The 72,089-nt window shown below is 40.8% G+C and overlaps 1 protein-coding gene and 2 non-coding genes across 6 annotated transcripts in view; 2 read left to right on the forward strand and 1 right to left on the reverse strand.

The window, feature by feature from the left end:
* Positions 1-16,246: 16,246 nt before the first annotated feature.
* On the forward strand, positions 16,247-16,318 carry TRNAA-CGC (transfer RNA alanine (anticodon CGC)). The gene has a single exon. It is a non-coding gene; the product is annotated as a tRNA-Ala (tRNA).
* A 283-nt stretch (positions 16,319-16,601) lies between these two features.
* Positions 16,602-16,672, reverse strand: TRNAG-GCC (transfer RNA glycine (anticodon GCC)). Its single transcript has one exon. It is a non-coding gene; the product is annotated as a tRNA-Gly (tRNA).
* A 28,638-nt stretch (positions 16,673-45,310) lies between these two features.
* The window catches only part of GPD2 (glycerol-3-phosphate dehydrogenase 2), a 146,086-nt gene continuing 119,307 nt past the window's right edge, over positions 45,311-72,089 (forward strand). For 2 of the 4 annotated variants that reach the window (XM_015076750.3, XM_053215093.1), the window contains exon 1: positions 51,060-51,200. The gene's annotated coding sequence lies outside the window, so the exon portion shown is untranslated. Of the gene's footprint in view, positions 45,501-50,156; positions 50,547-51,059; positions 51,201-72,089 lie in introns of those variants that run through there. The other 2 variants (XM_053215092.1, XM_027055731.2) reach the window with 2 other exon arrangements.

The following is a 72,089-nucleotide window of genomic DNA, read 5'->3' on the forward strand; positions in this document are numbered from 1 at the left end:
GAGTAAGTAAAAAATAAGGAATCTCGTTCAAATTCCTCCCAGAATTATCCTATTTATGTGTGCCAGGGGTCTCCTGTGTATAGCTTCCAAACTCTATGGCATCGATATTCCTGGTAACTGATCTATAAATGTTACTCAATCCAATGCATTTATAAATAAATAGCTAACATACATTACTTCTAGGTGGCAGTCATAGTTCTACGTGCTTTGGCTATATTGACTACTCAATCCCGTTATTCCTATTTGAGAAATGAGGCACAGAAAGGATAGTAACTTTCTCAAGGTGGCACAGGTAGAATGCAGAAGAACTAAGATCCAGTCCCAGGCAATCTGATTCCAGCATCAAAGTGCTTCATCACACACAGTAATACCTCTCTAAAAATTGTAATTTGGTACCCATATTTATTCAATCCTGTAATTTTAAATGGAGTTTCCTGAATGGAGGTGGAAAGCAAAGGAGAGCTGTTCAAAACGGTTAGGATCAAATGTCATACTGCTGTGTTCATTTAAAACAAACATCTTCACATTCCTCATGAGTACAAAGTAATGTGTCCTCACCCAGATACATTAAATTGGGTGTTCCAGAAATGGATTTGAGCTCAGAATCTTTCATGATTATAGATAAAGTGAATTGGGAGGACCTTATCTAAACAAATTGTTTGGAGCTAAACACAAAGCTCAAATTAATGGTACAACCTAGAAATGCTCTCTGAAAGGCTAAATCTTTGGATTTTATGCTATGTGGAAGAGGAGTGGGTTCTGTTAATAGGACAGACTTCGTGCAACATATGTTAAGAAAAAAAATTGGAAGCACTTAAAAAAACACAAGTTGGAAGCTCAATCTTGCAAAAAAAAAAAAAAGAAAAAAAATCCTTAAAATATTTTGGAGCTTTTAGGAGAAAGTCAATATTAAAATTAGTACGAACATGAGAAAGGGCTTTATGAGTCGAGTGACTGTTGTTTTTCTAAATGTCAGCATGGAAACCCAAACAGAGAGGTGAGTTGGGTCCCTGGAAAGACTGACTGGGAAAGCTGAGTGTTAAGTTTGTGACGTGGTTGATGGCAACCAAAAATTGTCAAGTGCATGATGACAAAGTATTTCCTGGAACTGGGGGCAGCTTCAAGACTTATAAACAGGGATGATGTTGTGGGGGCCCGTGCTTTAAACCTGGACGGGATCTATATGTGGCAATGTAACCAGTGGTTTGAAATATGTTCCCAGACAGAGGTCTCTGGAATTTGGAAGCCATTCATAGATGGTTTGAGCTGAGCTTTGTACTGAATTGACAATCTTTGTATACAGCAGAGGAAAACAACCAACTTTGAAACATAACCTGCTCCCTGGTTTTATCTTGACATCATGGAAAACAACCAAGGAAATGTCCTCTGCTTTCATTTTAATGTCATGATCTTGCAAATATAATACTCAGCTCTTAACAGAGACTAGGACTTACTTCATTACAGCTTTTAGGGTTTCATCCTGAAAATCATATTTAATTGAGTTCTTACCTTTAATTCAAGATGGTGTGACCCCCTACTCTAAGGAGAGCAGAGAAGTGTGTTCTAATTCAAAGTTACAAACCTCTCTACCTTAGTTTTCTCATCTATAACAAGAAACCATTGAGGTGCCTGGGTGGCTCAGTCAATTGAGCATCTGACTCTTGATCTTGGCTTAGGTCATGATGTCATGGTTGGTGGGACTGAGCCCTGCATGAGGCTGTGCACATATCAACAAGAACTGAGTTTGACCATGAAGACAAAAACAACAACAAAAACCCCACAAACTCTTATAGAAGGTTGAGACCAGTCATTCTTTTTTTTTTCTTTTTAAGTTTATTTATTTTGAGAGAAAGCAAGAGTGTGCAAGCCTGAGCAGGGGAGGGGCAGAGGGAAAGAGAGAGAGACAGAGAGAGAATCTCAAGCAGGCTCTGTGAAGTCAGCACAGAGCCTGACTTGGAGCTCAGTTTCACGAACTTTGAGCCACCCAGGCACCCCTAACTTACTTTTTAATCAACTTACTTTTTAACCTAACTTTTTCCTAGGAAATAATTTCCATGAATTACATATTAATATAAACAAATTAATAAAATAAAAATTAAAAATGCCCACATACCACCTAAAAGTATCTCATGAACTAACAGCATTTAGAAAGTCCTGACATAATATGGGGCTCCCGGGTGGCTTGGTAGGTCAAGCATCCAACTCTTGATTTCAGCTCAGGTCAGGAACTCACCGTGATGAGATCTAGCTCCCGCATTGGGCTCTGCCCTGACAATGCGGAGCCTACTTGCGATTCTCTTTCCCCCTCTCTCTCTGCCCCTCTCCTGCTCCAGTTAGGGCTTGCTCTCTCTCTCTCTCATCTCTCAAAATAAATAAACTTTTAAAATAAAGGAATGACTGGTCTAAACTTTCTATAAGAGTTTATGGATTTTTTGTTGTTTCCGTCCTCATGATCAAAGTCAGTTGTTGATATGACCTCCTTAGAGTGGCTATTAGTTCCATTAGAAGAGAGGAGATTATATAATATATAGAATAATATGTAATATACACACATGCGTATTATATATAAAATACCAGATAATAGTAGATAAAATAGGTAATATATATACATAATTCTCTTAAGTGAATGTGATGCCCGAGAAATTTACCACACTATAAACTAAAGAAGAAACACTCTGTGAAAACCAGAAAAGAAACTTACCTAGCTTCCCCAATACACTTCTCCAAAACTGATTCCTCGCAGAGTTAAGAAAAGCACTTTGCAAAATATCTGAAACAGCAGCCTGAATCGAGTTGTGACTCCTTCTAAAGCCTTGGCTGTTTCTGGCTCATACCTTACGGTTTATGTTACCATTTACAGAAACAATGAAGTGTTTTTGTTTAAAAGTCTTTCCCCTCTAATTAAACAGAGATGGAACTGAGTCAACAATGGAGTTCTGGAAGCTGACAAACTGAAAATGTCAATAAGCTATTAGAGACATGCTCTGTCTAAAGATATTAGGAAGTTGCATTGGTCCTGAATTCTTAAGAAGAGAAAAAGACCTACAGATCCGAAAGTAGGCCTTAAGAGGACCTGGGAAACCTTAGCCTGATCATGTTCTTTCCCCCTTAGCAAACTCTTTCTGACAGTAGGCCGGAAAGAGAAAGCCAGGGCTTGCCAGAGTTTTAGGAAGGAGGAAAATTCCACACTCCTTTACTTATGCAGCATTTGTATTCTCTCTATAGGATCTCCTACACCTTTTGTAAGGTAGAAAAAAATGTGTTCAGCGGAAATCCGTCAGAGCTCAGAAAGCAGAGCAGCCTGGTTGCAGGCAATGATTTTGTCTTTTATGTATTTTTATACTTGGGTTGGGGGAGGGATCCTTTGTCCATTAACCACAGAGCAGTCTCCACATCCATGAAACTTTTACCGAACCCCATAGATCTCATATTTTATAGTGATGTTTGCACAACTTTGTAAATATACAAAACCCAGTGAGTTGTATCCTTTAAATGGGTGAATTACATGGAATGCGAATTCTCTCTCAAGAAAGTTGCTATAAAAAGTGTTAGTGTGTGTAGCACCAGCTGGAATACAGGTTCTTGAGTTTCAGCCCAAAGGGCAGAATCTCTAGACGCTGAGTCCAAGCAGCTGTTATTTAAACAAACGTATCGAGTGACTTCAGTGAGATGACCTAAGTCCACACTTTTTAAGGAAATCTAAGAGATAATGTGTTTTGCTACCTCCCTAAACAAGAAGAGAAATCCTCCTGACGTTCACAATGACCAATAATCGATAGACGAGTAGCCTTCCTTCAGAAATCTTAAATTTGACCCAATTCTTAATTCCCCCTTTTGAATGTGAATATTATCAGTCTTGTAGGGAACCACGATAAATTTTTACTGGAGCTAGGTCAGGTGTCCTTTCAGATAACTTACATGAACATTTAACAGGTCACAAAAGAATTTCTTGTACATTTTCTTACTTAGTCCTCACAAAGACCCCGTTGAGTTGGAGGAGCCTTCAAAGCCACCTATCTTTTACAGATGGGGAGGGGGAGATTGAGCAAAGTTAAATGTCTTGCCCAAAACACCTAACAGAAAACTGACCAACCTGCTTGGATATCAGGTCTTTTGACTCCTAGTTAACCCTCTTTTCACTATAAAAACCTGTCTTAAAAAATGCTTCTTCAGTATGGCCTGCCACTAACCTTTAGAAGCTATGTTTGAGCACATTTATGAAGTTGCTGTCGTTAATTATGCTTTAAAAAATGTGCATCTTTGGGGCCGCCTAGGTGGCTCAATTGGTTAAGCATCTGACTTCGGCTCAGGTCATGATCCACAGTTGGGGAGTTCAAGCCCCACATTGGGCTCTGTGCTGACAGCTCAGAGCCTGGAGCCTGCTTCGGATTCTGTGTCTCCTTCTCTCTCTGCACCTCCCCCTCTAGCACTCTGTGTCTCTGTCTCTCTAAAAAATAAACATTTTCTGTTTATTAAAAATGTACAATTTTTTTGCTTTGCAGCACAAAAAGAAAATGCACAACTTAACACATTTCCCCCCAATTCTCTGTGGCAGTTTTTGTCTAAAAACTGGATTAATGTAAACCAGCAGTGGGGAACATATGTGAGTGTGTGTGCATATGCATGTGTGTGTGTTGAGAGAGAGAAAGAGGAGACATATATTGTGTCTCCGTGTGTTTGTGGAGAGAAGGATGGAAATTATTTTAATATTCCATGAAAGTACAAAATAGGATCATTTATTAATTTTTATGTGAACTATTGAAAGAAACTAACATGTATTGGGTAATTATTATGCTATAAATCTACTTGGCTCCTGTCCGCCACCCACCCACCCACCCCCTCATTCCTTAAAGACATGCTTCTGGCTCACTGCCTGCTTCACTCAGACCCCACTGTTTTCCCAAGGTGAAACAGCCTCTCAATTCCTTGATCATATGTATATTAACCTTTACCTCCACTCCATTTTAGATATCCACCCTGAGGGCAATGTCATCACCCTGACTTTGAAATTTATTCCGCAGATCCCACTGACCACAGCTGGCTCAATTTGACATCAAGGAATTCTGCCAGCATCTGGTCAACCCATTCATTTCTTTACTTCCTTTCCGGAAAGCCTGAGATTTTGTGTTTATTTCTTCAGTTCCTACCCTTATCCATTCCCAAACTTCCTGGCCCCATTGTCCTTTTGTTGAAGGCACCTAACGGAATCTCGACTCAGACAATCTGGCATTTCCCTTTCTCTGCGCCTACTGTGGGCCAGCAGCTGTCTGCAGTCCTCTCTCCAACGTCATCTTGCTTTCAGTGCTGCCTGGAACCCTTCCAGCTCCTTTAGAGTTTTCCCATTTTCATCAAAACTTTAAATACAGTCCCTTGGCCATGAGACCAAGGAGATCAACTTTCTTCTTTACAGAGAAAACGGAAGCATTTTTCATGGAAATGTTTTCAACTGATTATCTCCAAATCTATAAAATTAGCTGCATCCCAGAACACATCTTTTGCTACAGTAAGATAGGTATGTCTCTCTTTTACTGAAAGCAGACACTTACAGTACTCTTCACATATCTTTGTCGTCTCCCTCTCTTCTGACTCCTTCATGTTTCCCATAAAACATACCAAATCTTTCATATCTTAAAATGAAAACAAAACAAAAAAGGCTTTCTCATCCCTAGGTGCTCTTCAGTCTGCCATTTTTTTCACTTAGTTGCTCAAATTAAAAGCTTTGGAATCATCACTTATTTCTTCCTTTTCCTCCATATACAACTGGTATGGAGGCCCTGCTAAACCCATTTCCTCAATATCTCTTTGTTCAATGGTATCCCTTTCCAATGCAAAGGCCCTGAATCAACAGAAATATGATGTGAGTCCAATGTGTAAAATTTTCAGCACTCTGGTGGCCACAAAAGTGGAAACAATGGAATTAATTTTAATGTATTTTATTTCAGCCAGTATGTTAAAATTGTTTTCATTTCAGCATGAGGTCATGATTAAAAATCATCAGTGAGATATTTTACCTGCTGACTTTGGATTAGCCCCATTTTAATAGGCATAGGCTGCTAATGCCACCATATTGGATAGTGCAGCCCTAGATTCTCATCTCTTGCCTGAGTCCATCAGGTCTTCGCCGCTGCCAGGAGGAAGCTTCCAGTGGTTTTCTTGCTTCTTGTTGGGGCCCCTTCCCACATGTTCTGTATACAACAGCCAGAATAATTTTTTTCTAAAAATAAAATCTCATGTTGCTTTCCTGTGTAGAACTTGGCATGGTTTCTCACAGATCTCTGTGCATTTTTCATATCTAAAAGGTCCTTGGGGCACCGGGGTGGCTCAGTCGGTTGAGCGTCCAACTTTGGCTCAGGTCATGAACTCACAGTTCGTGGGTTCGAGCCCCGCATCGGGCTCTGCGCTGCCAGCTCAGAGCTCAGAGCCTGGAGCCTGCTTCGGATTCTGTGTCTCCTTCTATCTCTGCCCCTCCCCCACTTGTGTGCTGTCTCCGGCTGTCTCTCAAAAATGAGCAAATGTAAAAAAAAAAAAAAAAAAAAAAAAATTAAAAATTAAAAGGCCCTTGACTATTTCCCAGCTTCAACTCTTCCTTTTCATGTTCTACAATAGAGCATATACCCTCCCCACTAAACTTATTTGAGTTCCTTAAAGCCATTATGACCTTCTTGATGGCTAGGTTATTGCATATTCTGTGTCTTCTGCTTGGAATGCTCTTCATCCTCCAATCCTCACTCCTCTCCAATAGGTTAACTGCTGTGCATACTTCACACATGTACAAAAACCTTCCTTCATGTCCTAGAACTGGACTATGGGGTCTTCCTGTGTATTCACATGCAACTCTTAGTTTCTTCCATCATATCCTTTATTACACTATTGCTACTTTCTTTATATTTGGCAGCCTCCCCAAGGAATAGAACAGGGACAGCACTTGGTCATTTTTTTTTTTTTTATCCCTAGCTCCACACATAGTGCATGGAATATGGTAGGTGATCAGTAGATGCTCACTGAATAAATGAAGGAGCAAATGAATAAATGCAATCTTTTTTAGTACCAGAGAAGAAAAAAGAGAACATTTCCTGTTTGTAAATTCTCCTGTGATTTAAAGGTATTTGTGTGTCTTGTCTTTTCCTGATTCCTTGGACCTCCACTAATTTCCAGATGAACTTGCTTCAAAAGAAATCGTTTATTTAAAGCAGGTATTAAAAGGCAAAGAGCATGAAATAGCCCTTTTACTAGAAGAAAGACAGGAAAACTTCCCACAGAGAATAACGGTGAATTGCATAGCATATATTAACAATTATCGTTCGATTTTGTAGTGAAATAACTGTTAATAATGTTAATCAATGACTTCCCTGTCACTAAATCTAATGGACATTTTATTTTTTTTTATTTATTTAAGTGTTTATTTAGTTTTGAGATAGAGAAAGAGAGAGAGAGTGAATGTGAGTGGGGGGGGGGGGCAAAGACAGAGGGGGACGCAGAATCCAAAGCAGGCTCTAGGCTCTGAGCTGTTAGCACAGAGCCTGACCGGGACACGGGACTCAAACTCACAAACTGCAAGATCATGACCTGAGCTGAAGTCGGACGCTTAACCGACTGAGCCACCCAGGCCCCCTTGGGTGGGCATTTTAAATCTTTGATAGCTTACCTGATTTCACAGGTGATGGTATTTGAAAACCAGATCTCTGAAACCTCACTCCGCTACCTTTCCTTCTGTCTCCCTGGCTCTTCCTTTGCATTCTCCTTTCTCCGACCTTACCTCTTAGAGTTCCTGAAAGCCAGATCTTCAGTCCCTTTGTCCCATTCTCAACTCTGTCCCTATTTAGTCCCATCCAGTCCCTGACTTTCTTTTCTCTATACTAGTGTTTCTCAGGTATATATTTCAGTGCCAAACCTCTGGTCTCCAAATCCAGCATCTAACTATCTACTCAAGATCTCCCTTTGGAGAGATGACTATACCTCAAATTGAACAAAATAACAATAGAATTAATGACCACCTATAAAACTCACTCCCCCTCCAGTGTATTCTGTTTTATTGAATGATACTATCATGCACATAATTACTTAAGCCAGAGCCCTGGGAATCATCTTAGATACCTCCTTCTCTCATAATCCATATTTCAAATATCTCCCTAAGTCAAGCAACACATAGTGAATTAATGTTAGGAATATTTTACATTTATAAACATACAGAGTTCTTAAAGTAAATATGTATTACATGTTACATATTATCATTATTATATATAATATTGATATTATATATATTATATATATATATATGTAATTTTTTTTTGCAGAGGTATGGAGGTTTTTTCTGGGGGGCCCACACAACATTTATCTAAATGCTGTTAAGGGTAGAGGATTTTTATTATCCTTTCTGCCCTCTTGTATATCAGGGGAAAACTTTTAGTTTCCCAAGGGAGGATAAGGGCAACGTCATATGTGACATCTTAATTTTTTTTTTAATGTTTATTTATTTTTGAGAGACAGACAGATCATGAGCAGGACAGGGGCAGAGAGAGAGGGAGACACAGAATCCAAAGCAGGCTTCAGGCTCTGAGCTGTCAGCACAGAGCCCGATGCAGGGCTCGAACTCACAAACCGTGAGATCATGACCTGAGCCGAAATCAGATGCTTAAGCGACTGAGCCACCCAGGCACCCCATAGATGACATCTTTTTTGTTAGCCAAGAGGGACAAGAAATATGAGCACTCTGGATACCAGTTAGCACTTACATCCCATTTCTCATTTTTTTAAAGGAGTTTGTAACATAATAACCAAAATCTAGAATTGGAGGGGAGCAGCAGGAAGTACGGTCTTTGGATAGTTAAAATACAGAAGAACTCCTGAGAAAGAATATTTCATTTTGTTGTAATTGCCTTCGTTTCCATTTCCCTTTGGGTGATATACAAGCCAGGAAGTTCTGTATTCTTTCTTTACCTGGAATTAATAAAACAGAAGATCGCTGGCCGCCATCAGCTTGTCTGAGTCCAACCTTATTGGCAGGGCTCTGAACGCCCCAACATAGTGTTACAACACTGCTTCTATCAAAGTCAGTCTCTTTGGGTCACATGGGCAGCATATGTCTATGTGCTTACCTGTGTTCTGGGAAGAATAATTCTTTTTAGTAACTAGAACTTAGCTTCTATTGTGAGAAAGAGAGGTTCCAAATCAAACATGAAGAAAGTTTCTCTCTCCTAAAAGTCTGGATGCAGAGAGCACAGGATGACTACTCAGTTGTTAGGGATCCAGGCTGCTCCCATCTTCCCAGGTGTGGACTTGACCTTTCAACCTTCACTTTTGTCCAACCCTCACTTAGCTACATTTAGCCATGAGGGTAAGGTCTAGCTAAGAGGATGTGAGGGGAAATGATGTTTATTTACAGCTTCTGGCATGTGTCCCCAAAGGAGGACAGTTTGCCTCTTCCTCCATGCTACTGCTTGGGAGGGTAGGAAATCCCATTGTTTCTGGCCCTCATAGGTCCAGCTAAAAGTCAGGACGTTTATTATAGAAAGGAGAACAGCAGCCTTTGGCACGTGCATAGAAAACATCTATTCAGCCTGGGGATACAGATTGAAGGGTGAGGTAGGCTTGGTTTGACTTCTGCTTTCAGCATCTGTACCTGTGTGAACTTGGGCAAGTTCGGATGTTCTTGTTTGTTTCTTCCTTCAATACTCCACGCAAAACTCCATTGTAGAATCCATCAGGTCTCGTTGCAACCTACATTTGTGTTCCCCTGTGCTTCGTTCAGCGCCCAGCCCATGGCTTGCACTTCCTATTCTTGTAACGGTCATGGGAGACAGTAGATTCCCTATCTGTGTCACAACTATTTGCTCCTTTCCTTCTATTTTCACTGCTTTCATCATCCACTTTCTTTCTTTTGTGTACCATCTGTTTTCTCTTTGGATTAGGTATGCAGGATGCATGTATAATGCCCCTCTGGCACATTAATCCCATTCCACTGTTAACATGTTCCATTCCTTTATAAACCCCTCCCCCCTCCCACTTTTTAAAACCTTATTAAGGTATATATAATTTACAAATCATAAAATTCACACATTTTAACTGTACAATTAAGTAATTTGGGGTAGTTTTACTGAGTTGTATAACCATCATCATGATCCAATTTTAGAATGTTTCAGAATATCTTCCTTACCCCAATAGAATCCCTTGTGCCCATTTACTCTTAAACACCATTTTTTAGAAACAAGAAAAGAAAAAGCAGCTTCCTACTTGAAATGGTAAGCCAGAATGTATTATATACCTATTGAGAACTTAGTGACTGTTAGTGCTATGGAGACTTCTTATAGAATAAAATATAATACCTAATATCAAGGGGGGAGTTAGTTGGCAAGATCAGACCTCCAACACCACCATAAGAAGTGTGTATCCTATTTCCAGCTTTTGTGAATAGGCCAGTAGTATAAGACTACAAAACTTATGAACAGATTATGAACAGATTATCTGAATTTGGAAAAATCTCTCAGACCCCATACAGATATTTTTTTTTTCTCCTTCCAGTTTTAAAACACCCTTTCTTAAACTGACTGACCATTGATAGTTTCCAGAAGTATGGGCTTTTTCTAACATCTCTTCTCTAAATGTCATCTTAAATATGTACCTCCTTCTGTTTCCATCTATTTGTAACCAGAATCTAAATTATAGAATTTGCATCTTTCCAAGTAGGATCTAACTTGCTGTTCAATAAATACTTCTAACCCTAAATGCAAATTATGGCCACTGTAATTTTTCACTTTGGGATACTTATGGAAAAGAGTAGTGTTTATTAACTTTCCCTGAATTAAATGTAACCAGTAGCTATTTTGGCCTTCAGGTTGTTATTAATGATAATTAACTGTGGTGATGAAGAATTACTAATAGTTATGATCCTGAGGAGTAAAATGATGTATTTCAAAGAGCTCCCTGTACCTTTAGGTGTTGAGTAAAGCAATCCAGTCTTTTTTTTTTTTTTTCATCCAGGAAGACACAGGCACTGGCCATTCCCGGGTGCTAAGTGCAGATTACTCTTCTGCCTACCCCTTTCCTGTTCTCCTCTGGAGCTTTTCTCATGGCTAGCAGCTCAGCAGAGACACCTCACCTAGAGGAGACAGGCGATGTTAGGTTAAGAAATTCTTGTGTTAGCACTTGAACACCTGCCTTCACCAGTTTTAGTTTATTTATTTTGAGAGACAGAGAGCATGAGTGAGTGGGGGGAGGGCAGAGAGAGAGAGGGAGAGAGAAAGTCCCAAGCAGGCTCCACACCGGCAGCGCAGAGCCTGACACAGGGCTTGAACTCATGAACCAACAGATAGTGACCTGAGCGGAAGTTGGACACTTAACCGACTGAGCCACCAAGGAGCCCCAACCACCGGTTTTATTTTAGATGAAGGGAAATAGGGAAGACAAGTTGGAATGAGTCACCTTCTTTTCATCCTCTAGCAACACGAATTCCCAAGTGTGGGGGGGCTCTGAGCAAGGAGTCTTCTGTTGTCAGAACTGTGACAGGCTTGGCTGCTCATACGACGGGGTGAAGAACTTGAGAAAGGATGAACTCAAATGCTGTGGTTCTCTACCTTGGCGGCATATAGGGCCAGCTGGGGAACCTTTTAAAAATGTTCAATGACCACCTTCAGAATGGTTAAATCAGTATATTTGGAAATGGGATTCAAGCATCAGATTTTTTTTTTTCTAAAGCTTGCCAAGTATTTCCAATATGCAGTCAAGGTCAAGAATTACTGGGCTAGTAATAGACCTCTCGTTTTTTTTTTCCCTCCAGTTTTATTGAGATATAATTGACATAGAACATTGTATTAGCTTAAGGTGTACCACATAATGATTTGGTATATGCATATACTGCAAAGTGATTAAAAGAGTTAAGTTTTGTTAAACACCATCACTGGCCATCTCTTCTAGACATGCAAATAGCCATCAAGCAGCAGCCCCCAGGCTTATTTGTTCCTTGCAGTCACCTGAGATTCTTTTTTTAATTTATTTATTTAAATTCAAGTTACTTAACATACAGTATAGTATTGGTTTCAGGACTAGAACCCAGTGGTTCATCCCTTATAGAAGACCCAGGGCCTGTCACCCATTTAGCCCATCCCCCATCCCCCATTTAGTCCATCCCCCACCCACCTCCCCTTCGGCACCCCTCTGTTTTTGTATTGAAGAGTCTCATGGTTTGCTTCCCTGTTTTTGTCTGATTTTTCCTTTCCTTCCCCTATGTTCATCTGTTGTGTTTCCTAAACTGCACATATGAGTGAAATAATATGATATTTGCCTTTCTCTGACTGCTTTCGCTTAGCATAATACATCCCAGTTCCATCCACATTGTTGCTAATGGCAAGATTTCATGATTTTTGACACCAAGTAGTATTCCATTGTGTGTGTGTGTGTGTGTGTGTGTGTGTGTGTGTGTGTGTGTGTGTGTGTATGCTACATCTTCTTTATCCATTCATTAGTTGATGGCCATTTGGGCTCTTTCCATATTTTGGCTATTGTTGATAGCGCTGCTGTAAACATTGGGGTGCATGTGTCCCTTCGAATCAGCATTTTTGTATCCTTTGGATAAATACCTAGTATTTATGCTGGGTCATAGGGTAATTCTATTTTTAATTTTTTGAGGAACCTCCATACTTTTCCAGAGGGGCTGCACCAGTTTATAGTCCCATCAACAGTGCAAAAGGGTTCCCCTTTCTCCACATCCTCACCAACATCTGTTACTTCCTGAGTTGTCAGTGGTATTTCATTGTGCTTTTGATTTGTATTTCCCTGATGATGAGTGATGTTGAGAGTCTTCATGTGTCTGTTAGCCATCTGGATGTCTTCTTTGGAAAAGTGTCTCTTCGTGTCTTCTGACCATTTCTTTACTGGATTATTTGTCTTTTGGGTGTTGGGTTTGATAAGTTCTTTCTAGATTTTGGATACTAACCCCTTATCCATTATGCCATTTGCAAATATCTTCTCCCATTCCATCAGTTGCCTTTTAATTTTGTTGATTGTTTCCTTTGCCGTGCCGAGGCTTTTTGTCTTGATGAGGTCCCAGTAGTTCATTTTTGTTTTTGTTTCCCTTGCCTCTGGAGACATGATTAGTAAGAAGTTGCTGTGGCTGAGGTCAAAGAGGTTGCTGCCTATTTTCTCCTCTAGGATTTTGATGGTTTCCTGTGTCACATTGAGGTCTTTCATCCATTTTAACTTTATTTTTGTGTATGGAATCACCTGAAATTAAACATCTTTTTTTTTTCAAATATTTTTTTTTAATGTTTATTTATTTTCGAGACAGAGAAAGACAAAGCATGAACGGGGGAGGGTCAGGGAGAGGGAGACACAGAATCTAAAACAGGTTCCAGGCTCTGGGCTGTCAGCACAGAGCCCGACGCGGGGCTCGAACTCACGGACCGCGAGATCATAACCTGAGCCGAAGTCGGCCGCTTAACCGACTGAGCCACCCACACGCCCCTAAACATCTTTTTTAATGTTTATTTATTTTTGAAGGAAAGAGAGACAGAGCGTGAGCAGGGGAGGGGCAGAGAGAGAGGGAGACACAGAATCTGAAAGGGGCTCCAGGCTCTGAGCTGTCTGTGCAGAGCCCCACTCCAGGCTCCAACTCACAAGCCAAGAGATCATGAGCTGAGCTGACGTCAGTCTCGCTTTAGCCGACTGAGCCACCCAGGCACCCCAAGGAATCGCCTGAGAGTTTAAAAAGGTACTGATGCCTGGACCCGTTCCTTGAGATTCTGATTTAATTGATTTGGGGTTGGGTTCTAGCAATCATTAGCCTTCTTCAAAGGCTCTGCCAGTAGTACTAATGTGCAGTCGGGAGGAAGAACTGCTAATTGGACTGGGAATAAACATTTTAGCTCATAACCAGCTCTGAGGGAACACGCTCTGTACCTGCTGGACAGAGTGCCAAGAGTTCAAGCAAGAATGTGAAAGGGAAGGTGTAAGCACAGGAAGAGAGAAACATGACGTGCTTCAAAGTGGGGGCCTATGGTCAATCCTTGTGCGTGGTGTGTGTGTGTGTGTGTGTGTGTGTGTGTGTGTGTGTGTGATGTGTGTGACAAAGAAAGAGGGAGATTGTGAAAGGCAAATTTGTCCCCAACCAAGAGAAATAGGAGGGTAGAAGATAGAACTGAGTTGGCTTTTTTTTTTTATAGTCTATAATTTTGGACATTTGGCCAGCGTCTCTTCATCTGTGAGCAGAGTTGGTGCAGTTTTATTTGCATAAAGAATAGATGTGATCCAAGTTTTCCTGAAAAGGCTCCCTAATCCAAAAATGTGCCTCCTATTTCACCTTTCCCGTCAACCACCGTGGCTGAAAAAGTCCCCTGAGTTAGAGCCTTTCTTTTGGGTTAAGCCAGGCCAGTAAATCAATGTGATATCCTCTGTTGGCTTTAGAGTTTAGCTTCATTTTTGTTGTCAAATGCATTTACGTAGACCTTGGCTTGGTAGGATATGAGTGAGAATTTAAAAAGAGCCTTCTCTGGGCTTCGCTCTGAAATTTCAGAATTGCCTGAGAAAGAAGGGAGTTGTCCCCAGAAAGGGAGTTTCCTCAGGTGACAGAAATAAGCCCTAACTTGAGGGAGGGGTCTAAAGACAATGGCAAGGTAAGGTGACCAGAGGCCAACGTACTTCCTTTACAATTAACTAATTGCTGCAGTTGTTATTTGCCCCAGTGAAAACCTTGAGGGTGGAGAAATGTTTTTATCCCTGTTTCCCAATTCAGAGTCAACTGACACGTTCATCTTTTAGTGCCTCAGGATGGAATCTAGGGTTTGGTTTGGAAATGTTCTGGCTTGGAGCAGAGCTCCTAATGGCTGTCCCCTGACGTGGTTTGTTTTTTGGGGTTTTTTTGTGTGTTTTTTTTTTGGACATTCTGTATTATTGTATTAGATCAGCATGTGGCTTGTTTTAGTTAAAAACAAAATCTGATTATGAGCCATTATTTGTTTAAACTACTGTAAGCAAACACAAGAATTTATTTATTTGTAATCTAAGAGTTGATGATGCGGCTTGTGGTTTACTCAGAATTATTCTGAAACTTCTCTCCGCTCTGCCTTTTGGACTGTTGACCACTTCATTTATGAGGGGTATTTTCCTGCAACGGAAGTGAGTAGAACTTCTAGGCCCACTCGGTCCTTGCTACCTGTTGGGTCTGGTCTGCCTTCCAGGTGGGCTGGAAGTGATAGCTCTCCAGGGCCCCTGATACCAGATCTCTCCCCTCCTCCTATCAGGGTGCCTTCGCTTGCCTTGGGGTGGTGTCAGTTTAAACTGCACCGGAAGGGTCAAACACAACATCATGCGGCTAGAATGCAAGTTAGCTCATTGTATTATCTAGCACTCAAACAACTGGAGAGAGGCAATTTCCGAGGCAACAGGACCCAAATAACGTGTCTTCATTTGGGGCTGGGAGTGCAATTAGTGGTTAGGGAGGGGAGGTGTTCAGTGACTTACTTTATACTATCTTAACCTATTCATCAGATGGGTCCAAGGTGTAAAAATATCAAACAGGGAGAAAAAAACATCCATTTTGAGCAGGTTCCCCTCCCCGACTTAACCATCATTTCGATCTAATTAAGCTACAAAGAGGGTGGCGGTGTCACTTTCTTTCTTTCAGTTTGGTCCCCATGGAAAAGAAGAGCATGTCGTGAAATCATTTACACCTCCAGGAGTTTGGTGGAGTAGCCCCCACATAACCCAGTTTATGGGGAGTTGGTGTGAACAGGTCGTTTTCTTAAGGGGGTGGGGAAAGGTAAAGCCCTAAGGTTTTCGAGCGCGCACGGAGGGTCCCCAGCGCTCTACTCCAGGAGCAGGTGTAGGCGGGCACCAGGGAGACGCTGGCGGCGCGGCGCAGGCCCTCAGTCCCGACTCCGAGTCTCGGGGGAGCCGGCGGCAAGGCGGCGGCGACCTCGCGGCCCCGGCGCCTGCGCGGTAAACCCGCGGAGGGCCCCAGCCCTGGGTCGCTCTGCGCACGACCGTCCCGCCCCCGCTGGCGCGGCCGGGCGCTCCGTCGCTCCTGCTGCGCGCTCGCGGCGCGCGCGGGAGTGCTCGGGAGCTCGTCCTGCTTGTGCCGCGGAGCGCTGGCTGCGGCAGGTCCCGAAGCACCGGAGGAGCGGCCTCACACCGGGGTGGGAAGAGTGGAAACGTGCGGCATTGACGCTCACCGAAATCAGGTCGTGAAACCCTACTAATTTGACCAGCGCCGCAGAGACTGAATGAATACCTTTACCAGAAAAGGGATGCTCGGCTGGGGGATGTAGCTCAGTGGTAGAGCGCGCGCTTCGCATGTGTGAGGTCCCGGGTTCAATCCCCGGCATCTCCAAACAGCCGTTATCCCTTTTCTTTTCCTAGCACAGAAAACACTACACGTAGACCTTTTGCTCACAGAACAGTAGGGCGTCCAAGAACAATCCAACAGTGAGGCAGAGAAACAACAGCGAAGCCCAGGGAAACGGCCTTTTAAGTTGTAAGTAAAAGCGAAACCGGAAATTGCCCCTGATACCTCTTTCCTTGTTTGCATAAAACCAACTTTTGGGTATGGTTACCGTTGAACTTGCTTTGGGATCCTAACTTACACAGTTAGAAAGTAAAATGAAAAGCGAGGTTGCATTGGCCGGGAATCGAACCCGGGCCTCCCGCGTGGCAGGCGAGAATTCTACCACTGAACCACCAATGCTCACGGGAGGAAGTGCTTCCCATATTTCAATAGAAGAGATATTTCCACGTGTGCGCTGATTCGCTTCTGTTTGTAATTATATGTTTATGTATTCAATATTAAATAAAGCAGTGGAATCTGTAATTAAATAATTATCATAAAACATTGGGAAAACATTCAGATTGACAAAAAATCCAATCCTATTAACTTCTGTTGAACTTTATTAAGTGATTCTTCTGAAGCTGATCGCAGTGAACCAGGCAAATGGAAATTTTGTTATGTGTGTACAGGATTACACAGCTACCTAGATGTCTCTTCGGACCTTTAGACGATTTGTAACAACTCCTCCCTATTTTTCTTCTGTTATAGTAGCTATTCAAACAACTACGTGTTCACATTTGTTAGGAACAAGGGGTAAAGAGCTAGGACCCTGACCAAATTATAAGAGTAAATTAGAACGCTGTGACCTGACTTTGAAGCATTGGTGATTCTAGCCAAATGACCTAACTTCTCTAAACCGCTTTCTTTCATTGTGAATGACTTGATCATGGGCCCCTTTTCAACACTAATTTTATGAATCAGAGCCTCTACCCATAGGATACTATACATCAAGAATACTAGAGTGGCTTTGGAGAAAATCATAAAAGATTAATGACTAACCTAAGAACTCCCACATTAGGATTTATTTTTAAGAAGTTTTTACTGTGTGAATAGAGAGCAAAATTTGAAGACACATACATCATGAAATTATGAAGACATAGAAGATATGAAGACGTTAGGGACTCAGTAAATTGAAACTGCAGTCCTAAGTCACCTGTGGAAGATTGCAGTCAAATCATTTTTACCTCTGACAACCTCAGCTCTTTAAAATGAGAGAACTAGAACTGGATAGAGATGTGTTTTTTTTAAATTGCGTCCTGAAAGGGCTCTAACTTGCCAGGAGAGCCTCATGGCCATTGTCTGTTGGGGCCCCACCTTCTTTGCCCAGCCCCATCACTTCCACTAGACGTTTTTTTTTAAAAAGACTTTATTTATAAGTAACCTCTGTACCCAAGGTGGGGCTGGAACTCACAACCTTGAGATCAAGAGTGGAGGGCTCCACTGACTGAGCCAGCCAAGCATCCCTCCACCAGGCCATTTTTAAACTCTATTTGCATTTGTTTGATGGGTTGGTTACAAGTCTGAAATAAAAGATTTTGAAAAGCCCTGATCTAACTACGTTCCTTCAAACTCCAAAATGTTCCGATTCAAAATTTACAACAGTCTAAAAAACTTAAACACTACCAAAAGTTTAAAGAGAAAGAAGGATCAAATGAGAAATACAGCCTAGTGACAAATAATATTAGTGACCTATCAAAGACCATACTACATTTTTTTTTTCCTTACTGCAAGTCCATATGAGTCAGCCTAGCTCTAGGAACAAATGTGGTGCTGTAAGCCAGTTATTACATTTTCCTTTCCAAACATTGGTCTCAGATGGGTTTGTGACCCTTCCTGCCAAAGACAGTGCAGTATAGACATAACCTAGGGGCTTCTGGGAAAGATGGTATGGAAGCTCTCTTTTGCCTTTTCTTTCCTGCTTGTAACACTGCCATATGAGGTATAATACTTGGAGCTGCTCCACCCATTTTGTGACTTGAAGAAAGACTGAGGATGACCCAGAAGAAAGAGACATGGTGGGATTTTCTCCATCCAGTCTTAGGTAAGGTAATTAAAGATCTTTATTGTTTAAACCCATTTGTGGTGGGCACTTTGTTATACACAGCCGAAAGCATTCTGTGTGTGTGTGTGTGTGTGTGTGTGTGTGTGTGTGTGTGTGTATTTAGCAGTTCATTTATTTCTGATAGAAGTCTGGTACAAGTATTCTATTCTGTGGAGAACTGATACGTTGAGATTAGGGTGAGGCTAACTCTCCCCCTCATCTCTGTCACAGTGGTAAGTATGTGAAACAGGTCTAGCCAGATATTTCCCTTTGTCATGGTGTTTTTTTTTTTTTTAATTAGGTTTATTTATTTATTTTGAGAGAGACAGAGAGAGAGGAGAGAGAGAGAGAGAGCGTGCAGGGGAGAGGCAGTCAGAGAGGGAGAGAGAACCCCAAGCAGGATCTGCACCAACTGTGAGATCCTGACCTGAGCCCAAATCAAGAGTCAGATGCTTAATCAACTGAGCCACCCAGGCACCCCACCTGTGTTTAATTTAGAGATGGATATGTGGCCATAAGAGGGATGATAGAACTTTCCAGAACTTTCTTTCCAGAGATACAAACAAAAACTATCTTTCTGTTGGGTGAGCAAACAGATTGAGTATATAGCTAGTTTTGCTGATGCCATCTTGCTTGAGAGAGAGAGAGAGAGAGACATCCCCAATATGACGCAGAGCCCCTAAAAGCAACCATACTTAAATAGAACAAAATCTAGATTTTGTGTTTATGTGAGTCAGTAACTTGTCTTTGGAAAATGAGCTATCTTTTTTTTTTTTAAGTCAGTTTGAGTAGTACTTCTGTTGCTTGCATTGAAACAACAAAAATTGAGAAACAGTTTTACCCAAAACATAGTAAATTTAGAGAACTTATTCCCCTTGAATGTGATATAGGCTGAAAATATGAAAGTTTAAGAAAAATGTAAAGAATGTATCTCTGGTAGAATTACAAAAAAACTATTAAGACCATGAAAAAGTTTGTAGGACTTATTCCAAGTTGTTTGGATAAAAGTAATTCTGTGGCAAGGAAAGCCACTGAAGATTTTTTGAGCGAGAGAAGAATCAAAGCATTAAAATTTTTTTTTAATGTTTATTTACTTTTGAGAGAGAGAGAGAGAGAGAGAGAATGGGGGAGGGTCAGAGAGAGAGAGGGAGACACAGAATCTGAAGCAGGCTCCAGGCCCTGAGCTGTCAGCACCAGAACCCAACGTGGGGCTCGAATTCATGAACTGTGAGATCATGACCTGAGCCGAAGTCGGACGCTTAACCACCTGAGCCACCCAGGTGCCCCAGAGTCAAAGCTTTTCAAGGGATCATCTGGTAACAATGTGCCAGAGAAGTAGAAGTAAGAGAAACCAGAAGTCAGGAAATTCATTCAGGAGGTGATTACAGTGTAATCGGAGCAGCACTGAGGTTCTGAAGTAGGAGGAAGGCTGTTGCTTGAGGTTCATGGCCAGGTAGAAGGATGGGAAAAAGAAATCTAGTTTAAGTGACTGGGAGAATAGTGGTATCATGTCAGGTCTGGCAGAAAACTGACTGGAAGGAAAAGGGTGGAGTAAAGTGTTTGCTTCCGGAAATACACACTCTGAGGTAAGTAGGGTGAAATGCCTCCTGGGCAGTTGACCTCTAGATCTAGAGAAATCAAGACTACAAAAGTGGAGTCGGGGGCAACAACACAGAAGTAAAAGGTAAGTATTTGAAAGTGGAGGAAATCACAGAGAGAGGAGAGCTGAAGGCCAAGCCTTGAGAAGGTCTGTTTTAGGGAGTGGTAGGAGTTGAGGAGCCAGAGGTGGAGAAGCAGGGGAGTGGGTTGTCATGGAATCGGTGGAGACAGGGCTTCTTCAGGCAGGCAGAACTTCCTCTTGCTAATTCTGAGTCACATCATGACACAGGTCACGTCAGGACAAATACGTGTATCGTTGTGTTTCATTGCAATGCTCTGTGTTAATCCTGTTCCACATCGGAGGTGCTGTGGAAGCAGTGATTTCGTGACTGGTATGGTTAAGCACGGAAAGATCACAGATGGCCGACGGTGTCTTTTGGGTAGCACACACGAGCACTTCCTAGTCTGCGGAGCCACCATGCTCTGATGAGTGGCCCTTTCTGAGGCTGGCAGAGAGGAGAAAGCGAGGAGTGCCGTGGAATGTTACCCAATCATTTCTCTCAGGAAACCTGTCATTGTGACAGCCCGATGGGGCAGGCAGGGGCTTGTCATTTGCATCATAGCTCTTGGAACTCTTGCTCAAGGCACCCTATCCCTGGTTGGTGTTGGCTCACCATGGAAATGTGGCCAGGCTTATATCATCTGAAGAAAGCAAACCATTAAGAAACAGAAATAGTTCATTTAATACATAGCCACCAAAGCAATGCTTTTTTTTTTTTTTTTTTTTTTTTTTTTAAACTTGTGAGTGATTGTATTGATTTAATACACACAGCTTATTTCTGTCCCAGGTTACAAACTAGCCCTGGGGAAATGGTGGAGCCAGTCATTTGGATTGCCCTTTACTGGCTGGGAATTAAATCATTGCTTATTCCATTTTAGAATCACAAGTAGTACCCCAAGGCCTACTTTCCTAAGGATTAAAATCAAGGCATGGAAATGAAGAATCCAGGTGTAATTCTCAGATGCATGCAGATGTTGAGAATGCAGCAATTTTTCCTGGAAAGCTGTCACTGCAAAATCATCCTGCTTATGATAGGCTCATTCCTAGTTCTGCAGCATGTCTAATTAGTCAACAAGTCGGATTTTCTTCTTTTAAAACAGCGTTGAATCTTGCTCTCCCTCCTCAGGCCTGTCCCTCTGGACTACTGCACATCCTTATCAGCTCACCCCCTGGGTTACCTGGGAAACCCCTGCTTTCCTTTGCCCCCCCCCCCCAATTGCTGCTAGTTGAATTTTCTCCCTCCCTCTCCTATTCCTTCCCTCCTTCCCTCTCCTACTTCTTCCCTCCCTCCTTCCTTCTTCTGCTTCTAATTTCCTTAATTTTTCAAAATTTAATCATTTTTATTGCTGGTTCAAAATTGACTTAATTTCGAATTCATATGGAGTCTTCAGGGTGGAGGATATATGGGTATGAATTCTTTATCCTTCTCTCGACACTCATTTCTGATGCAGCATTTATTCAACCCCTCTTGAGCTGTGGCACTCGGCCACCCATCTAATGGAAGTATATATACATATATATATATGTATATATGTATATATACATATTCTTTTCATAAGTAATCCATGTGTATGGTGCAAAATTCAAAAAGCTAAGAGTATGCATTAAAAAGCTTGTCTTCATCCCACCCTCCACCCCTTACCCCCATTTTCTGGGTTCCATTTCTTAGAGGTGACCCACTGCCATCAGTTTCTTGTATTTCCCTGCACAGAAATCGTATGTAGATACAAATTGCATTTAGCTTTTTTGCACAAAAGGTACACACCATACCTACTGTTGTGACCGTTGCCTTTTTTCTTTCTTTTTTTCTTTCTTTCTTTTTCTTTCTTTCTTTCTTTTTCTTTCTTTCTTTTTCTTTCTCTCTTTCTCTCTTTCTTTCTTTCTTCTTTCTTTCTCTCTTTTTTTTTTTTAAAGATAGAAGCAAATTTTTCTTCTATACAAGTGGAGCTACCTCTTTCTTTTTAATAGTTCTGTGTTCCTATCTAACTGCAGTCTACTGGCTAAAAAGTAAAACATTATTTATTCCGTCTCACAATCACAAATAGTGCTCCGGGCCAGGTTTCCTAAAGATTTAGAATCAAAGCTTGGAAATGAAGACTCCAGCTCTAATGCTAAAATGTATGAGGATGATGAAAATGTCCATTGCATGAAGGTACTGGAATTACCTTAACCAGTTCCTTAGCCGAGGACATTTAGTCTTCTGATCTTTTGCTAGTGGAAACAACACTGCAGTGAATATCTTTGAACAAATGCCATTTTGCTCATGTATGAAATATCTGCAGGATAGATTCTTAGAAGTGCAACTGTTAAGCCCAAGAGTGAGTACATTTTAAATTTTGATACATATTATGGAATTATTCCCAGAAGAGGTCTCTATTTTTTTTTTAAACATTGTTTTCATTTTATCATTCTGCTCACAAACTTCAGTGGATCCTAATTCCAACCACATTTTTTAAACGTTGCCAAATTCAGGGTGAGCTTCATAGATGTGCAACCTGTACATTTGCACAAAGTCTTGCACTTAGTTGATTGGCACTTAGCTGAATGCTTAGCTGTCGTCCTGTTGTAATTCTTAAGTTTTGAACAAGGGACTCTGCGTTTTCATCTGGCACGGAAGATTAAATAGCCAGTCCTAGCTGATTCACCAGACTTCCCAATTCCCAGGGCCATTTTGACTATGGCAACATTCTTGCTGCCCTCTGTCATGCACAAAACACAGCATGCTCATTCCTCATGATGATGGCTTTGTTGCTTTCTCCACCCTGTACATTTCCCTTCTGTCTGCATGTTTCCAAAGGTCATTTCAGCTTCAGCTCCATTTGGAAAACCTAATTCAACTATTCCAACCATCTTGTACTTTCCTTTTTCTGTCTGATCCAAAGCTCTGCCTCTTCAACCCTGTACCTTGCTGCTTATCAGTTCTGATTCTGTCCCTCAAATCCCCTTCATAGTAGGAGAGTCACTTATTTTCTCTGGGCCTCAGTTTCCTTGGTCTAAAGTGAAGATATTGTTCTAGATCACCAAGATTCTTCTCAGTAGTAGTCATCTGTGAACTTTTTATATTGCTTTGAAAGATGCTGAGTTTGAGGTTTTAGACAAGATATACAAGTTTGACTAGGTGAAAACACATAGTTGGATTCTAAGAGAGGTCGCAGCAGAGTAAAGGAGCACTAGATTATAAAGTAATACATTTGGATGGAGAAGACATTTTCTCATGAAATTTTTTAAAAGTTACTAAAGAAATTCAAGTTAAAAAAGGAGATCTCTCTTTGGACCCACTAGACTAGACAATATGTTAAAGCTGCATGATGCTGAATATGGGCAGGGACATGGGACATTTGACCCTGTGCACCACTGGCAGGCTTGTGGATGGGAGCTGCCATTTCAGAGAGCAGCTGGTACCATTTGGACACATTATGTTTGCATATAAACCATGAACTCGTATTTCCATTTGGGAATACTTACATAAGTAAATTCTTATGTAGGTCAAATAATTTCTTGTAGAAGTCAATACAAGGACTTATACCAGGATGTTCATTGTGTGTTATTTGTGGAAGCAACCCAAGTGTTCTGTAGGAGAGTGGACAGATTGGGGCGCCTGGGTGGCTCAGTCGGCTGAGCGTCTGACTTCGGCTCAGGTCATGATCTCACAGCTCATGAGATCGAGCTCCGCGTCAGGCTCTGTGCTGACAGCTTAGAGCCTGGAGCCTGCTTCAGATCTGTGTCTCCCTCTCTCTCTGCCTCCCCCCCCCCCCCCCATACTCCGTGTCTGTCTCTGTCTTTCAAAAATAAACATTAAAAAAAAAATTAAAGGAGAGTGGACAGATCAATGGTAATGGTGCACACCATGACTTGTATCCAGCATGTGGAAGGAGTAGATTAAGATGTAATGCAGAGCAGAGAACAAACTGAGGGCTGCTGGAGGGGAGGGACATCGGATGGGTTAAATGGGTGATGGCCATTAAGGAGGGCACTTGTTGGGATGAGCACTGGGGGTTATATGTAAGAGGTGAATCGCTGGGTTCTACTTCTGAAGCCAAGACTACACTGTATGTTAACTAACTTGAATTTAAATTAAAAAAAAAAAAGAGAGCGAGAAAAGAGAAAAAAGATGCATCAAGGAGCAACACGGATGCTGTCAAAAACATGGTACCTAGTGAATAATATAAGGTACAAAATGAGATATGATAGTATAATTTACATACCTTTAAAACGGTGAACTCAAAACAATACATGCCTTGTAAGGTCACATGTAAACAAAAAGATGTATGTTAAGCACAATACGGTGATGCCTTCTAGGGAGGCAAAGGGAAGAAGAGAGGGATGTGGGGGTAAGAGTGAATAAATAAAAGAACAAAGATATATGGCCCAATGATAATTGTGTGTCATAAACAGAGAAGGATGATTAGCTCAATTTTAGACAAATGAGCTCCTCCAACTAAAAATATGTTGAAAACTAAAAAATAAAGCATATAAACTATGAAAATGCAAACAGCACAGAAAGGTATAAAATCAAAAGTTAAATTCTTCTTCCATTCTAGTATATTTTTCTTCCTCATTTCCTGAAATTAGTTCTTCAAATTTTCAGCCGTTAGTAATTTCTGGTTTAACCTATCTTTCTCTACTCCATTTCAACACAGGCAGATCTACTCTTTAATAATGACAGAGTCCTCCATGGTACAGAGACATAGCATAATTTAATCAATCACTTCTTGATGGACCATGTTTACTAGAATATTTCTCATTTTCTCATTGATTTTTCAGAGTATTTGTATATTAACAAACCTTATTTGGATTTTCATTTTCTGAGCTCCTGCAATATTTCTAGTCCCTATCAAGATTTAGCCCTTAAATATTTATTATTTATGTTTTTTACTGTTATTCCTGCCTTCCTAATATGTTGTATTTGTGGGCAGAGAAACTCTCATGTAGTTGTTTTGTTAGCTTTTGTGATTGTGTTTCAGCCGTCCCTATCACAATATTGGATATAAAGGCAGGGTTCAGATATTTTTTTTAAAAAAGTTTTTATGTGTATTTATTTATTTGGGGGGAGAGAGGGAGAGAGAGCACAAGCAGGGGAGGGGCGGAGAGAGGGGAGAGGGAGAATCCCAAGCAGGCCCTGCACTGTCAGTGCAGAGTCCGATGCAGGGCTCAATCCCGCAAACCACAAGATCATGACCTGAACTGAAATCAAGAGCCAGATGCTTAACCAACTGAGCCACCTAGTGCCCCAGTGTCCAGATATTCTGATTGACGTTAGGAATTGTATATGCAAAGTAACCTATCAAGAATCATCAATATACGTGAATAGTAATCAAAATTTCTTTGATAGAAAACTCCAACTGAGGCCTGGAAATATTTAAAAACAATCTCTCTCTCTTTCTCTCTCCCTTCCCCCCACCCCCTTCTCTTTCTCATATCCTGTAATAATAGCACTGAGCATACTACAAAATCGCAAAATTATTCCAATACTGTAATAGAAAACGTGTAACTTTTGGTATAATTTATATATCAAATATTGTGTGTTGAATTGTTTTCCTCAGAATTCATATGTGTAACTACTAACCCCTGGTAGCTGTGAATGTGACCTTTTTTTTTTTTTAATAGGGTCTTTGGAGGTGATTGGGATGAGGTCATGGGGGGGGGTCCCCAATTCCGTAAGACTGGGTCCTTATAAAAAAGGGAAATTTGGACGCAGAAACAGACACACAGACACACACAGAAGACTATATGGAAGGCAGGGATGGGGCAATACTTCCACAAGCCAGGAACACTAAAGATTGGCAGCAAACCTCCAGAAGCTAGGAAAGAAGCATAAAACAGACTCTCCCTCACAACCCTCATAAGGACCAATCCTACCAATACCGTGATCTTGGACTTAACAGCCTCCAGAACTGTGAAACAATACATTTCTGTTGTTCAAGCCGTACAATTTGTAGTACTTTGTTGCTGCAGTCCTAATAAATGAAAACATCAGGTTATCAGGAAGATGAAACTCAGCAGTTAAAATTCTACAATATTAATTTTTTAGCTTGGCAGAAACCAGTGTATTTGTTTATTAATAACAGTAACATCATTCTTAATGTGAATTCTTGCCTTAATAGGCTCCTATGATTTAAGTAACATAAAGCTAGACCAGACAGTAATCTGATGCCAGAAAGTCAAGAAACTATTCAACATGAATAGGAAGGAAAGAAAACTGAATTCCACAAATAAACTCTTCTACAAAGGTAACATCTTGGCTACCAGAGCTTTAATTTAAGGAAGCTTAGTAAAAGTATTTCAATCATTTAAGCAAATGCTAGTTCCCTAAAAAAATTACAATGTAGCATCTTTAGGAAGACTTGTAGATGACAAAATAATTGACAACCACTTGTGTAAGAAGAACATTCCCTTCAGACAAGTTTTTAGAATTATTCCCAATCTAAATGTTTCTAGTGCTATTTTCATGATTATTTTAGGGGTTAGACACATTAAATATAATTTGTGGACATGAAAGTTGCCAGAGATTGGCATAAAACTAGAGGTCACAAAACTTTAGGGAGAGAATGAAATGTTTTCATTTTCACTTTCAATCATGTAAGTATCATTGCAAAATCTATACATTTGTTTTGTCAAATGCTGTGTTCATTAATCATCCTAGCTTTGCAGATTTTCTTATTTGCCCTTAAATGTACTGTGTTCCTTTATAAATGTAAGTTGGGCCCCCACATGCCTCTTCTGCTGTGCATGTACAAGCACACACACTCACACAGACACATGCATTTACTTGTTTCCCCCGCAAATGGAAACATGAAGGAGAAATCTACAGCGATGTGTGAGAATGAGGCCATTGACTAAGACATCATTGAGTGTACATTTTTATATAGCTTTGTATTTCAAACCACTTAAATATATTCAAATAATTATATTTAATAAGAAATAATGAAGAAAGCAAACCCTAAAATTTGAATGTAAACAGAAATCAGGGAGCCTAACCATATATAAAACATAGCCACACAAACACAAAAAAATGAACTCAAATAACATCTGAATACAGTACTTTATACATTCTTTGTGACATGTATTCTAAGGGGGAAAAATCTTGATTTTACATGGTAAATGTGTCACTAATACAGGTATCAATGAATTGATTCTGAAACTTTTTTTATGTATTGTAAGATACATAAGTGCAAATATGTAAGTGTAAGATACATAAGTGCAAATGAGTAATATATTGATGTTTTGTGCTATTAAGTTTCTCACTTGGAGAGGGAGGTAAAAATATAGATTGGGGGAATATGAGAAAAACTCTCTTACTGAATTTGAACTGCAGATTATCACTAAAAACTCATGATAAAAAAAAAAAGTTTTTCCCTTAGTTTTGTCAACAGAAAGGCATGAAAGCAATGGCACTCTAGTATGGATACCTCAATATCTTCTTTTTTTTTAATTTTTTTTTAACGTTTTACTTATTTTTGAGACAGAGAGAGACAGAGCATGAACAGGGGAGGGTCAGAGAGAGGGAGACACAGAATCCGAAGACACAGGCTCCAGGCTCTGAGCTGTCAGCACAGAGCCCGACACGGGGCTCGAACTCACAGACCATGAGATCATGACCTGAGCTGAAGTCGGCCGCTTAACCGACTGAGCCACCCAGGCACCCCCATCAATACCTTCTTGATGCATCCTGGTATTGTGGGGATGGGGCTAAAGGGGAGAAAGGCTCACCATGAAGAAGCATGTATGCTATTTTCCACCTTTTTCTAAGGACAATAATGTATGCAATTGTAAGGAGAAGACTGTGTGAAAGAAGGGATTATGGGACAGATGTGGTGTGGGGGGAAGCACACCCTCTTGTCATTTACCAGCTATGTGAGCCAGAGCAGATTACTTAATCTTTCTACCTTGGTTTTAAAATCTATTAAATAGGTATAACAGTAGTTCTGACCTCACTGGGTTGTTGTGAGACAAAGATGAGTTAATTATCAGTAGAGGCAATTTTTAATTTTGAGTTTTTTCCTTATCTGTATTTAAAAAACATCTACGTATATTCATTTTATAATAAATAAAAACAATACAAGTAATTTTTAAAAACATACTCATCTGAATATCTTTAACTTAGTGTCTAATTATCAGTCATTAGTTTGAAATTCATGGAGACAGGTCTCAAGATCAGAATCAGGCTGGGTGCTTTCTGAGAGCATTTCTCTTGATGAGTTTAGCATGGCTCAGGGTCTGGTCCTCAATTTTACGAGCTCAGAAACTTTGTTTGTTTGTACATCAGAATAAAACCGTCACTCTGAGTCGGATACACTTTAAACAGAACAACAATGATTTGGTTTCAATTCAAACTACACTGTTCTCTTTCATCAGTGTTATTATGTATTCATGAACAGAACATTTTCTTCTTATTCTCAAAATGTAAGGGGAGTCAGGCTATAATGTGTTGGATGTTGGTAAGTGTGGAGTTAGCGTATGAGGCACTGATCTTAAAATCAAATGCTTAATGGCATCTGTTTATGAAATACCTAATGTTTCCATTTTCACAATGTATATATCATTCCATTACAGAAATTGAATAGGATACATGGGCCATGCCCTCCTCTTCCTTGGATGAGTGGCACGCAGCTGAAATGTGCCTCTCTATTCCAAAGCAAGTGTTTCCAACTCCTTTCCGGAGACACATTTTTTTCTTTTTAATTGATGTGTTACTAGCATCGATATAGGTACAGTTGATTATAGCTCTTCTGCTCCTTGCATAGGAGATCATTTTTGCTGCCTGTAACACAACCTTTTTTATTAAAACCCATTGGATGGCCAGGCTGTTGTTTCTAGTTTACATTGGAACATATCATGTGTGCTCAATAATGTGAAGGGGCAAACAAAACCTCCCTGGCCAGGGTGAATTCTCTTCCAAAACTAGAGAGTCACAAGCAGAGAATCCTACCAGTGTAGGAGATCATAGAAAGGTCTAATTTCCTGCTGTTCAAACCAGCCCACCCAGAGCCCACCCTGCTGGTGCTGGCACTCCATGGGCTGTCTGCTCCCAAATTGTGGCTTGTGTGTGTATATTCTGTTGTTCCCTCTTCCCTGTGGCCCCTAGAATTGTTCTTAGAAATTATTCCCAACTTCCTTGCTTCCTGGTACACCTTTTTTGGGGGGTACTTATTTCCTTTAGCCCAGGCTAAAGGAAATACTCCCTAGGCTCAGTTCAGCTCAGTTTCTGAGGCCCTAGAGTGGAGGCTATTGGCGTAGAGAACAGGACTAAGGCAATGTTTTATATAACTTTGTGCCCCCTCGATATTTTGCAAAGTTAGTTTCTCTAAGTATGTGTGGATCTAATGGACAAATTCATCTTTTGAGTTGTTGGCAAATGCCTTGAGCTTTTTATATCCAGGATGGTGTTGTCCTACCAGTGAAGATGTAAAACTAAGATCTCAATAGAAACTGGTTTAACTTTGGTTGGACACTAAGAACCTATAACATGTTTGTCTTTATTTTTTATTTGCACTCATTTACTGCAAGGGGTAGTACTGCAAAGTCATAGACCATTTGACTTTGTTTTGCTCCTTAGCATTCATGACCATCTTATCTTGAGTTTATGCTTAAAAGGTTAATATTGCTATTGGTTACTTAGAGACCTCTTTGCTCTTCCCCTTTCCCTATTATATAAACACAATATTTACCCAAAAAGGATATGACTCTGGTTGAAGGAATATTGCATTTGGTCAATTAACTGATTGTCTAACAGACAAATTATTTCCAATTTAATGTGATTTTCTATCCACTCCTAAGACTAATTTTATGTAGTGGAGGAAAAGTAATAAGGTTGGAGAAGATAAGTAAAAATACATATAGTGCTTTTAAGAAACCAGTCTTTGTTCAGCTTGAACTAACAACAAAATAATTACCATAAACTGGAACACTTCTAGTTAAGAGAAGGGGAAAGGAGGGCTAAAAGTAACATGCTTAAGATCCTTCAAAAAATAAATGGAAGGTCAGGATCCTGAACCCAGAGTTTATGTTCTTGACAACTTGATCTCTAACACACCCATAACAGATTTACTCTATGTTTTATTTGTACAACTTTTCAGTCATATGAAATTCTGTATATTAAAGAATATAGCAATGGACATTTCTAGCAGTTTTTCCTTTAGCACCAAATAGCTGAAAGACATCAAGTTAATATGATGTCTTCTACTACGACCTTAAAGGCTGTTACACCTTACGTTGTTCCTCAGAAGGGCAAAGATTCCAAGTGTAATTGCCATATTCTGACTCCATGAACCTGTATTATAGAACCAACACACGTATAAAAAATCACATTTATAATGTTTGAATCATTGGGAAGAATTCTTCCTATAGCATCTTTCGTAGGCTTAAGGAATACTTTGCTTGTCCAGAAAAGCCAAGCCCGCTCAGATAGTAAGTAGTTTGCTTGGCTCAGTTTACCATCCTCAGTGAAGTTTACTATCCTTGTCTGAGTCAGTTGAGAACACTGGTAATCACCCGAGACTTCCATTAACAGCGCTGAGTAATAAAGACATAAGCTTTATCAGTCAGCCTCACAAAGTACTGCAGACAACTGTCTGAAACCCTTGTGGTATGGTATCATGGTTAAGAGTACAGGACCTGAGCAGGCTACCCAGGTTCAAATCCCCTCTCTATCTCTAGCTCTGTAGACTTATGCAGGGCATTCCCATCTCTTTCTTAGTTGCTTCCTTAGTACAATTGTATGCAGAGTTGTTCGGAGAATTAAATGGGCTAATGCACATAAAGTTCTTCCACAGTGCCCGGCACGTAATAAGCTTAGCTCCATAAATGTTAGCTATTAATACTAATAAATGAGAACCAATATGGCAAAACCTGTTTCTCACCAGTATAAAGATAACCAGCTTGGTTATGAGGACAAATGAATGTAAAACTGAGAGAAGAATCTACATAGGAGACCAAATACGTTTTTGCTGAGTTTACAAAAAAATGGCAGTTTGGTGCTTCAATATTTCGTGAGTTTTACTTGTACTTTGTGGGCTGTTTTGGTAGGTGTGATGTCAAAATTAATAACCATGATGGCCTTTTATGTTTATAGTTACCTGTGGTCACAAATATCTTTCAGGCATTTTGCTCCACAGCAACCCTGTGTGACAGGTAACATTTCCCTGTTTTACTAGTAAAGAAACTGAGTGTCGGGAAAAAGTTAATATTTTAAAAAGGTCGAACTGGAACTCAAAGTTTTCTTTTTCATTCTGAATTTCTGAATTTTCTTCCATGGGTGTGTGAAGAATGTAGATGAAGTGATTTATATACTTAACACAATTAATAAAGGAGCAGAAAGTATTCAGTTGGATTCAGATTGCCTCAAGAATTCAACCACTTCTGCTTAAACAATTTGCAGTGTTAAATTTAAAAGTTTTGATGCAAATGCACAAAGCACTCAGAGACAAAGCTTGTTTTTTCCTCATAATTGAAGGATAGGGTCTCAGTGTCAGTCTCGCTGTTACTTAAATTTAAATATTGTAATACAAACACAGAGAACATATGTCATTAATCTGTTCTTGTCTTAGCGTTCTGAATGAAACTACTTTCAGAATTGACGTTTTAAAGCAGACTAATAGTTGAACGTAAATGGCATACAATTTGCTACTTACATATGTTTCTTATTCTTCAAATTTTACATAAACTGGAAGGTAAACCCAATAGTTCTGTAATAATTGATACTGAAGCACAAAATTAGAGAATCAATGTGAGGTTAAACGTCCACATTAAAATTTAAAGAATGGGTCTATTATCTGAGAGGATTCATGCTTCTCATACATATGTCTAAATGTGTTTCTATGCTAAGAAATAGGTGGGTCCTGAGTGGCTTTGATATTTACGTACTTTACGGAAAAGGTATGAATCAAATGATCCCAAGTTACTTTCTAGCTCTGTAGCTCTGTGACATTTCAGTGGCTTTGGCAGCATCATGTTATTGGTGAACTTTATTAAAAAAAGAAATCAAGTTTTTACATTCAGAATGGATGAGATCTGAAAACTTTCTCAAAGGTTATTGAGTACTGGCATTGCTTTCATGAGTACTTACTTTCTAAATGATTGTGATTTCAATGCCATTTGCATTTAGAAAATGGGGAATGCTATCAGGTATCCCATACAGATTCTAAATAATGACAGTCCCAGAAGGGATCAATAGGTCTTTAATATATGATATTTAAAAAGGACATATAGGTATTACATAATATTTAACTAGATTTAGGGATTATATTATGATGATGATAACTGCTCCATTTCCTCCGTCTTTTAGACAGTATAATGACGTGTGTGCTGTTATTCAACTGTGGTAAAGTAGAGTGAGAAGGAAGTCTAATCCAAACTCTTTACTTTTCATTAATTACCTTATTCATTCATTAAACTGGGGGTGGTCTTTTATGTGCTAGACATTCTTTGAGTCACTAAGGATACATCTGTGAACAAAACAGAAGTCATACCCTGTGGCACTAGGATTCTGTAATAGGGGAGGTCAATAAAAGAGAGAGTAAATGAGACAAAATGTATAGTACTCTAAATGGTGATAGGTGCTGTGGAGAAAAATAAACCAGGAAAAATATTGGTAAGGGAGAGAAATTGTAAAGATGGTGGTGATGGAAGGCCTCACTGAAGAAGTGACCTTCAAGTGAAGGCACATTAAGGGGAAAGGTATTCTTGCTTTTTTTTTTCTTTTTATTATGAAATTTATTGTCATATTTGTTATCATACAACACCCAGTGCTCATCCCAACAGGTGCTCTCCTCAATGCCCATCACCCACCCTCCCACCCCCCATCAACCCTCAGTTTATTCTGTTTTTAAGAGTCTCTTATGGTTTGTCTCCCTCCCTCTCTTTTTTTTTTTTCTTCCCCTCCCCCATGGTCTTCTGTTAAGGTTCTCAGGATCCACATAAGAGTGAACATATGGTGTCTGTCTTTCTCTGTGTGACTTATTTCACCTAATATAACACTCTCCAGTTCCATCCACGTTGCTACGAAGGGCTATATTTCATTTTTTCTCATTGCCAAGTAGTATTCCATTGTGTATATAAACCACAATTTCTTTGTCCATTCATCAGTTGATGCACATTTAGGCTCTTTCCATAATTTGGCTATTGTTGAAAGTGCTGCTATAAACATTGGGGTACAAGTACCCCCTATGCATCAGCACTCCTGTATCCCTTGGGTAAATTCCTAGCAGTGCAGTTGCTGGGTCATAGGGTAGATCTATTTTTAATTTGCGGGGGGGGGGGGGGGACCTCCACACCGTTTTCCAGAGTGGCTGAACCAGTTTGCATTCCCACCAACAGTGCAAGAGGTTTCTCGTTTCTTCACATCCTCTCCAGCATCTGTAGCCTCCTGATTTATTCATGTTAGCCACTCTGACTGGCGTGAGGTGGTATCTCGGTGTGGTTTTGATTTGTATTAAAGGGAAAGGTATTCTTGCAGATAGAATATTAAGTGCTAAGTCTGAAGTCCCTGCAATGGAAGATGCCTGCCTTCCTTCCTTGCTTCCTTGCTTCCTTGCTTCCTTCCTTCCTTCTTTCCCCCCCCCCCTCTTTTTTACCCTCCCTTCCCCTCCCTCTCTTCCTTTTTCCTTCCAAGAAACAGCAAGGAGATCCTGAGGTTGAAATGGAATGAAGGAGGGGAAAGTGATGGGAGATGAGATTAAGGAGATAAGTGGTAGGTAGTGGCCATGGTCAGGACTTTGGTTCTTGCTCTAAATGGTATGGGGAGCCATTAGGAGATTTTAAGCAGAGGAAAGGCCTGATTTTACTTAAAGGGAGTAGTCTGGCTGCTGAGTTGAGAATACAGTGCATGGTGGCAAGAAAGGAAGCAATGAGTCAAGTTAAAACATTTTAGTAATCCATGCCAAAGATAATGGAAACTGGGACCAAAATGTGAAGTGAAGATGGTGAGAGAGAGAATCTGAACATATTTTGCAACTAGAACTCGAAATTGGATGCCACCAAAGCTGAGAAAAATTTAGGCCTGGAGAGGCTGTGGCTTGACTAAGAATAGCTGGCTTGTCACCGACAGAGCTGATAACGATCATAGGTCTTCTACCCCATTGTATATTTCCCCCCAAAACCTCAGTTGTATAAGAATCGAAATAACTCATCCTTTGAAATCACACTGGAACATGAAACATATTATTTAAATGAATGTGTCAGAATTCATGGCTTAAAATTAAGTGAGAATATTTCAAAGTGTCCCCACGTTTTATATCAATTTGTCCTAAAGTTCAAGCTCATTTGCCTGACATACTGGACAGGTTAGATCTGGATTGATTTTTGCCTGTTTATCCAAGTAGTTAACATCTGACTCTATTCCTTCACTTATTCATGTGCTTTTAAAATGATTCTTGAGTGCCTATTAAGATGCCACTTTTTGGAGCTTAGCCCCTACCTGACTTCACTGAAACCTCACCTTGGCTGTCCTCAGACACTGTTGGTCACTCTCTTTGTACCCTGGGGCAGTGACACATACCTCTCTTGTAATGTTTACCACCCTCAATTACATTTGTCTGTTTAACGGCCTGATTTCCTCATGAATTTTAAACAATTTGAGTTCAGGATTTAGTCTTATTTATCTTTGCATTTTCAGAAACTAGTATAATGCCTCACACATAGTAGGTGTTCACCGAAGGGTGAATTAATCAGTTTTACTCAGAAGAATCTGGCTTTTTGGATCACTTTCTGTTTGTTTCTTTGATCTCATTCTTTGCAAAGTAATGAGCAATAAAAAGGATCACTGAGGGGCACCTGAGTGGCTCAGTTGGTTAAGCATCAGACTCTTGATTTTCGCTTAGCACAACATCTCACGGTTTGTGAGATGGAGCCCCGCCTCGGGCTCCGTCCGCATTGACAGCTTGGAATATTCTGCTTGCGATTCTCTCTCTCCCTTTTTCTCTGCCCCTCCCCCACTTTCTCTGTCTCTGTCTCTGTCTCTCTCTCTCTCTCTGTCTCTCTCAAATAAATAAACATTTAAAAAAGAAGTAAGTTAAAAGTAAGACTGAAAGTAAGTTAGATTAAAAAGCAAGTTGCAGAAAAATGTTAATAACAAAGGAAGCAAAAATAGTGACAGGCATGTACAAATGTTAAAAGTTTGAAATATTATATCATGAATCATAAAGTGACAACCAGGAGATTTGCACACAGACTTCTTTTCTCCAGCCAACCAAATGGACTGTGAAGTATTAAAGCTGATACTGAAGCTTAGTTTCATGAAGAGGTAGCATTTCTTTCCAGTTTTAAGGAGAGAAGGATCAGCATTCCAGATCTTTCTCTATTACTGTTGGCTTTACATCTCTATGTCTGGGGCAGTTGGGTGGCTCAGCTGAGTGTCCGACCCTTCATTTCAGCTCAGGGTCATGGTGTCGAGCCCCTACTTTGGGCTCCACACTCAGCTCAGGATTCTCTATCTTTCTCCCTCTCCCTCTGTTCCTCTCCCCACTCATGCTATCTCTCTCTCAAACTAAAAAAAAAAAAAAAGTCTATATATGAGTGACATAAAGTCTCCTTACTGTTTGATATGATCTGGATCTCTTTCACTTCTCATATTTTCCCTTCTATTTTTCTTGTTTTCTTTACCTCTTTTGTCTTTTAAAATCATGATTGTTCCCCTTATCATCAACAAGTTCAAAGAGATAGAAGAATGTGCATAATTTTGCAATATAAGAAAGGGAGATTAGTCTCCTACCATCGCCTTGAGTTTTACCTAAGTAGTTTTATGGTGAAATGAGCATCAAGACAAGTAATTTTGAGTATCAATCAAAAACTCTTAAGTGCTCTGTGGTTAGTTCTGTCTTTTCTTGTTGTTGTTAATCAAAATTGATCATTGCCTTATTTAGAATAAAACTTAGAGGATGAAGACTAAAGTTACATTCTATGTTTATTTATTTTATTTAAGTTTATTTATTTGGGGGAGGGGGGCAGAGAGAGAGAAAGAGAGAGAATCCCAATCAGGGTCCGTGCTGTCAGCACAGAGCCCAATGAAGGGCTCCATCCCACAAACCATGAGATCATGACCTGAGCCGAAATCAAGAATTGGACGCTAAACTGACTGAGCCACCCAGGTGCCCCTATGTGTTGCATTTTTAAGGTCTAACAAACTTTGAATCTTTTCTGGAATTATATTTGAAACACAAAGAATTGTGAGATACAAAAATGTTGTTTGATCCAACATATGTTTTTCCCTTTGGGCTTATTTCAAATCCCGTCATAACTATTTGAAGTAATTATTTAATTGATGAAACTTTGGACATCCTAACAAATGTTCACATTTGATTGCAATATACTTGCATCCAGCCAGATTCCTATAAGAAACTAACACAATAAAATCTGTAACTCAATAAGATGTATTTCTACCAATTTTGCCCCTCTTAAAATATCAACTAATAATGCTAAATAAAAGCTCCATCATTTTCCCTATTTGCTTTTAGTTTCAGCTGCATAATTTTACAATTTAAAAGGTTGGTCAATAGAAACTGACAAGAGACATAAAACCAAGCCAATTTTATTTCATTTAGCATCTATTGATCATACTTCAAGCTGTTTAAATATTTCTGCAACCTCCCATAAAGTCATTTATACCTAGAAAAGAGTTAGAAATGGATATATAAGCTGAAGGGGATAACTAGGGTACTGTTAATAGATCATTCAGATCTCATTTTTCCTCATTATATTTCCTGGAATGTTAGCGAAGGGGTCTTCTTTGCCACAGGTTTATCCTTTGGGGAATTTGTTTTCCCTCAGATTACTCAAGTAATTCTAGAAGGATCAAGGATTCTTGTTGCATCTTCTCAGTATCCAGTATTATCTGGATTCTAGATCCCCCAAAAAGCCAAGTGGATGGGACTTCTACTTTTTAAGGGAAATTTTTCCTATGTTGGATATACCAGATTATTAACTGACTGTTAACCCATAGAACAAGGTTTATCAAAATTAAATGTGCATACCAATTGTCCAGGAAATTTGTTAAAATTCAGATTTTGTATAGTAGGTCTGGAGTGAGGTCTGAGATTCTGCATTTCTTTTTCTTTTTTTCTTTTTCTTTTTTTTTTTTAACATTTATTTATTTTTGAGAGACAGAGAGAGGCAGAGCATGAGCAGGGGAGAGGGAGAGAGAGAGAGATACAGAATCCGAAGCAGGCTCCAGGCTCTGAGCTGTCAGCACAGAGCCCAACGTGGGGCCCAAACTCGCGAACTGTGAGACCATGACCTGAGCTGAAGTCGGAAGCTCAACCGACTGAGCCACCCAGGTGCCCCGAGATTCTGCATTTCTAACAAGGACCTGGGTGATGCTTTTGCTCCTTATATAGGAACCACCCTTTGAGCAGCAAGGATCTATAGAAGAGTTTTTCATCATAACGCTGTTGAAGACTACCTTTATTTGAGTTAGCCAGGGGTGGTGGTTCTGGTTAGAATGCAGATTCTTAGTCCTCAACCTGTTTTTACAGAGACAAAATCTATGTAGATACCCTTCACTCCTAGGAACAAACGTTTTTAAACAAGTGCTCCAGGTTATTTTTACATACATTAAGGTAAAACAACAGCAAATCTGCATTAAGTATCTTATAGTTCTGTACAAGTCCTGGGAGCAGAGAAAAGGTTGAGTATGGTGGAAGACTAGGCTAAGTGGTAACAATGGTTTGCCTTCCTTGAAGACTTGTCCAGTGTGGATCATGAAAATGTGCATGGTAGTATTTCAGAAGGTGCTCCAACTCCTTAGAGTAGTCTTAAAAGTTGAAAGAAAAAAATCCAACCTTATCCTTTATATCACCTACCTTAGTTAAACAGCAAAGTTCTCTTTTAAAACTAGCTGTCCGGGGGCGCCTGGGTGGCTCGGTCGGTTGAGCGTCTGACTTCGGCTCGGGTCATGGTCTCGTGGTTCGTGAGTTCAAGCCCCGCATCGGGCTCTGTGCTGACAGCTCGGAGCCTGGAGCCTGTTTCCAATTCTGTGTCTCCCTCTCTCTCTCTCTGACTCTCCCCCGTTCATGCTCTGTCTCTGTCTCAAAAATAAATAAACGTTAAAAAAAAATTAAAAAAAAAATAAAACTAGCTGTCCTTATAATCTATTTAGCCCACAAGATACGTTGCATTAGAGTATAACCTTGAAACAACTTGAAGCCAATGAACTTCTTATAGATGTCTTTCTATCACTTTTCTTCCCATCTCTTTTCTGCTTATTCTTTAATACCCAGCTCTGGTATCCTTTCCATCTACTTGCAAGCTCTCCTTGGGCAAACTAGTAACAGATGTTAAAAAGTTTTAAAAATGTTCACAATCTTTGACTCAATAATTCCACTTAAAAGATATATCCTTAGAATCAGTTGGACAAGGTGACAAAGATATTCAAAGCAATGTTAACTATAATACAAACTGAAAGTCATCTTTGAATGGGAGGTTGGCTCAATAAATTATAATAGATCTTCCCATCAAAATGCTATGCCACCAGTAAAAATGATGATATAGATTCATGTTTATTGTCATAAAAAGATGTTCTTGATATTTTGTGAAATAAAAGAGGATTTAAAGAACATATGTTGATAGTAGTGATAATACTTAAGATAGCTACCATATATAGTTCATATGACCTGGTCTAAGTGTTCAGTATGGAAAACTCTTAATAAATATTTGTTGGTTGAATGCATATGTTAGTATTTTATATACACCAGGAATTGCTCTAAGAATTATAGTTCTTTCAAATCATTATTTTTATAATAATCCACTAAGGTAGTATCATTACCCATGTATTACAGAAAAGAAAACTGGTGCTCAGTGAGATTAAGTAGATTTTCTGAAGTAATATTTTCTGAAGTAATATTCTGAAGGTAATATTGCAAGATCTGGCTTTGAATGATCTGATTCAACCAATGTCTTCACACATGTTTTGTTTTTTGTTATATTAAAAAGTTGTCCATATATATCCGAGAAAACGTTGTTAAAGTGTTTATAGCAAGCTATCAACAATGGTTCATTATGATCTGTAGGGAGGATTATGGTGATCTTTTTCTCTTTTGTCTATATATTTTCATGGTTCCAAACTGAACATAATATTTTATTATTTCTGTAATAAACTACCTACATTAACAAGAGCCTGGTGGTTGGTTTCACCACCGTCACTAACAAACAGACTTCTTGGAATTTTTCTTTCTGGAAAGGTTTTGCCATGCTATGCCAAAACCTAGTTCTACTACTTTTTGCTCTTTTCATTCTTTTATAATAATTATTGTTTCAATGCCATTCTTTCCAACTTGACCAAGTTGGAGAATGTAATTTATCTATCTTTGTAATTTTAGGGTCCATATGGTGCCTGGGGACCGGACATATATCCAAAGAGATTCATATATTTGAAAAAGAACCTTAAAATAGTAAAATCACTGTTTGTCATTTTATTTTTCATTGCCCCTTTCCTTGTCCAGTAAATATTATGTTTGTTCCTAGTTTCTGCCATGGCAGAGTGAGTCTCTACTGCCCTTAATCTCCTACTGCTAAGAGCAGTAGCCACTAAGTGTGAAAAATCAAAACAAAGCACTTTCCCATCTCCCTGATGGAGTAAAAGCAGTGAAGCCCAAATAATGCTTAGTTACCAAAAGCCACGCCAGGTGTCTAATCGAAAGGGTATTGATTTTAGCTAGTAAATAGCCCTTAATATAGTTGGGACCTGGGATGAATATGCAGCCGGTAATTAGCTAATAAAGCAAACAAGGGCTGGCGAGAACGTGGCGCAGTTGGATAAACAGCAGCCTGTCATCCAGGAAGCTTGGTAGGCCTAATACTTCCTCGTACAGAGGACTCAAGTTACCTTTAGGACTCTGTGCCTCGTGTTTTCAGCCATTAAATAAGGAAAAAACTATAAACCTATCACAGGGTATGAGATATAACTAAAAGCAGTTGTAAATGTTTTGCAAATATTACATGCAATTGAAATGCTTCCTGAAGACAGATGTTGCAATTTAATAATCTTAAGTGGGAAGGTTTAATAACTATTTTAGATCATTAGGATAATGTTTAGTGCCCTAGGATAATTATTAAACAATTCGAGTTTGCTAAATCATCTGATACTCCGGAGAAGCCCATAGCTTGATTAATTCCCACATAATCTGCCAAGTGCTCAGTGAAACTGCAAAGTGGCAGAGGCTAGTTAGGAAAAAAGAAGAGCGAGAGTGAGAAAAGAACTAAGTTAGCCACATCCCACCTTGAGAAAGAGGAAAATCCAGGATGCAGGGTCAGAGGGCTAAGGTGTAAGGAAAAGGGTTAAGGTACAAAGAATCTAAACCAGAGATGGTGGGTCAGAGGCCGAGAGTCAATCCCGGTATCCCGATGCGTTGTAGCAGGCCTGCACAGAGGCGTTGTTTATTTGTTTCTAGTTATGGTTGCAAATATTTTCCTAAGCGGCAAAAGCATTTTACATAAAGATTCCAGATTTCCAGTGTCTTTTGGAAATTCAGAGTACCTTATCTAGTAACACCGGACTGCATTCCCATGTGACAGTAATGGACAAAAACTGAGTAAAGGCTGCTGCTTTCATTTTTTTCTGAAGATTTTGATTATGAAAATCGCAAGGCCTACTGAACAGTAAAAAGAAAAATAGATATTTTTTCAAGTACTGCTATATTCACCGATTGTTAATATTTTGCCATATTTATTATGGAATTAAAAACATATCTAAACATTTATATTTTTGCTGAACCATCTTTTTTTAAAAGTCTTTTTAATGTTTATTTATTTTTGAGAAAGAGGGAGAAAGACACTGCAAGCAGGGGAGGAGCAGAGAGAGAGGGAGACACAGAATCCACAGCAGGCTCCAGGCTCTGAGTTGTCAGCACAGAACCCTATGCAGGGTTTGAACCCGTGAACGATGATTTCATGACCTGAGCCAAAGTCAGTCACTTAACCAACTGAGCCACCCAGGTGCCCCTTGCTGAACCATCTTAAAGTGGATATATTACTTCATCCCAAATACTTAGGTGTGCATTTCCAAAAATAAAGACGGTTTCCTACACAACTGCAATATGATTATCATACTGAAAAAAAAATTCATAATTCCCTAATGTCATTGTAACTCAGTCAATATTCAAATTTCTTTATTGTCCCCCAAATGTCATTTACACTTATTTTCTTTTCAAGCCAGGATCCAGTGAAAAGACAGTCATTGCATTTGGTTATGTCACATTAGTCACTTTTACACTCCGTCAGGCTCTCCCCCACCTCCGTTCTTTTCTTCTATGACATCGTTGGAGTGAAGGGGTCAGTTGCCTTATGAACTGGAGTTCATATCTAAAGGCTTGGTTAATTCAGGTTAAACATATGGAGCAAAAATAATTCAAAGGTCATGATGTGGTCTTCATATTGCATCACACAGGGGATCATGTAACTTCTCTCGTCCTGGTTGGTAACTCCAAGTTTGAGCACTGGGTTGAGGCAGTGGGCTAACCTCTTTTGATGTGGTTAGCTCTCTCCAAGTTACCACAGACTCCACCACACCTTATTCACCGTGCATCTAGGCCAGATTCATTTCATCTTGCCTGGGAGGTGTATGCAAACTTCGACCTGAAGACTATCAACTGCTACAATCTGGACTGTGATAAGAGCATAGAGCACTTTGCTCCCGGAACAGTAGGCTAGTGCCTGGTGCAAAGGAGACTGAAGCAGCCTGTCATCCAGGAAGCTTTCCTAGGTCTAATGCCTCCTCGTACAGGGCATTCGGGACAAGTATCTGCTAATTGACTAACGCTAGAAACAGTATGAAAAACCTGAAAGGACAAGGAAAGATTCAGCAACACATGCTCTTGTATGGCATGTACTTTGGAGACGCCTTATGCCTTTTGATAGGGTCCAGCACATTGCAGAGGTTTCCGACCCTCGGGGATGATTCTTTATCTGAACTGGACCGAAATGTACAATTCCAGGGGAGAAATAGGAACAAGCAGAAAGGGTGAATTGAAAATTCTGTGGAACTCAAGGGTTTTGGTTAGCCGGGCATCACATTTATGAAGGGCCCTGGTGCAGGCTGGCTTTTGGAAGCAGTTACTGAGACAGAGTAAGCCATGCAGGTTATTATTCGGGATACTTGTGGAAAGAAGAATGCAGAAGCAGGATTGGGCAGAGGGAGAAGTAAATGTTGACGAGAGCCCAACAAAGCCTTAGTCGCCTTCCCCCCTCCCCTCTTCCCCTCCACCTCGCCACTTCTGGCCCCTCGGGTAGTTCTGGAGTGCCAGCAGCCCATCAGAGTTATCTCCCAATTATCCAGCAGAGTCTTTATACCCCTCGTCACTCAGTCACAGGATAAGCACTAGCCCAGGAAAGGAATGACCTTGAATGAGGTAGTTCTCTGCAGTAGAGGCAGATTCTGAACGAGGTGGCCAAAGATGCTTCCAGCAGCTGGCATACTGAGTTTTACTTGGAGGAAGACCTGGGTGGTGCAACAATCTGTCACCCACAGACCCCACATTTAAAATGTTGCTCTTATCTTTAAATGAGTTATATGGACAGTTACTGAAGTCCTTTTGCTATGCATGAGTTGGCTAATTGTAACATTCACATTATACTATAATTAAAAAAAAAAAACAAAAAAACTTGTTCTGGCAGTTTTTTACTTACTAGACAGCTCAAAAAATATAAAATGGTCCCAGCATCTCTCAAATTTTAGAAGGCTCTGGTATCAGTTGGATGTACCACAGGGTGGAAAATGGAGTCCATTTACATGGTTGTAAATTGCTTTGGCATCCTTTTTTTTTTTTTTAAGTTTATTTATTTTGAGAGAGAGTGAGAGGGAGAGAAAGAAAGAGAAATTGCTCACAAGTGGGGGAGGGGCAGAGAGAAAGGGAGAAAATCCCAAGCAGGCACCTCACTGTCAGCGTGGAACCAGATGCAGGGCTCGAATTCACAAACCGTAAGATCATGACTTGAACTGAAATCAAAAGCCAGACGCTTAGCCAACTGAGTCATCCAGGGGCCCTTGCTTTGGCATCTTGAATAAAAAACACCCTGAAGGGTCAGCTCCACGAGGATAGATTGGCATTAGTGCCAAAGAGAAATAAATGAAGGAAGCTGTATGAGTTTCCTGTAGCTGCTGTAACAAATTACATAAGCTTGTTGGTTTAAAACAATAGGAATATATTCTCCCACAGTTCTGGAAGCCAGAAGATCAAAGTCAGTGTCACTTGACTGAAATCAGTAGTCAGCAGGGCTTCACTCTCTCAAATGTATCTAAGGGAGAGTTAATTACTTGCTTCTTCTAGCTCTGGTGGCTGCTGGCTTTTCTTAGCGTGTCTGCATTACTCCAGTCGGCATCCATGATCACACTGTGTTTTACTCTTCTATCTCTGTAAAACCTTTCCATTACTCCAATCTTTTTTTTTTAAATTTTTTTAAACATTTCTTTCTTTCTTTCTCTTTCTTTCTTTCTTTCTTTCTTTCTTTTTTTCTTTCTTTCTTTCCCTTCCTTCCTTCCTTCTTTCTTTCTTTCTTTCTTTCTTTCTTTCTTTCTTTCTTTCTTTCTTTCTTTCTTTTCTTTCTTTCTTTCTTTCTTTCTTTCTTTCTTTCTTTCTTTCTTTCTTTCTTTCTTTCTTTCTTTCCTTCTTTCTTTTTGAGTGCAAGAGGGGAAGGGGCAGAGAGAGAGGGAGACACAGAATCCAAAGCAGCCTCTGGGCTCTGAGCCGTCAGCACAGAGCCTGCCTCAGGGCTTGAACTCATGAACTGATTCTAACCAAAGTCAGACACTTAACAGACTGAGCGACTCAAGCACACCCACCCTTATAAGATTACTTCAATCTTATAGGGATACGCAGGATTGCACTTGGAGTCCGCTCTGATAATTCAGAATAATGTCTCCATCTCAAGATTCTTAATTAAATCTGCAACATCTCCTTACCACACCCTCCACCCCCAGCCCCAGCCTGTAGCATTCACAGGTTCCAGGGAGGCCACTATTCTGTCTACTACAGGATAGCTTTTAATTCTTTGCTTTGGGTCCATAAGCCTCGGAACTATTTGCTTTTCATCTGGCCCAAGAGCAAGCGCGTAGTAAATTGTATCTAGGGTGGGGCACCAGGGTGGCTCAGTTGGTGAGTTCGAGCCCCTCATTGGACCACTCCTAACAGTGCAGAGCCTACTTGGGACCCTCTCCCTCCCTCTCTGTGCACTGCTTGAGAGTGCACTCTTGCTCTCTCTTAAAACGAATAAATAAACTTAAAAAATAAACTGTGTCTAGTGAGTATAATGATGGAGAAGCTAGAATTTCACCCTGCAGCACTTTGAGCCTCACTGTGGGAAGGTGATCTTTGTGAGAGCAAGGGCTTCTGCTCTATTTCAAAACCACAAGAGACCCAGGTTGACAATGAAGAGTGCATACTCAGGAAAGATTGTCTTCCTCCACATTTGATTATTGAAAAATATTTCTGGAACACGCATACCTTAAATATACCAGAAACATATTTTTTAGATGTCCTAACACCAGTTTCTGGCTTCTTATCACGTATCAGGTTATCTCAGTTCTCAGAAACCTGACCAGAGTTAAAAGTTAGAAAGGGAAAGGGATTATCTGTTTACAGCATGGTCTAGAGAATTTTAAAACAGTAGACTTTCCACCGAATGGGCAAATTTCCTCTTGGTGGGGGTTACGTGGAAACATTCTCTCCTGTTTTATGCCCCCTTGAAGAGCTATTTCAAAAATAAACTTCAGTATGTAACCCAATGATAACAGAAGAAAGATTCCTACTTTGCTATCATTCCTTTTTCAGCTTTGCGTGATGCTCTTGCTGATAGAGGAAGAATGGAGATTTGCTTTTGAGGCCAAGGTATTTGCTGAGGGAACAGCACCTGTTACTCTCTGGCTGGTACCCTTGTGTGTAAAGTACCTTCCTCTTGGCTTGACAGAAATTAGGTCATTGCCCATGTGTTTCGGGCTGCTGAATTAAGACACAACATTCTCATTTTAAAGCTAATCATGCACAGACATAAACGCTGTCCACAGCTATGGTTGTTCTACTATTGCTGTTTAGATTGATCCTTTAAAAAAAAAATCACATTACAACATTACAGTGGTTAAATTTATTTGAATCATCTACTGCTGAGATCCAAGCCGCTTCCAGATTATGTAACAGGTATTCAGAATGTGGAACTCAACAAATCTCTGGTTTCTCAGGCTGCTTACCCTTGGCTCAGCTGCCTCTGTCACTGAGTCATCAACAGATTTACTCTGAGGAACCCAGTATTCCATTTTGTTTCAGCTCCCACATCAGAACCTAATACTTATTCATGTTCTCTGCATGAGTTTCTTGGGACATTTCTGTTTACCCACAACCTTCCTGCCGCTATTAAATAGGAGGCTATGTGCCAGAGTCAACATTATTCAATTTACATCATCAACATTTGAAAAAGCTTGTTTTCAGTGCTGCTCTGTCCTAGGAACACAGTGGATGCCTGCCTGAGGAAGGAGTTCACATTTCCTTCACCCTCAAGGCCTTTAAATCTAAGTAAGTTTCCTGGTGCCACTTTATACTGATGCTTTAAAAATTTATTTTAAAAATACTTTCCCAGATTCTTATAAAGCAGAAATAAAACTTCAAGTACCCATTTAAAAGTATATTTAGTATTTTTATTTCATCTTTTCAAGGATCATATATTTTCACCTTATTCTTGATCCTAACTCTTTGAGAATCACTGACATGGGAAGATTTTTTTGTTGGCTATTTTTAGATGTCTATAATTCTGCTTTTAAAAATTCAAATAACAAGTAGGCAGAGATCTGCTAAGTGAGCTGCTCTAATCACAAAGCCCCAACATCACTGCTCTGGTCCTGGCTAAGGATTTGTTTTAAGATTTTTGTGGACAGCATTGTTCATCGTTTAGAAACTCTGTATTAGTTTTGTTTTCTTTGTAAGGGGTAAACTTGTAGTGGTTGTTTAATGCTTGGTTATCTCCTTAATGTTTGTAACTATTGTAACAATGGGTAGGATTATAGGTGCATGCAGTATGTCCCAAATCATGTACATGACAGGTTGTCCCCAATTTATGATGGTTTGATTTAAGGATTTTTTTTTTTTTTTTTTTTTTTGACTTTGGGGCAAAAGCAAGAAACATTCAGCAGAAACCATACTTTGAATTTTTGAATTTGGCTTTTGCCTTGGACTAGAGGTGTGTGGTCCAGCCCTCTTTCCTGATGCTGGACACCAGCAGTGGGCTATCAGTCTCCTTTAGCAGCGCCATCTGAAGGATGAACAACTGATACACCTACCGCCATTCTGTACCCAGATGACCATTCTGGGTTTCACTTTCAGTACCGTTTTCATTACATTACATGAGATTTTCAACACTTTATTACAAAATAAGCTTTGTGCTGGATGATTCTGCCCAACTATAGGCTAATGTAAGTGTTCTGAGCACCTGTAAAGTAGATTAGGCTAAGCTCTGATGTTTTGTAGGTGAGATGTATTAAATGCATTTTCAACTTCTGATATCTTCCAGCTGTGTTGGGTTTATCAAGACATAACTCCATCCTAAGTTGGGGAAGATCTGTACTAAAATAATATAACTGAAGAAATATGTGAGCATACAATGATCAGAGCTCAGAATAAAGGTGTCTTGGCCCAATTTTGAAGCAAGAGTCAGAATGCCTCTGATTTACACCCTTAGGGAAGAGAAGTGAAATTGGTGATACTTTTGTTGACGACTATATACATCAGGCCTTTTGCATAGATTATCCCACTAAATCCCAGTGTGGCCATTTGCTAGCTGTGTTATCTTGGGCATGTTACTTAACAATTTTGTGCCTCAATTTCCCTATTTTGTAAAAATAAAACAAAACAAAATCAAGAAGCCAAAAACTCAGACTTATTCCAATTTAATCTTATTAAAGATTACGTGGACCTTGTTAAGCCTAGTGCCTGGCAAAGAATAAACACCATGTGAATGTTCACTATTAACGTACCCACTGATAAAGAAACTGAGGTTCTGGGAGACCGGAGAACTTAGGTTAAAGAACTTGGAAGAGAGTGGACTTGAAGCCCATACACTGTTCTGTATACCACGTAGTTTCTCATTTTAATCTTGGCTCTATTGTTTAGCTATTGTTTAGGTAAGTCACTTCATATTGTGGGGCCTTGATTTCATTGTTTGTAAAACAAAATTTATGGCCCCTTGCAATCCTTATATTCCATAAATGTTATCATAAACTTTGGTGACCTGTGACCACTTGAGGAAAATTTTTTTCTCTGTAGAAATGGGCAGGAACTGAAACAGTTGACCCTCAGCATATAGACATGGTTGTAAAAGGTGGACAATAGTATCACCAGTGGAAGATTCCTCCATGTTGGGGAAAGTTCACCCCCAGCAGTTGTGTTTAAGATGTCTTTGCAGCAGATAGGCTACTCTCCAGGGTTGGGAAAGGAAGAACTTATTCCTTTTGTTACACGTGAATCCAGTAAATAACCTAAATTCATCTGATAACACTAAAATGCAAGATAAATTAATGCGGGGCAAACTCAGGCTTTGGTAAAACAGGAACAATTGAAAAAGGGAACGCTTTTCAGACTTTGGTAGCCATGTGAGTGAGACCGAACACCCACGGCAGTCCTGAAGTTTTCTTAGGCACCCAAGAAAAGAGTTAGGTGGCACCAAAGTTATTTGACACCCTTAATCTGAAAGATGGTAAACACAAGTTCCTTCCAAATGCTGAGTCATGCTTGTGATGACACAGAGAAACACCTAAGACTCCAACTTTCCTGAGATACTGGTCTTTAGTAGATTGTTTGCTGCTGAAATAATTACTTCATGTTTTTAGATTTACTTATGGGGAGTGCTTCCCCTCCTACACCCTCACTAAGTTGTTTTTGGTGTTTTTTTTTTTTTCCCTTTTTTAGCCCTCAACCTGTTTGTTTGGTTTTGTTTCAATTCCATGAGCAAAAAGAAGATGTGGCAAGTATATGTGTGTGTGGGCAAGGTTGTTTTTTTTTTTTTTTTTTTTAACATATATATTGTTGGTGGATCTAATGCAATAATAATTCCTAAATTAATGATTATTCCCCTCCTCCCCACAAAATTATCTTTATAGTAAAAAGAAATTGCTTAAGCATCTTGAAATTTACACTCCTGTCAGATACCCTAATCAGCAACTGAACTTTCAGTGGAATTCTTGTCCTAATAAGTCAGACAAAGGGGCAGACATAGACAGAAAGCTACTTTGGGTACTCACAAATAGTATATTAAGTTTTAAAGCGATATGTATAAGGCTAAAAGGAACAATTTATTTTAATATTGTATTTCGTCTAGAAAATATTGATGGAATAAACAGAGGATAATTTTGGGTTTTGTAAGTTTCTGTGAGTTTTAAAGCAGAGTAGCGTAAACCTTTGCATTTGGAAATTATCTAGTGTTTATCTTTAAAAATGAACAGTGTTTAGCCACTTTTGTCGTGAACAAGTGGATGCCTAATTTATGCTGAATACTTACAAATTACCATGTTTTATGCAGTAATTGGAAGTAACTTTTATAACAATTTTCTATTTTGGGGCACCTGTGTGGCTAGGTTGGTTAAGCGTCTGACTCTTGATTTCTGTTCAGGTCCTGATTTCACAGTTTGTAGGATGGAGCCCCTGCATCGGGCTGTGAGCTGACAGTGCAGAGCCTGCTTGGGATTCTCTCTCCCTCTCTCTGCCCCTCCCCTGCTGACATTAATTTTCTCAAATTAAAAAACATTTAAAAAATAAGTTTTTTTAATTTTAAAATTATTTTTTCAAGGCTGTGGTTGAGATTAGATGTAGTTAGAGGATGGAGATATGGAGCCAGAGGTGGGTTGTTTAGAAAAAGAAGGTCCAGAGTGACCGGTAGGCTCATGATGGTAAGTTTCTTGTCTCTCCTTGCCTAAGCCCTCCCATATCCACCTTTTCCTTTGGTGCTTTTCCTGAAATCCAGCAGATGCCTAGTGTCCTTCTGCTCTTCTCTGGTCGCTCTTGGCCCCAGTTTTGGCAAATGAAATTATGTCCGATGCTTCTGACTTTTCTCAGCTCCTCAAAATCCTCTCCCTTCTCCCCTGTTCTATGCCATCAGTCTGACTTTGGTTTCGGCCATTAGGGATGGCCATGGGTTGAGAACCGAATCCCCACTGGCTTGTTAGCTAGCAAGGTGACCAGGATTTTGTGGGGGGAAATAAACAGTAGACATAATAGAGTCTGGAACAAATCGTTCATCTAAACGTTCATTTCAAATCAGTAAACACTTATCAAACATCTATTGTGTCATAGGCACTGTGGTAGATACCAGGGTACAGAAGGAAATAGGTGGTCTCCATTTTCCAAGAACTGAACCGTTCTGGGAGAATTCGTGGGAAGGAAACACAGGACTGACACTTCAGTTCAACCAGATTATTCCCTTTCTGGGTAACCTGTTGCTTTTCTAGATAAATGATATAGAATTGGGATTTGAACAAAATGTGGAAACAGTGCTTTGTTACAGGGGTTCTCTGTAATACCTGAGGGGAATGTTTAAGCAGTTGTTCACAAGCTTTAGTGTGCAAGAGAATCACTGGAAGAGCTTGTTAAATCAGATAGCTAGGTGCCAGCCCCAGAGTTTAGGGATCAAGTAGTTGGGAGTGAAGCCGAGAATTTGTATTTCCATTAAGTTCTTCGATGCTGCTGCTGGCTCCCACCACTGCCCTTTCAGAGCCAGTTTTAAATGTAAGGATTTCCAGGTTCCATCTACGCTCGGTGTGGGAGTGGGAACCTGGGACTGATCATTTTATACCCGCTTTCCCATTCTAATATGCATCCAAGGTTGAGAACCATTTGGACAGGCTGGTTTCCTGACATTTACTGTGAGCTTGGGACCCAATGAATCTACACATTACTTTATGCCAATTACAATAGTTATGACTTAATTAAATTATGACTTAAAGAAATTAGCAAATGACTTAATAAGTAATTGGCTTTAAAAAACCCAGCACTGCGATTTGGGTTCAAACTAATTTGGCTGCCTTCCTTTGGAAGGTCTTTCCAACCCTCCCCTGGGTATTTTCTAACACCACGGTGGAAACCTTCTTTGCAAAACTCCCAGAGGTTGTTGGAGGAAAGGTCTTAAGGATATGGGGTCCATTTGAGCCCCATGTGCGCCCTCCCTGGGTCCACTTGGCCTTGCTTAGCTCTGGTGGTTCCAAGTAAGCTGGGCATGCTCAGTGGGCAGGGTCGGTTTTAGGGGGTGCATCTGGGAAGCCTGCTGCTCCGCTGCCGGGGCTCTGCGCCTCCCCCCACCTGTATGAGGCCGGGCCTGAGGCGCCTTCGCTCGGCATCCCCCCCTCTCCCACCTCCCGGCGCCCGCCGGGGCTTGGCCTTCCCTGCGGGTTCCTGCGCTGACATTCAGCGGGCAGGTCGGGAGGTCGAAAGCGTGCGGAGGGGGTCCGCGCGAGGGCTTTGGGCTCTGACGGCCGGGTCCCAGGGGTCCGCCCGCTTCCTAGAAGCGTTTCTAGGCCCAGGGAAGCCTTTCTGCCGAGGAGGGGAAGCCAGATCCGGGGGCGGACGACGAGAAATCAGGTAAGCCAGCCCGCCGGCGTGCAGGCGGGCTGGTGTCTCCTCTCTCGCGGGCAGGTGGCCAGGGCCTAGGCAACCGGGCACCTCCCCCACCGTCCCCGGGCCTAGCCCAGCCCAGGCTTTCCAGCCCGCGAGCAAGGCGGGGCGCGGGGCGCAGGGCGGGAGCCGCAGCCCGGGGCGAGGGCCAACGCCTCGGCGCGCCGCCGCCCCGCCCGGCGGGCCCCGCGGCCCCGCCAGGTCACGTTCCTCGGGCGGCGGGGACCTCGGTCGCCCGCCGCCCGCTGGTTCGCGACGCTTCACCCCCTCGCCTCGGCCCCGGCTCCCGCCTCCACTTCCGCGTTTCCCTGCAGGGCCGAGCGGCCCGGGCGGGAGGAATCCGGGCGGGACGCGGCCGCCGCGCCAGCCCCAGGGGAGGGAGGAGGAGCGGCAGCGGGGAGCGGGGGGGGGGGGGGGGGGGCGGGGGGTGGGGAGGAAGTCGCCGGGGAGGCGGGGCTGCGGCGGGTTGCACTGGCCCGGGCTGCCCGGGAGTGACAGCCACGCGCGCCGCGCCGCGAGGATCAGGGCCGAGTCTCTGATTCGGGGGGAGGCAGAGACTCCGCCCCGCCGGGAGGAACTGGGGGCTCCTGCGCTCCCCTCGCGCGACAGGACCGATCTCAGGTGTGTGCTTCCTGGGAGACCCCCTTCCCGCGCCCCCGGGGTCGTGGCTGAGAGCAATCCCGTTCTGACCCGGGCGAGTCCTCTAGGACTCCGGCGTTGGCTGGGGGGTGGGAGAGAGTTTAGGGTTTCTCCCCAGCAACAGAAGGGGGACTCATTCTCGAGTAGGGGTTAGTATTTACATTTTGGCGGACGGCGGGGTGTAATACATTTGGGGCGAGGGTTGGTATCTCATGGAAAGTTTGCGGCAAACTTTTGGCTTGTGGATGCCGCTCTCCTCCTGAGGATTGGCGCTCCCTTCTGAAGCAAGGGAGGAAAAGATTCTAGAAGGGGGGCTGAGGCTCCGTTGAGGACCTTAGCTGCTGGAGTGTGACAGTCTCAGGAGGAAATGGAAAGTGTACACCGATGAGCCTAAAACAGCCCCCTCAGCTTCTCTGAGCAAAAACAGATTTGCAGAGTGCTTTGGCAGAAAGGTAGAGAGAGCCCTGTGAATGCAGTGCTGCTCTCAGCACTTGGTGTCTACGCTGCCTTCTACCTTCTGCATGGGAGCATTCACTTGCTAACAGCCTTCCTTGAGAGTTTCAGAGTAACTTACAACCAAATTCTCACAGCCTTCGTGACATGGGCCAACCCACATTACACATCCCATTATACCTATCGTGAGAGGCAGCGGTAGACACAGCTAACAGTTAATTTGGTCAGCTTATAAATAGTTTTGTATAATTAGGTGAGGGAAGGGAAGGGCGGGGGAGTTACACCATTTGTTGCTTAAAACAAAACTGTTAGAATTTTGCATATGTTTCAAGTTTGATGTGCAGTGTATTTTTGGACTGTGGACGGTAATGGCAATTGCCACACTGGGGCCAGGCCCTTCCTGCCTGCTTCTGACTACTGTGGTCCCTGAGTTATACAGGGACAGCTGGGTGCCATTGCCCAATGGATACCATGTGCAGCCTGGGGAACTTTATGCTGTGGATGTTGAAACGCCTTTGTGTTCCTCGTAAGGACATGTGTCAAGTTACAATACTGTCTTGATTTTTAAAAATCAACTTTTCAAATAAAGCAGTGTTACCTTAGTAAAAACTGGATAAGAGGTGGTGTTTTGAGTTTGACAAACAACATTGTGGGAGCTGTCCATTCTGGTATCTCACACAGTCATTTTGTAAAGAAACTGAGCATTATTAAAGCTATCCTTTGTTTTCCCTCTCTCTGATTTATTTATTTATTTATTTATTTTTTTAATGTTTATTTATTTTTGAGAGACAGAGTGTGAGCAAGGGAGGGGCAGAGAGAGAGGGAGACACAGAATCTGAAGCAGGCTCCAGACTCAGCTGTCAGCACAGAGCCCCATGTGGGGCTCAAACTCACAGACCACGAGATCATGACCTCAGTCGAAGTCTGACACGTTTAACCGACTGAGCCACCCAGGTGCCCCTCCCTCTCTCTGATGTATTAAAAGATGTATTGAGGGCTTAGTAATGGGCAAGAAGGCCGCAGTGTTACCGATTGTCATGGGTTTTATCCCCTCCCCCTTTAGTTCTTGTAACTATTTAATCTCATTATAGCTATTTAAAGAGGTTCGATTATCATTGTAAGTAAATCATATTGGCAAACTATTATAACTCTGAAATTATTCTGTCCGGTTATTTGTTTTCTGTCTCTCATCACGAGAATGCAAATTCCATGAGAAGAGTTGGTCTGCTTCACACAGATTCCTATTTCTAGTGCCTAGAATGGTGACTAACTAGTAACAAGTGCCCAATAAATATTTCCTCAATGAATGACTGAACTGTGGGACAAACTCTAGCTAAGTGTAGTGGGGGGGAAGAAAACAAGACTTCGGCCTTTGGTAACCTGCTCAAACCCACGGAGCCTCAATTGTCTCATTGGCAACAGTGTGGATAATATATGATATAACATATGTAAAATGGCTAGTGATGTACCTGTTAGGGGGTAGACTTCAAAATATTAGCTTCCTTCCTTCTTACACGTTTTTCTTTTTGTATTCAAAAGGGAAAGAATTGGGCAAAGAATAGAAAATTTAGCTCTTGCTGCTTGTGCTTGAATTATCCAGGCATTATCTCCTTTCCTGTGGTGTGGGTGCTTAAGGGGGAAGGTGGTTAGTGGGAATCCCTTATTACAGAAGGAAACAGTTTTCCAGATAAGTATCCAATTTCTCCTCTTTATTTTTGAAATTTTTTTTAAACGTTTATTTATTTTTGAGACAGAGAGAGACAGAGCATGAACGGGGGAGGGGCAGAGAGAGAGGGAGACACAGAATCAGAAGAAGGCTCCAGGCTCTGAGCCATCAGCCCAGAACCCGACGCAGGGCTCGAACTCATGGACCGCGAGATCGTGACCTGAGCTGAATTTGGACGCCCAACCGACTGAGCCACCCAGGCGCCCCTCCTCTTTATTTTTTTAATGTGATGAAGTTTCTGCTTAGGTTTTTCAAAACTTGAGTCTTTCTCCTTGTCAACACCAGAACTCACAAGGGTGTCCCTAAGTGCGGAAACAGCACTTCAGAGAGAACATCGGAAATAAAACACATTTGACCTTGAACAACTTGGGTTTGAACGGTGTATGTCCATTTTTATGCAGATTTTTTCGATAAATACAGTATACTACTGTGAATGGATTTTTTCTGTACGATTTCCTTCTTTGAAAAGTTTATTGATTTTGAGAGCCAGAAAAAGAGTGAGCACACACGCACATGAACGGAGGAGGGGCAGAGAGAGAGAGGGAGAGAGAGAAGGCCAAGCAGGCCGCATGCTCAGCACAGAGCCCAGCATGGGCTCCATCCCACGACCGTGAGATCGTGACCTGAGCCAAAATCAAGTGTCAGAAGGGTCTGATGCTTAACCAGCTGAGCCATCCAGGCATCCCTTTTTTATAATTTTCTTAATAACATTTCTTTTCTTTAGCTTACTTTATTATAAGAATACAGTGTATATTACATATAACATACAAAATATGTGTTTATCAACTCTGTTATCAGTAAAGCTTCTAGTCAACAGTAGGCTATTAATAGTCACGGTTTTGGGAAGTCAGAAGTTACATGTGGATTTTCAATTGTGCAGAGGGTCAGCACCCCTAACTCCTGCATTGTTCAGAGGTCAAATGTACATTTAGCTCTTGACGTCTTGAATGCAGTTTTTTTGTAGGCTTGTGTAGCATTATTACATAGTAGCAAGTGCTAGAAAAAGAAAAACTATGGTTTTCTTGCTTTTGAGAGAGTTTGTTTAACAAGGTAAAGTATATGGATGTAAAACAGTTAAGGACCAGCATAAGATCTCTCATAATCATATACCCATTGAGAGAATGTTGGCTTTAACTGAGTGGTTATGGAGGGGAGATATTAATGTGGCTCAAATAGTTGAGACAGTTTGTGGTGAAGAGAATGTCACTTTAGCTACAGAGAGACCTCAAGTTTCCTGCAGATTACAGCAAAAAAGAGGTCAGCATTGTATCATGAATGTTTGCTATTTTGTATTTCAGCATATTGAAAAAGCCAGCACAACCCTAAGCTTTCAAAAATGAACTTTCTGTGGAAAAGTATTAAAAGCCCACAGTAACATTCTGTATGTGCACTAAATAACACTTTTCACTATATCTCTGAAGTTTTAAAGCCTAGGATTGGAGTTAAGAATTGTAACTCACCATTCTTGCCACTTTTAACCCACTTGCATAAAAATGTATCACATGGCCTGCCTGTTACTCTTTCCAGTTGTATATAATGGGATATATTTTTTATCTGATGTTTCCAGAGAAAATTACTGCTCATGAGTTGTGGGATCTCCACAACTGGCTAATTTCAGGATTGTTGTTTAATGAGATAGGGAAGGACTGAATGGAACTAGACTAAGAAGAAGAAGAAGATGATGATGACGATTTAATGTTTTTTATTTAATTTTGAGAGACAGAGAAAGACTGAGTGTGAGCGGGGGAGGGGCAGACAGCGAGGGAGACAGAAACCAAAGCAGGCTCCAAGCTCTGAGCTGCCAGCACAGAGCCCGATGCAGGGCTTGGACTCATGAATCTTGAGATCATGACCTGAACTTGAGCCGAAGTCGGACTCTAAACCGACTGAGCCATCAAAATTCATCACCTTTGAGGTAAGAAGAAAACTCAGAGGTTGTGTTCTAGAGGAAGAAGCAGCTAATAAAGGGCATGGTGTACATTTCCTTGTTGACATGATGGGGGAAAGAAAAGGAGGAGGGAGAGATGATCATATTCAACTTCAGTGAGAAAGACCAGGGCTAAGGCAAGCCAAGACATCTCTAGCAACTTCAGAGTAGACCTCTTCCTGTATTATCTGACCAGGGATTGATCTCCGGAACTTTTCAGGAAAAGGAAAGGCGGCAGCCGATGGTTTGAATACCTGAGGATGTTTAGGTAATGATTGTGGTCAGAGTTTGTCCAGAACTCTGATTCTGTGTCCTGACATGAATGAGACCATGTTTTTTGTTTTTTACGGTTTTTTTTTTTTTTTTTTGGTTTGTTTGTTTTTTTCTTGTTTTCCAGGATTTTCATCTTTTGTTGCGAGTTCCTACTGCCTCTTTGGGTTAAATATTTCTTCCTAGATCATATCTGTGCTCTTGTTTCCCATTTTTCAGCTGAATTTTTTATGTTGGTTCTTTCAAAATCAGATTTCTGACTTATGCATCAGACAAAAAATGGTTTCCAATTTTAATTAGGTCAAGCTGGCATTTGGTCAGTTCACTAAAATTAGTAGGAGAAAACTAATTAATGGAAAATGTTTCCCCCCTTCCTAAAAATTTATTGTGATGTATGTATTAACAAAATTTTAAATCATTATTTGGGAACATTTATTTATTTTTCGGGCAAAATGAAATTATTACTGATTTACTTTATTTTTTCATAGTGAGATCTGTTAAAGTGTGGGTGCTTTTTAAACAATGACTTAAATTTAGATTGTTCAAGCTTCATATTCTTTAGTGTTATGTCCTCTGTGGAAGCTCATATTTGATTGCCCACTTATATCCTACTATAAAAAGGTTTTATAATATAGAGAGGGAAACAAACCCCACAAACTATAACAGAGAAGTTGTTTTCTGAAATGGATTTTCTAGAATTTGCTACTATCAAACGAGATGGCCTCCCAGTATGACTTGGTGACTTATGCTTAGAGAGCTTTATTACTTACCTTGTATCCACAAGTGGCTGCTAAGGCCAGATGGTTATATGAAGATGAACAAAAGTTTCTGTTCAAAGTAAACATTTTAGGAAATTTTTAGCTAAGATTTTATACCACTAGTATTTTAATAAGACACAACACACTTCTAAATGTATTTGATAAGTGATGAAAATAATATAGCTTAGGGTATTAGGTTCCTAGAAGCCATTTTCCTTTTATTTAAACTGGATAAAGAAAGGATGTTTGTTTCATTGTGGTAATGTCAAAACTGTTTGGATCATATCACTTTCTGCTCTACTCTTCCATGGGTTATTCTGACTTATTGGATCAAATTCCAAATATTTGTCTTTGAATTCATAGATCTCTCTAAACGTGTTCCAATATTAAGGTTGTATCCTTACCTTCCCTCTGATCCAGCCACTATGGACTCCTTGGAATTGCCTAAATCTGTCCTACTTCCATTGCTGCCTCCATTTGAATGCTCTTCTCTGTACTTCACCGTTTTGAAATCTTACCAACCCTTGAATGTCCTGACCATTGGCTACCAGGTTCATGGTGCTTTCCCTCACTGCCCCAGTCAGAAGTGTTTTGTACATTTCCTAATCCTGCAACTACTTTTTTTTTTTTTTATGCCACTGTTAAGTCTTCCGTTTTCTCCTGTATTAGCTAATGATTTGAAAACGTATCATTACCTTTTCTGCAGATCTTGCAGACCAAGGACTGGATCTTACACAATTTTATAGACTTCATAGGCCCAGCCCCAGTACCTTGCACGTGGGGAATGCCTAGTAAATAGTTGTTAAATAAGTGATTGCCTTATATAATGCACTTATCCTTTAGTTACTCAGGAAACATGTGATAGAAATGAGTTGGGTATGATTGGACAGAAGATAACACAGGTAGGTGCAGTTCAGGTAATCAGTTAAACTAGATAGTTTCAACTTTCTCTTCTTCAGGCCTCCTATTTTTTCTTTACACATTTGGCACTTAAAAAAAAATTTTTTTTTAATGTTTTTATTTATTTTTGAGACAGAGAGAAACAGAGCATGAGCAGGGGAGGGGCAGAGAGACAGGGAGACACAGAATCCGAAGCAGGCTCCAGGCTCTGAGCTGTCAGCACAGAGCCCGATGCGGGGCTGAAACTCACAGACTGTGAGATCATGACCTGAGCTGAAGTCGGACGCTCAACTGACTGAGCCACCCAGGTGCCCCGGCACTTTTGATATCCCAAAATACTGTATTTAGGAGGAGGAAAGGAAATCACTCTAGGTGAACCAACGTTATAAAAACAATCCCTGAGGAAAACAAGTGGAGGAATCTGCAAAGGAGGTCATTTAGTATCCACTGAGGGCTCTCTTCTTTTCATCAATCTCTCCCTAATCTCCCACCTGCTCACCTCATCTAGTCTCTTAAAAAAGAAGCTGGAAAATTAATTTATAAAAAGATGATTGATAAAATTAATTTGTCACCTTATCAAAAGTCTCTGGATTCTAAAGAGACAAAACATTGAGTACCATTTATGTAAGCTAGGGGAAGGAATCTTTGGGGAGCGTGGTTTACCTGAGCATCCCTGAAATCATTGTATAGCCACTTCAGTGTGGCTTTGGTCAGTTTCTGCCGCCTTCAGTTTCTTTCTCTATAAAAGGAGGTGGGCTGCATGAATTTAAAGCCCATAACAGCATAAAGTATCTTAGTACTCTTCTAAGGTGAGGCCAGTCTTGGCTAGTGGATGCTGTTCACTGCTGGACCCTTGACCTAACTTTTGCTCTTCTCCAAATTTGGGATCTCCTTACTCCCAGCCTCTCCCGCTGTATTTGTTTTGACCTCCAATGTAGCACTCACATGTGGAGGATGCTGCCCTCTTTGCATCCTGGCCCCTGACTTACCCTCATAGGATTTGTTGCAACACATGTACTTTTACTTCCTTCTTCCATCATGTTTGCTAGTGTTAACCCCTTTCCCTCCTCCTAATGCACCATTAAGTGGCTGGGATATTTATCTAAAAAAACATAGATTTATGGAATTGTAAAATAGGAAAAGGTTTAGAGGTAACCCAACTCTGTCTTTTTATTATGAATAATAAATAGTAATGTTAGGTATCATTTATTGAGCAATCACCATTTTCTAGGTTCTGTTCTAAGCACTTTGCTTACATTATTTCATATAGCAACAGCAAATTCTTTTAGATCAGTGATGAAACACAGTTCCAGAGAACTTCAGTGACCCACCCAAAGCCACAGTTTTCTGGCATGACCGAAACTCCCTTGAAAACTGTGCAAAGAAATAATGAACCCAGGGATAATCCTTCTGGTATTTCTGTAATGTATTTCCTGCTTTTGGCTACTTTGGATTCTGCTGCTTGACTCATTGAACTTTGCCTTTTAACACTTTCCACTTCCTAATATTTTACCCTGTGGTTCAGCAGTTTTCACCAGTGATGCTGAACTTGTTCAAACATTGAAGGCATAGCATCATATGCCTGCCTAAAGTAATATTCCTCTTGATCTGATTTCTAGGAACCCATGACATTGTTAAAATCTTCTTAGTGTTAATGGATGTGGAAACAGCCTGCAACTTGGTGCTCCTCTGCTTTTCCCACTCCTGCATCTGGGTTTGTGAATGCTACTGGGAAAATGAACGCAGTCATGCAAATTGGAGGTCCATACAAACTCACATTCTCCAGTTTTTGCCATGAGGCAAGTTCTTTTACCTGTTTTTAGACCACATCTTTTCCCATTTCCTGCCATGGTTTTACCAAACTTCAGCATCTTCTTTGAGCCTTTTACCCGACCTGTGCATTTCTTTATCAGATGATTGTTGGTGGTTAGGGGCAAACTAAACTGTTGGAAGGATCTGAAAGTAGATAAAAACACAAGCACAACAGATGTTTGTTTCTTGATCATATCATAGTCTTGATCCGTGAATGGCTTTCCTCCACTTGATTGTTTAGACACCACACCCTGGAATCTTTCGTTGTGTGACTGCCATTCCTTAGGGCTTTGTTTTCAACTGTATCCATTTAGTGGAAGGAGAAAGAGAAGAAGCATATCCACTTTCTAAACACTTAGTCTCGTAATGAATATGTCACTTCCCCTCACATACCATTGGCCAGAAATCAGGTGCACGGTCACACCAGCAAAGGGAGATTGGCAAATGTAGTCTAGCTGGGAGCAGAAGAGATTGTGGGCTTTTTGTGAAGTAAGCTGTTTCCTTCACAGTGCTTTGCATCCTATTATACTGAGAAAGCAGAAATATCATGTCAACTCATAATATTTCAGTCTCTCTTCCACATCTTCCCTGTAACTGAATCCATCGACTCCATCATTAACTACCAAGTCAGAGGTAGAGTTATTCAAAGTGGGTTCTTTCGCCAATACTCAGATCCCCCGTCCCTTTCACTACCTTCCTCTATAAAATTTGTCCCTGTTCATCTATATTTTAAATATTTACAAGATGGGGCGCCTGGGCGGCTCAGTCAGTTGGGCGTCCGACTTCGGCTCAGGTCATGATCTCGCGGTCTGTGGGTTTGAGCCCGCGTCGGGCTCTGTGCTGACAGCTCAGAGCCTGGAAACTTCTTTGGATTCTGTGTTTTTCTTTCTGTCTTTGCCCCTCCCCAACTGATGCTCTGTCTGTCTGTCTCTCTCTCTCTGTCAAAAATAAACATTAAATTTTTTTAAAATATTTGCAAGAATACTCAAGATTCTCCCATCACAAAAACAATTAAGACTAAAACCCAAAACTGTTCCTTTACCCTGTGCTCCCCTCTAGCTACATGCTCACTTTCTCTTTCAAGCTGTTTTTCCCAACACTATTTTGTATATGTTGTTTTTCTATCTCTTCACCTTCCATTCACTCCACAGCTGTTGGAAGTTTGGCTTCTACCTTAGATGAATCTGCTATTGTATGATTATTGGTGTCCCTCTTACTAGCAAATCAACGGGACCTCATTACTTGAAATGTCTGTGATTCTGCTCATTCTCTCCTTTGTGAAGTTGAATTTTGTCTAGGCTACTATGACAACTTGTTTTTCTTTTGGACGTCTCCTTGTTGATCTCTTTCCAGGTTCTTCCCCTTGACATTGGAGTTTCTAGGGCCTGTCCTCACTTGTAGAAGCTCCCGGAACCACCACATTCATCCATATCCCTGATTTTAGTAATTCTTAAATCAACATCTCCAACCAAGCCTCTTCCCTAGATTTAGACTCTAGACATTTCCACTTGGATGCTGCACAGTCAAGCTAGGACTCATCATCTCCCCCCACCTTCATCCTAATGCTGTTTCTCCTCTCATTGAAGAGTACTGCCATCCCTTCTCCCCTCCATATCATCCATTCATTTGTTAAATGTACCCCTCACCTACCACATGCCAGGCATTTTCCCACAAGTTGAGATTACAGTGGCGTACAAAACAGGTACGATCTCTGCTTTGTAGAGTTTCATTTTAGGGTGGGGAGAAGAAGATAATAACGATTAAATATAGAAGAGACGTATGAGATGATGTGAGCTATGTGATTGTTTTGAATTTGGATGGCTTGGGAAGGCCTCTCTGAGGAGCTGACATTTGAGCTGGCTCCTGAATGACCAGAAGGAGTTAGCCGTGCAAAGATGAGGCACAGAGCATGCCAGGCTGAGAAGACAGCTGGTGCCCAAACTCTAATTGGATTCTTGATGAATCTGATGGCAGAAGAAGGTAAATAAACCTGAACTGTAATGGGTGAGAGTGAGAGGCGGCAGTACGAGTTACCTGTGGCTACTGTTACAAATTATAGCAAATTCATTGGCTAAAAACAACAGAAAATAGATTTTCAGGAGGCCGGAAGTTCAGAATCAGTATCGCCAGTCTGAAATCAGAGTGTTGGCAGGTTGTGCTCTCTTACAAGTTTCCAGGGGACAGTCTGTTCTTTTCCTCTGGGACGGTGGCTGTAGGCATTCATTCGCTTGTGGCTGTATCACTGCAATCTCTGCTTCTAGGGTCACATTGCATTCTCTTCTCCCATGTACCTCACATTTCCCTTTGCTTCCTTCTCTCTCTCTCTCTCTTTTAAATAATGTTTATTTATTTTTGAGAGGGAGAGACAGAGACAGAGTGAGAGCAGGGCAGTGGCAGAGAGAGAGGGATACACAGAATCTGAAGCAGGCTCCAGGTTCCGAGCCCAATGCAGGGCTCGAACCCACTGAGTGCGAGCGTTGGAGGCTTAACCAGCTGAGCCACCCAAGTGCTCCCCCTTTGCTATCCTCTTATAAAGGTATATATGTCTGCATTTGGGATCTACCCTCATAATTCAGGATAATTTCACTATCTCAAGATCCTTTGTTGTTATTATTTTTTTTTTAATTTTTTATTTAAGAAGTAACACAGACTTAGTTTAGAGAAATTGCAAAATAACTAAAAATTACAAAGGAAAAAATATAAATCTCTGCCATTCCACAATTCAGAGATAAATACTCACTAGTAACATTTTTTTTTTTTTTTTTAGTTTTGCCTTTTTAACTTCCAAGACACTTTTTAAAAAAAAAAATATGAAATTTATTGTCAGATTGGTTTCCATACAACACCCAGTGCTCATCCCAACAGGTGCTTTCCTCAATGCCCATCACCCACTTTCCCCTCCCTCCCACCCTCACTAGTAATATTTTATAGTATTTTCTTATACACACATAATGGGTTATGGTTTGTGTATAATTTTGTAGCCTGCTTAAGAATTTGTTATGAAAAATTTCAAGCATATTTTGAAACAGATATTTAGAGATAAAAATAGTAAGATGAACTCCCACATATGCATCACCTTGATTAAATATCAAAAATTTGCTACCTTTGTTTCGTCCTATCCCGCTTGTTTTTCTTTTTCTTTGCCATAGGACTCCAAGACAAATCCTAAACATCACGTTATTTTTACCCTCATTGAGGTCACTATGCCTCTCTAACTATATAGATATTTTCTTACTACTACTCACAATGCCATTATTATAGCTAATGAAATTCACAGTAATCCTTCAATATCTAAAACTGATTCAAATAGAGATTTCCCTCATTAGTCTGTTTTTTTGCATGTAATGTTTGGGGAAACAGTTAATCTATAAAATAATTATTTTACCTGTATAATGTTTGAGTCTTTCATTTGGTCACATTTGTAGTCTTTTTTGTTGTGGTTGTTGTTGTATAAGATAACACTCCTACGTTCCAGGGTCTGAGATATGGATAGGTTTTGGGCACCACTATTCAACCTACCATAGTATCCAAAGAGCATCTTTAAAAAGTAACCAAGGGTCAGGTCTCATAGGGCTTTAGAAGCCAGGATAAGACATTTAGATTTTATTCTGTGGTGAGATAAGTCATTGAGAGGTCATGTGCTGATAAATGAAATAATGTGGTTTTGCTATAAAGCACTGTCTGTCAACTCCCCCCCTCCCCATTATATCTCTCCAAGAAGAAAAAATAAATTGAAATTAATTAACTAAAAATTTAAATCAATTGCTCCCTAGCAAGAGAGTATTCCATAATATTAAGGAATAAGAATTTGTTGGGGGGTGCCTGGATGGCTCAATCGGTTAAGTGTCCAACTCTTGATTTAGGCTCAGGTCATGATCTCACAGTTAATGGGATCGAGCCCTGAGTTGGGCTCTCAGCTGACAGCGTGGAGCCTGCTTAGGATTCTTCTGGGTAGAGCTGAGCTTTGGAGGACCACAAATCACTGTAATGTGAGATTTTTTTTTTTTTTTTATTTTCATTCCCAAGACCAGTTTTGTCCCGTTGTGGGTATTTTTGCTCCCATTGAGAATGCATGTTATTGAAGACTGTTCAGACAGCTAAAGGTAGGTAGACTGGATTGTGGTAGGTAGGGGAGGAGAGGATGGAAGAAGGACTCCAGGTAAGAGTGAATTTTGGTTGTCCAACTGAGAAATTATAGTTGTATGGTCTTTTAGCATTCCTGGACCCAGTTTCAGTTTGTGTGTGGAGGTTTCTTCCAACACAATACCAGGCAATTCTATCACTATCTACCTGGAGATAGCATCAGATTCCATGGGTTAGGGGCTGGGCATACAAGACTGCCCTCTGTGCCTCATTTCAGTACCAGTTGTAAATCCCAGGCTGTTAACTGTGCTTCTGACCGACTGGCTAAAGAGTGGAGGTTCTAACTACCTCCCTGTTAGGTGTGATTAATTTGCAAGAGTGGCTCACAGGTCATATGAATGACCAAATACATATATATTATAAATTATTGTATTGCATATGGACAAGCTTGTGTTAAAGATGGAAAGAAGTGAATGGATTTAGGATTTGTTTTTGAGATAGAGTTAGTTGACTGAACTTGCTGATAGATAATTATCTAGAGACAGGAGACAAGAATCTGGACAAAGGCTTACATTTTTTACTTGTGCACCTGGGCCATAAACTGGGAAGGGAAGATTTGGGAGAGAAGAAAGCTTGATGGAAGATACAAAGTATTCTGTTTTGGCTGTGTTAAGTGTGAGGCACTTATTAGACATTCCTTTGGAGGTGTAAGTTAGACAATTGGATAAATGGAGTTTGGATAAATGGAAGGGTTTTGGCCGAAGATACAGAGTTAGGAGTTATTTGCATATAGTTTGTATCAGAGACTTGAGGGAATTACCTATTAGGAATGTATAGTTAGAGAGAGGGGCCATTGGAGTCCTATGTTATTTAGAAGAGAAGGAGTTGCCAATGGGGTAGGAGGGAAACCAGGAGAGTGTGGTGTCCCTGGCGTTAAGAGTTTAAATATTTTTATAAGGCAATGTTTCTACTATGTCAGAGAGATCGCGTTTGGTCAAATTAGGTCATTTGTGATTTTGACCATTTGACATATAGTTTAAGTAGAGAGGCTGGGACAGAAGCTCATTGAATTGTGTTGTGGAAGCAGAGTGCTTACAGACAACTCTTCCAAAAATTTCTGTTGTGAAGAGAAGCAGAAGAATGGAAAAGTTCTTTGAAGGAGATATTGGTTAGGGGAAGGTTTGTTAGGACCAGAGAGTTGAAATAGAGACGAAATGATGGAATGATGAAGTAGAGAGGAAAAACTGATGAAGGCAGGAGAGAGTGATGGTTAATTGTTGGAGTGCAATGCTTGAAGAACCAGGAAGGGAGGAGATCCAAGGCACAAATGTAGAGGTTGGTCCTTACTAGGAACAGAGTTATTTCATTTATAGTAAAAGAATGCGGAAAGAATGGGTACAGAGGCTGATATGTCATGGTTTAGGTAGTGGGAAATTCTTTCCTAATCACTTCTACTTTCCCAAGGGAGTGTGATGATGTTGGAGAAGGGAGGGGTAAGATGGATTTTGGAAAAAAGGAGAATTGAAATAGCTATATTGAAACACCCTGGGGAAATATAATAGGATTACTGGTCAATGTGGATTGCCCATTAGAGATTTACAGCTGCGATTTTTTTTTTCCAGTCATGAATTTAAATTGAGGCTAGTTGTGGTTGTGTTTTTCTCTAGGCAGTTTCTTTAGCTGTTAGATGGGGGTGTGGAACAGGCAAATAGTTGCGTTTAACCAACTTGGGGATTTGCCAGGCAAGAATCAGAAAGAGAGGAACAAGTACTTGTAAGGGAGAGGTTACAGTCAAGGACCTTGACCCAAAGCTGGACCGAAAGGGAAGTGAGGGTGTAACTGATAGTGGACAAAACCGAAGGGACCATGGACTGGAAAGCCAGATAATGCCAGGAAGATGTTGGAGTGGAAATAGAGGAGTAGATGAGCTGGAGAAAGAGAAGGTAGCGTTCACAGTGTGGGATTCTTGAAGCTGACATCTCAGAGCTGTTGCAAGTAATCATGATGCCAAAACCAGAGGTTATGGCAGTGTGAGTGGGTGGCTGAGGCAGGGTCAAAGAGAAGATCATCAGAGATGCAGCGATGTGGAAACTAGGGCTTCATGTAGATGTAGAGGACAGCAAGAATGAGCACAGGTATGTTTGGAAAGGAAACAGCCAGGTACTAAGGTCAGGGAATAAGGGGAAACTGCAGTAGATAGGTAAGTGATAGCAAGGGATAATGAGTGGTAAAGTCTCATGACATGAACTTCAAAACTGATAAGATTTGAAAGAGGATAGAGAAGTTGGAAGGTGACTTGGAGAGACACTTAATCCATCTTCAGGCTGGGGGATTTTTGTGATAGGATCAGAGGTGTTACTCAAAGTATTTACAACTTTAATGGAATGGGTCTAACATTTGCAAGCCTTTGGTCTGGAGCAGCCCCATGGGGGGCTTTGGTGAAGACAGACATTAACTTAAATTGTGTAATCATTGCAAGGTCCCAGGGGAGGGGCGGTTATCACCCAGTTCAGAGATGTTTTGGTATTTTAGCCATGGGTGCAGCCATCCCTGTTCATAGTGGTTGAACATCAGACTTAAATGTGAGAGTATTAACAACCTCTTCTTTATGGGATGCTGGGAAAATGGTGTTAATAGGCTTCGGCCTTCAAAATTCAGGTTAAATCTTGCTTTCTGCATGTTTTTAGAACATTCAGAGAAGGAGACATTGTGGACTTTGCTAAGGATAGATTTTGAGTTCTAGAGGACAGTATGGAAAGGAGGGAGGGCTGCTGACAAGGTGAGAAATGGGGCAGTCTGGACTTCTGGTAATGACCAAAGTGTAGAGGATTGTGGAGCATGCTGGGATTGGTCCCCTAGTATCTTGGGGGAAGCTGGGTGCAGACCCAGTGGCAAGAGTGAGGAAAAGCCTCCTCAGAGTATCTGTAGCTCAAGGGCATCTCCTGATAGTGTGGTAGCCAATTGTAGTACAAAGGCCTCCTTGGGGCCTGAGGACTGCTGACAAATGGCTGGGAGCATCAGTCATCTCAGCCAAGATGGAGGTCTAACCCCTGGGGGAGGTGCTTTCCATTATGTGGCAGAAGCTAAGGAGTGCTGCTTCTGAGGGTAATCATTTTAGCAGTCTTTCCTCCAAAATGAATTTAGTCTTGGTGATCTCTGCTCCATTGTCACTGTCTTTGGTTTAATTTGGACCCTTAGGACTTTGTGTCAGGATATTTACATCCAGTCTCCTGATTTCCCTGCTCGCAGACTGACATCCTTTTAGTTTATCTCTAAACACTGCTCCAGGGAACTTGGAATGGGAGAATGGTCTTTTAAATTCAAATGTGATTCTGTCTATTCCTACTAGGAATGTTGTTAAGGACTAATATAACCTGTATAAATTGACAAGCACAGTCTTTATAACATAGTGTACAGCCAATAAATGTGCTTAAAAGCCTTCCTTGGCAATCTGTTGCCTACTGGACAAAAGCCAAAATCCTTTGAGTGGCATATAAGATCTCTAGAGATGTACCCCTGCTTGTCCATTCAGTCTCCTCACCTCCTCACTTATGACTCCTGCATACCATCCTGTGCTCTCAGCGTATCACATGCCCTTGTTCTTGAAAATACAGTATTCATTCACACCATCATGTCTTTGCTCATGTTCACCTAGGACCCGGCGAACCTTCAACATTTGAGCCTATTATTGCTTTCTCTACAGACCTGCCCTGATGATGTTCACTCTCATGGGCAATTACTCTGTTAGCCCCTTGTCCAAGCTTGATTTGTATCACTTGTATTTGTTTTAGAATCTTCTCTAAGCTCTGAGTTCTTAAAGATGGAAACTATAAATTATTCATCTTTCTTTACTCGCAGTTTAATATAGTAGGTGCCCAACGAATGTTGGTTGAATAAATGAAAATTCAATACATACTTGAGTTTACATGTGGCCTTTCTGTTGTGAGATCTACATCATATTTTGTGTGTCCTCTTTTTCTTTACTTCATCAGTGGAGGCAAATTTTCTGCTGGAGCAGAAGATGAATTGGTGACCATGTAGTTGGCTAGGATGGGAAGCAGATGTAATCCTGTGTTCTTTTTCTTTTACCCAGTGAATGTTATTTATTTGAGTTGTCCCATGATTCTGTTCGCTACTGTCATTGTTTTATGCCGAGTTGCAATTATTGATTTTTTTAACGACACACTCAAAGGAATACAAACATCGAATAAATGTGGTTTTGTGGTTGTGTTATGTGTGATTGGTCGGGCAGTTTTCAGTGCCCACTTACAACTGCACGACTGGTGTGTAGAGCCTTTTGGAACCTTGGTTAAAATGCCCAGTTCCTTTGAGGTCTCTTCAAACCTTGGTTTCCTCATCCTACATGAACTAACTGATTAACTACACGTAACAAAGAATAAAGAGAATGTAAACCAGACATGAAGAGTAAGAGCCTAGTGAGAGAAGAGTGGGAAGGACACTGTGTGAAGTGTGAAATGAGGTGGTAGGAATGAGTCACTCTTTAGTGTAGGTGGGCAGGAATGGTTGGGGGATGGGAAGGGCAAAGGTGCATGGGGGGTGGAGGAGTCTGGGGGCAATAGGGGGGGATTCTGGGGGCGTGGGTAAAGGTGGTTTGGGGGACACAGTAGATCATTGGGCATGGCTGGCATGCATTGAATGAATGATCAAAAAAGACCCATTTGGGCACTTAAGATGAGATGACTGACCCTTAGTCCCAGATTTGTGCTGCAAGGTTAACCCAAGTCATGGTCTATGTGTTTACATCCTGAGATCCAGGGCATCATGCTGGAAGGGATACATTCTTGAGGAATATCTTTGTTCTTTGAAAAAAATACTGACTCAGAGAGCTGACTGTTTTGATGGCATTTTATTTTATATTAGTATTTTCTCTAAGGTAGATGGTGTTCAGGGTTTGTGATGGGGCCAGAGAGCAATTTCTCACCCTCTCTGAACTAAAAATAAATACCAAGAAATATTCTAAATAGAGGACCAAAAAAAAAAAAAAGACCAAAACAAAACAAAAGCACTCTTGTGGGTCAGAGTTGTCCCAGTGACTTGGGTTAACTTAGGCCACAAACCTTTGATCAAGCCTTTTACAGGGAATGTTTTCAATGCATCAGCTGAACTCTGGAGATAACTGTAAGAACACTGGACTCCACGTGATTAGAGCCTGATCTAAAATGAAAGAGCCACTGCCTCCCTGTGGCCTCTGTAATAGGTACCATTGGCCTGGAGTTAGATCTGTGTTAGATGTTAGGCTTTCTAGGGTTTTATTTATTTATTTATTTTAAAGTTTTGTTTTTGTTTTTGTTTTGTTTTTTTTTTGAGAGAGAGACAAAGCATGAATGGGGGAGGGGCAGAGAGAGAGAGAGAGAGAGAGAGAGAGAGAGAGAGGGAGACACAGAATCCGAAGCAGGCTCTGGCTCTGAGCTATCAGCACAGAGCCCGACGCGGGGCTCAAACTCACAGACGGTGAGATCATGACCTGAGCCGAAGTTGGACACTTGACTGAGTCCCCCAGGCGCCCGTCTAGAGTTTTATTTTTGATAGAACACTCCACAAATAACAGTGTACGTTCTGTTCGAGAGAACGTTTATTTGGGGAAGGGATGCTAGAGAGATGCCCGAAGAGGCCTGCCTACAGTGTTTTCAGGGCAGTGATGTGATTCATTTCCCTAGTCGGTGAGTCTTAAGTGCCCTTGCTTGATCAGAGCCAAGTGTCACATAGGCTACACAGGGCTATGACCTCATGTAGATTGGCTGTTTTTGTCCTCTTCTCTAACTAGTCTTTTCTGTCACCCCAATTTGGCCTTGCTCATGTGGGAAACTATAGGTGCTCAGTAATCTTATGTATTAGCAAGTGAGAGCTGTTGACCACAGATGTGTTTTTACATCTTATTTACATTATCTCAAATTCTCAGTCTAAATAGATGAGATTTTTATGGATGAGAAGCTCAGGCTCGCAATCAGGCACACAGCTCTTAAGTGGCTCAATTCAGACTAGGGCTGTCTGTCTCTGATGGCCCCGACACCAACTGCCTTCAGAGAATTCAGAGAATGTTCTCCTGCCTGGTCAGTGGTAGCATTTGAATATTCCAGGGACTAGAAGGATCTCAGCCATGCACAGAGCAGTAGCAGTATTCCTGCATGTGGTTACTGAATTGTCACGGGATGGGGAGAGGTGGGAAAGGTTGGCGCTGCCTAGGGTGGTCTGGCCTCTCTCTGTGTCTGTGGCCTTCCTTCAGGGCCTGGCACAGTAGAGATCCTTCAGGTATGTTGTTGGCTGAAGAGATTCCATACTTACGGAATTGACCCCTGGGCCACACCGAGTTCTAGTAAGTCGGATCAGCTCTGCGGTCATTGGTTTGATTAGTTGTTGAGATTTCTGATGTTGTCTTGAACTTTAAATCCCCGAGAGATGTAATATGAAAAAAACTAAAAATTCAAAACTAGTTTAGGTGTTTCACCTAAACTGGGTGAAACTGGGTGTTTCACCCAGGCTTAAATAGTTACAGTGTCAGATGCTCAAGGCAAATCCATTCTGGTTAGGATGGAGTCTGTTCTTCAGAGTGAGGCAGACAATTCTGTGACGTTTTCCAGTTCTTGCTTCAAGATTCCTAATAAACTGTAAAGGCAACGTATCCTTTTACTTTCTGTGCATGAGTCTTTCACTCTAATTCATTAAAGATGAGAAAAGTTGTACAACAGGAATCACTCAAGTAATGGTCAGATGATATGGAATTTAGTCAAATGTCAGCTATCTGTTTGCATGGTGCTCTTTCAAGTTGTCTTTCTTTCTTAATTTTTTTTTTTTTTTTTTTTACTTCTCTCTTCTCTCACATATACCTGCGTAATTTTTTGTCTTAATACAAGAAAAATACACGCTCATCCTAGAAAATTTAAAAATGATGCACACAAGGAAGAAAATAAAAATGAATTACAACCCTCCCGTTCACGAATGAGAGTTTAAACATTTTCGGATATATCCTTCTAGCCTTTTTGTGTGTGCACGCACACACGGGCTTTATTTATTTTTTTGCACGTATACTTTAAAACAGAAATACATACACAAACAGGTTCTGTTTTATCTACTTTTGTCCTCTTCATAATTAATTTTTACTTGCTCATAACCTCATCTCCATAAGGGGTGTAATTAATCTAGAAAGAATAAATTTGTAAGCAGTGAAGAAATTCTAGAATATTTAACTTATTTAGGCTGTCCTCTTGTTTCTAGAACTTTCTTCACTTTATTATAATTATTACCATCATAAACATGTTGCTTTGTCAAGTTGGAATCAGGTAAGGAGATGTTGATGGCAGTCATTAAGTTGGCCTGGTAAATGGCCTACACCCACTGTCTAGTCTAGATGGGGAAAATGGCAGGAGGCCCTGGAGAGCTAAAGGCCAGGGTCATGGGATCTACCAGTGTCATGAGAAAGGAAATGTACAGGCTATGTCAGTCTTTTATACGGGGAAACCAAAGTCCAGGGAAGTCAGGTGGCTTTGTTTATGTGAGATTGTCATAGGGGTTGGCTGCCCCAGAATACAGTCTGGAAAACAAACCGTGCTGCTGGCCGCTGCCACACTATTGACCCAGAGGTTGGCATAAGTGCACTGGGTGAGGTCAGGCCTGAAGGTTGCTACATTGATATCAGAACCTGGAGTTTTGACAGCAATCCTATTAGAAATGCTATTTTGAGTCACTTGCCTTCTGACTGCCTCATGGTAAGGACACAGGTTCAACCTGTGGACTGAATTTTTTGGATTAACTTTAAGTTTTAGTTAACATTATCTCAAAATTTATGGGTGAGAAGAGGCTGTTGAATATAAATTGCTAATGTGCTCTGCTGATTTCCATCAGCTATGTGATTTGACTGACAACAGTGCGAGCCTAGCCCGCTGGGGTCTGGTGAATTACATCTGCTCAGCCAGAGTGTTTCTTGAGCTGGAATTGAAATGCATGGCCCTTTAGTTTCCAGTGTGATGCCAACACTCAGGCAATTGACTTTTGCTCTTCAGGCTCCAGCAGGGGGAATATTATGAAATAAAATGGGGAGAGGCCAGGCATCCTCAAGATTCAAACCCATAAATATAAATAACTGTAATTAATCATATGCAGTCTCTCTTGTCTATTAAATCTATACTCGGTGGGTCAGTAAGTTTCACAGAGCTCTTTAGCTTCCTGCCTGTGGTTGGTGGCAGATATTCCGGATGCCTTGGCTTGTTGAGCTGTGACCCAGGGTTCTTTTCCAACATGGGTCCAAAATCAGTTCAAGATATAATGAGTTGTGGGGGGAAAGAGTCACCTGCAAAAATACCCTAGCCCAACGGGGAATAGAAATATAAAAAAAGATGTGTGAGGTTGGCATTTGAGAGGCTCTCTCAGTTGACCCTCTCTGTTCTTTGTTACCAGCTTGTTAGACTGAGTGGAATCGAGCCATCTTTCAAGTGTGTAAATTCAGTAGATATTTATATTCAATATTATCCCTGAAGTATTTGTTTTCCTATTGCAGAATACTGTTTTTGATTGCGGTTTACATTTTTGACTATTGTCTCATGTGATTTGTTAACTCTTCCTTCGTTTCTCCTGATTTTGTCCTTTTTTCATACTTTATCTACTCATTATGAACATGGCTAGTGGTGTCCCTAAGAGGAAATGACTGTTTTGCTCTTATTGCCCTAAAAAGACGTCCTCTGCAGTGTCGCTAGAATTAGGCTTCCCTCCTCCTTCCCTGTAAATTCCATTGTATCATTGCACTGATTAAGACCCTCCACTGATTTTTTTCTATTTGTGTCTTGTCAAAATAAACACCTTGCTAGGAGGAAAGTCATATGTGACTCAGCACACATGGCCCGCTGACCTCATTTGGAACCCATTGCCCACATCATTCACTGTGCTGCAGCCACAGCGGAGTTTCAGTTTCCAGCAGAGGTCAAGCTTGC

The sequence above is a fragment of the Acinonyx jubatus genome, chromosome C1 (assembly GCF_027475565.1).
Source record: "Acinonyx jubatus isolate Ajub_Pintada_27869175 chromosome C1, VMU_Ajub_asm_v1.0, whole genome shotgun sequence".
Classification (NCBI taxonomy): domain Eukaryota; kingdom Metazoa; phylum Chordata; class Mammalia; order Carnivora; family Felidae; genus Acinonyx; species Acinonyx jubatus.